At 35.8% G+C, this 72,089-nt stretch overlaps 1 protein-coding gene across 1 annotated transcript; it reads left to right on the forward strand.

Annotated features, from left to right (window-relative positions):
* Positions 1–27,389: 27,389 nt before the first annotated feature.
* On the forward strand, positions 27,390–60,524 carry LOC148951187 (epoxide hydrolase 4-like). Its single transcript, XM_089090705.1, has 6 exons — positions 27,390–27,572; positions 34,452–34,695; positions 37,664–37,832; positions 46,782–46,942; positions 52,074–52,337; positions 55,459–60,524. Exons 1-6 carry the CDS (start codon positions 27,414–27,416, stop codon positions 55,668–55,670), a joined length of 1,209 nt encoding a protein of 402 aa, XP_088946831.1. The 5' UTR covers positions 27,390–27,413; the 3' UTR covers positions 55,671–60,524.
* The last annotated feature ends 11,565 nt before the right edge of the window (positions 60,525–72,089 follow it).

The raw sequence follows: 72,089 nt of genomic DNA on the forward strand, positions 1-72,089 counted from the left end.
ATCAGTCAATCTTTGCCGGAAATAAGAGTAAGCGTCCTCGTTAGCTTTTGAGGGTGGCTAAACATGATTCATCCTTCACAGGAAAGAGCGAGGGAATGTAGGCTAAATGCATGTCTTCAGGACATCTGACAGAAAAAGATTTTTGCATCTCAGCCAAAGATTTCGGCTAGTTTCTTAGTTATGCCCTTTGGGCACCATATCAATGCAGCTATTATGGGCGTGGGAAAGGGAAGAGGTCACTGTATTCTTCAAGGCCGTATCCAGGGGAGGGGTTACCCGGTTTGACTCCCCCCCCCAAATTTTTACCAACTCGAAAACTAGTCTAAAAAATACCTGTAAAGACAGGAAAAAATCGGGTAACCCACCCCCGAACAAAAATCCTGGATCCGCTCTTGGTATTCTTGTCATTCGAATATCTACCAGAAAGGTTTATCTGGTCTGAACCAAACTTGATTAGAAATCACATTAAGGTTGTTTTGTGAACCATTAACAAGAACAAATAACCTGTGCCTTTTGAGAGACCTTTCTTGCCATCAGAAGGGGGTCTTTGATCTGAGGGATTCTTGTCATCATACCACCTAGTACAACAGATTGTCAGATATCACTTGGTAAGGTGGGAAGAGTAAGTATCCCAGTTACACAGCCGTTCCTAGGCAAAAGGGAGGCAGCCAGTTCAGCTGCCACAGCTTGTGGAGGGACACCGTGGCAGGGGGATTGGGGGCATGGGCGCCCATAAGCTGAAATCCAGGGGGGCAAACCTCGTCTAATTGGCACTTTTAGTGCTATATAAGTAGAAATGACTATAAAGGTCGTGACGGGCACCCCTGAAGCTACCTACAACTTTTTTTAACACCAAATTTGGGCATAGAGTCCCTAGGGAGAAAGATTGCGTAATCGGTCAATGACCTCTTTTTCCAAGGTCGATTTATTTGATGTTTCTATGTGTAATAACTCCGGGACGAAGGTTGCACATGCGCATTGAATTCTAACGGGAACAATGTTATTGATCTAGGACTCGAGGGGGAAGTGAATTTCCGAGAACTTGATTGCGTAATCGAAGAGGAAGTGGATTTCCGAGAACTTGATTGCGTAATCGAGGTGGAAGTGAATTTCCGAGAAATTGATTGTGTAATCGAGGAGGAAGTGAATTTCCGAGAAATTGATTGCGTAATCGAAGGGGAAGTGGATTTCCGAGAACTTGATTGCGTAATCGATTGGGAATTTTATTGATCCGATAACGGGAAACAGGATCACGTGTTTCCTTCTCAGCCAATCAGCGAGTCGGATACATCCTCCTTCTCAGCCAATCAGAGGGCTTGTTCCATATGATTTCCCCGTTACATAACAATTCGCCCTTGAGATTTCGTATATAACGGACATGCAATGTGATTAAATTATCAGAAAGTATTGTGACACAATTGAAACAACAATGGATAAATTTGATGAATTAGAAGCCATGTCAACTTCAATTTGCAATGTAAGTACATTTTTATTTTCAAATAAAATTGTTTTCCGTGGTTGCCCTCCGGTATATTCAGCTAAATCCCCCCCCCATACAATACAAACATCGCTCTACAATCTTTATACTCAATGGAAAACGTAAATATATTCTTTTTACTCTCAAAACCTAACCCCCCCCCCTCACTGTTTTACAACCCTAATTCTCGCAAATGGAAATAATTATATTTTCGTTAAATTCCTGTTTTTTATTTTCAAATAAAATTTTTTTCCTTGGTTACCCTCCAGTATATTCAGGTAAATCCCCCCCCCCCATACAATACAAACATCATTCTACAATCTTTATACTCGATGGAAAACGTAAATATATTCTTTTTACCCTCAAAACCTAACCCCCCCTCACTGTTTTACAACCAAATTCTCGCAAATGGAAATAATTATCTTTTCGTTAAATTCCTGTTTTTTATTTTCAAATAAAATTATTTTCCTTGCTCACCCTCTAGTATATTCAGGTAAATCCCCCCCCATACAATACAAACATCACTCTACCATCTTTATACTCGATGGAAAACGTAAATATATTCTTTTTACCCTCAAAACCTAACCCCCCCCTCACTGTTTTACAACCAAATTCTCGCAAATGGAAATAATTATCTTTTCGTTAAATTCCTGTTTTTTATTTTCAAATAAAATTATTTTCCTTGCTCACCCTCTAGTATATTCAGGTAAATCCCCCCCCAGACAATACAAACCTCACTCTACAATCTTTATACTCGATGGAAAACGTAAATATATTCTTTTTACCCTCAAAACCTAACCCCCCCCCCTCACTGTTTTACAACCAAATTCTCGAAAATGGAAATAATTATCTTTTCGTTAAATTCCTGTTTTTTATTTTCAAATAAAATTATTTTCCTTGCTCACCCTCTAGTATATTCAGGTAAATCCCCCCCCCATACAATACAAACATCACTCTACAATCTTTATACTCAATGGAAAACGTAAATATATTATTTTTTCCCTCGAAACCTAACCCCCCCCCCTCACTGTTTTACAACCAAATTCTCGCACATGGAAATAATTATCTTTTCGTTAAATTCCTGTTTTTTATTTTCAAATAAAATTATTTTCCTTGCTCACCCTCTAGTATCTTCAGGTCAATCCCCCCCCTACAATACAAACATCACTATCCAATCTTTATACTCGATGGACAACTGAAATATATTCTGTTTACCCTCGAAACCTAACCCCCCCCCTCACTGTTTTACAACCAAATTCTCGCAAATGGAAATAATAATCTTTTCGTTAAATTTTAGCCTTTCTCTATTGTGATTTAAAGTGTCTACTGACTTCTGTCAATTTTTAATGAAAATACCGCTCTGTTTTGACACAATCTCCAGTGCGAGGTTAAAATTAGCTATCGCCCCTTTTCCCTCTGTGTTTACGAACGCAGCGGCCAAAGTCATTGAAACTGTTCGTCCGTCAGAATCAAAAGACATTGATACAATAATTAGGCGCAGTAGTAATGCTCTATTTTGGAGAAGTGAAACAGGTTATTTTCAAATTAAGGTCTAACTATTTATTTAGGACAATGTTTAAATGTAGGGAGAGGGGGTAATGTCTCGCTTCTAACAGCTTCGTTGTAAGTAAATTATGTAAAAGGGGGAGGGAGGGGGCAATGTCTCAATTCTAACAGCTTCGTTGTAAGTAAATTATGTAAAAGGGAGGGCGCAATGTCTCAATTCTACCGCCATCATTATAAAATGAAAACAAACTGTGCAAGGCTAGAAAGAAAAGTCTTTGGGAGTTGTATGAAGCTTATATTATGTGTAAATTGAATAGCATTTTAACCTATGTTTGCAAAATTTAGGCCTATAGGCCGCTGGGTTAACGATCTAATTTAAAGCCTATAGACTGGAACATTTAATATTTTTCTAAATGGTAAAAATATAAACAGTGATTCCTATCCTATGGCTATAGACTACTGATTGTCTAATAAAAACGTTTGATTTCTAAGCCTAATATATTTCTCGCAAAATTTTTACTTTTTGCTTTACTGAAAAGAGATAAATGCTTTTCTAAACAAAATTATATGGATGATGATACTAACTTTCTTTCTGTAAAAAAAAAGGGCAAATTATTTTGAAACTAATTTTTTTCTCTTCTTTTTAAGGCAAATTATGAAGAATTTGATGCCCCTCCAGCTGTAAAGAGAGCTATGGGTACAGCAAATAGCGAAGAATGTACCCCACCTCCATCAAAGAAAGCGAGAGATGACGAGGCAGCCCCATCACTGCCAGCCCCAATGCAGTCCGGTCAAAAACCGAAAAGACAATGGGCCATAAGGACGGTGAACCCTGCTGGCTCATCTATGCAATCCCATAACATCGCAGTCCAATCTGCACAAGAACATAGCGACGCCACCCCGTCTGCCCTCCAACACACAGTACCTGAACCATCTGGCTCCCAAGTGCAGCCAGGATTTGCAAATGTGAGTATTTTTTCCTCAAACTATCTTATAGAAATACATATCTATTTCTTCCAATGTTTTTTCTTTTCACTATTTTTCAACACTGTGTAAAAGTGTATCTCAGTGAGATATTAACCCCTCACCCCCCAACCATTGTTTTATCTGCTCCCCCCCTCCCTCGGAGATATCTAAATATCATGTAATTTTTGAAAAGAAACCGCTCCTCTTTTAATCTTTACTATTTTCTCTGTTGCTATCTCTTCTCTATCACATATAGTTTTAGGTACCTTTGAAACTCTGTGAATGCTATTTTTCACATAGTTTTAAGAGAGAGATTATTCCATTTTATCCATATCAGCGTCCTAATTTACACTGAGCCTTACATCGTGCCAAAGATTTTAGTGAGGGGAAACCAGGCTAACGGTTCTCGGCATTTTGAAGTTCAATCTTGGAAATTGGAACACTTGCGTGCGATAGGTTACAATAATTAAACTCATGAGTTCACTGAATCTGTGTGGAATTAGAGAAAAAAATAGTGACTTTTGACGGGCATTATGTAAATGTGGGTCAGGAAGTGCTGTGGGAAGCACCGCGGGGCAGAGAAGCGCCACAGGATGCGCTGCGGGCCCGAGAAGCGCCGGGGGGATAAGCCGCGGGCCAGATAAGCGCCACAGGCCCGAAAAGCGCCGCAAAAAAAAAAAAAAAAAAAAAATAGCACTTAATTATTTTAGTTTTAGTAGTTTAAATATTTGACTATCTCTTTTTTTGAAAAAATTGCCGCCTTCTATGTAAAGCGTTGTTTTAGATTGTAAATATCTTAAGTTGGAACTTTCAGTTCAATTAACCAAATACTATTGCTCAATAATGTCATTGGATAATAACCCAAATTTCAAAAACAATATGTTGAATTTGAAAACTTTGAATAAAATCTATTTTTCTTTCTTAGGTGGGACGATATTTGATCCATTATTCATAATCGTCATCATCAGTTGGTGAAGGAGAGAGCGCCTCGTTGGATTGAAATACCATTTCACCATGGAGTAACTCTGTACTGGAAATACCGTTAACGATTGATGAGTTTATAAACGATTCTGTTTTTAATGTAGATAATAGCGCAGTTGGGCAGGGGGGGGACTTGAGCCCAAAGACCCTACAGCTAGGGGAAGATTTCACAAACGAATTAACTCGGAACCCTCCTCCTCCTCCAGCCTCCGATACCCTAACGAGTCCACTTCAAACAACTGAAGTGGAGCATACCCCAAATATTGTTGAACAACTTGGGGGAGGGGATAATATACAAGAGGGGGAGGAGGTTACAACTTTCCCCGATTTTCAATTGTCGAATACAATTTTACATAATATAGTTGTTTTCACTGCAACGTTTGGGGATTCTTTTAATTCACTAATGGGGGGAAAATTTGTGTTTGACCCCGTAGAAATTGTGCATGACTATGTAGATAAAATTCGTGCACTACTGGAGAATCAAATTCAATTGCGGGGGAGGGATTCAATTAAGGTTTCTATTGTTTTAAAGGTTTTTTATTTAAATGAGGGGGAAAACGAAGTTTATTATCATTATATACATTCCGAGATGCGCGTAATTTATCCAAATTTAGAAAATTTTGTGGGTGCTTTCATGGATTGGGTAGATCAAATTATTGCGCATCTTGAGAACTATAACAAAAATGGGAGCGGCTCAGTAGTTTTATTTATTGAAAATTTAAACGTAAATAAATGTAAATTTTAAGAAAGATTTTATTTTAAGAGGGGGTGGTGGTGAGAGGGATACCACTTTAAAATAAAATCCAGATCTAGTGGGTTGTAAAGGTGTCCAGCGGATTTGTTTTGAAACAGATCAAAAGTGTTTCAAGTATGCTTTCCTCATATCAGCATTCGAGCCTCTAGCACGTGACGCTACCAAGAAGAATTTAGATCACTGGGCTGTACATGGGAAGGACGGCTCCGATTTCCTCAGTTGTAGACTTCTCGTGCCTAGAGGAGAAATGTCCAGTGATACTTCAATCCATTGATATTTCTGCAATGGCTAATACTAACTTGATTATTGGCGTTACTTTGGTACAATACGAAACATAATTTGAAGATGTGGTTCGCTCTAAAAAGAAGGGGGTGGTCTCCCCCGTAAGGAGTCCCTCAGTTGATTTGGTCAGACACTGGTTTTGGTTGTTATACACACCCCCTAGTGACCCTGCCAATTCAATTGGCCATTTTAACCCTATCACAGACATCAGTAGAGTTCTGGGGGAGGGTAAGAATAGGGGGACACGTTTCTACTGTCCGAAATGCCTATCTAGATTTTAGAGTGAATTAAAGTTGCAAAATAATATGAGGCACTGTAGACGGCATGGTTATCAGGGAGTGGAAACGGTTTCTGGGGATAGGGCTATTTTACGCTTCAAAAATTTCCAAAACACTCTTCTCCAGTGCTACAAAATATCTGTATACTGTGAAGCTAAGCTGGTGGAGGTGAACGATCTACAATTTCCAAATCGAATCAAAGAACATCAGTCTATCGCAGTGTCCTATGCCCATACGCACAGAGATCGTTCTAACACCATGCAGTTGTTGGAAATAGTAGAAACATTGGATGAGGGGGAGTGCATGGTCAAGGCACTAACTAAACTAATTGGTCCTGCTAATGGCGCTATTTCTCGTTTGAGAAATACCCATTATCCAATGGTGTTGTCTGCAGAGTATCTACTCGCGAATACAAACCAACACCTCGTGGGGGTTGGGACGGGGGGGTTGGCAGCGGCGGAGGAGAAGGGGACTAACGGCAAACGAGGGGGGCGGGGTAAAGTCAGAGACCATAATCACTTGTGGCAGGAAATATACTCGGGGGGTAGTAAGTTTAGGGGGGTTGCGCATCAATCGTGTAATTTACATGTGAGCCACAAGTCTTTTATCCCTGTTTTCATCCACAACTCTAACTATGACTTAAAATTTATTTTACCAGCACGGGTACGGAGGCACAAGGAGGAAGGGGGAGTTGATATTTCATGGGCAAATAGTTCATTTACCTATAGTTTTTGTCCCAAACTGGCAGAAACGTTGGTATTTCTCAAACTGAACTGACAGGCAGTGGATAATGAGCATACGTGTTGGAATAAAATCAGTTGTCTGGATTCCTTTAGTTTTTTTCCCAAGGCATTGATTCAATTGATTCAAGTGCAGAAAAGCGACAATTTTGATAGCTTTTCCTTGCTTAAACAGCACTTTCCAGGCGGTGAAATGCATGATCTGTTGACCTGCAAAGGTATATACGCATACGATTATTACTGTTCTGGTGCTCGCTTAAGCGAAGTGAAACTACCTCCAATTGAAGCTTTTTACAATTCATTGACTAACAGTGAATGTACAACCGAGTAGTATGAATTTGCCAAGAAGGTGGGGTCTAAAGGGGATTGTTCAAATGAATGGGATTATTTTAGACTGTACTTGGCCAGTGAAGTTTTATCTCTATTGGATATAGTCAGTGAGAACACAGACCAAATCTATTCAGAGTTCGGGTTAGATATAGGCTATTATTTTTCCACACCCCATTTGGGGATGGATTTGATTTTAAAAATTAGCAGAGAGGAAATAGGCCTAATCACGGATGTAGACCAAAACCTTTTAGTAGAGTGTTCAATAAGGGGAGGGTATGTTGTTCATGGGGACCGCGTCTTGTCAATCGATCCGAGCGGACAAAGCGCCGGTGCAAAGTAAAATGCAGTGTTCTTTGACATGAAATCATTGTACCCCTCGGCAATATATCACTTCTCATGGCCGTGTGGGAACTATCAATGGCTTGTGAATCCTTGTGAGTTCCCCGACATTACCACCATCGAAGGCAACGGGCCACAAGGATGGTTTTTTGAAATTGACGGTCACAGTCCAATTGTGCTTCACGATTCCGTAAAAAATTTTGTTTTTCCTTGTATCAATCAGCCCGTTACCAGGAACTCGCTGAGACCCTAACATCATTCAGTAGCTGATGATATGGGGATGAATTTGACTCCCTCCAAGCAGAACCTGACTGCTGACTTGGACCCTCTAGCGAATATTGATGTTCATTACTTATTTTTGTGTTGGATGGGTAGATATGGTTTAAAGATAACAAACATGCACAAGATCGTGAAGTATAACTAGCAATCCTATATAAAAACATGTATTGACAACTGTTTTAATCGACATTAGAGGGAAAACTCCAAGGCAGAGACGGACTGGTATACACTGTTCTTAAATCAGCGTTCTGCATTTGGCAAAGTGCGTGAGTGCGATCGTAATAGATCTCGCTGCGATGTCGTGACTGACCCTCTAGAGTGTGCACCAATTATTGCCGACCCCAATTTTACATCATTCACGAGTATAGAGACTGGCATGGTTCTTCTACACAGGCGAAAGCGAAATGTGGTACTGAACAAGAATATTGCAGGCGGTAGTTCAGTACTAGAAATTTCCAAAAAGCTCATGTTGTCGTTCTTTTACAATGTGTGCAAGGTGCAATGGCCACGGGAGGGGGAGGTTCAAGTTTACTATGGGGATACAGATTCTCTGCTGTTAAAGGTAAATGGGACTGAACATTTATTGGGTGATTTAGAAAAGGGGGAACACATCAGCTCGCGGATGGATTTCACCAACTGGAATCCATCACTCTACCCCGAGTTGGTGAAACGTCAAGCCCCCAACCAACTATTAATGTTAAAATCAGAGACGGGGAGTGATTTGATATCCAGGGGGTGTTCCCGGGCCCCAAAGTTTATTCCGTTGAAACTCATAGTGGGGATGCAAAGAAGGCGTGTAAAGGGGTGCCTACACACTTTGTAAAGAGCAATTTCAACATGAGCGTGTACAGAGACTGTGTAGAAAGTAGCCTAGTTCCGAGAGCACAAGTGCTTGCAATTCGCTCTCTACAGTATAGAAATTATGCTATCAGAGTAGAAAAGAATGCAATGTCGTGTATATCCGACATAGTCTATGTGCTCGAGAATGGTGTGAGTGTCCTGCCCCATGGCCACTACCGTATTTCAGACCGAGTTGAATGCATAGACTATCGCAATCAACGTGGTCTGGATAAATTAACCTAACCTGACTAACCCAAGCACTCAACATCATCAACCCGTTCATAAATTAACTAATCTAACTAACCCAACCTAACCTATAGCAGTGACCGGACAACTATTGTACTGTTTTTTTTTCCACCGCGGCTCCCGAGGGGTGAGGGGGGGCCCTTCCCGCGGCCGCCCAGGGGGGGGGTCCCACCCACGGCCGGCCGGACTTCGGCACCGCGGCCCTGGGGGAGGGGGGGAACCCTATTTTTAAATTCACTATAATGTTCAACTGTGCTATCCCGTGATTTTCAAGTGTTTTCTGTTTTTTTTTGTTGTATAGAAAAGTGTTATTGTACAGAAAAGTGTTTAAAGACAATAAGTGCTGCGGATGTTTTTGTAGAGAAAAGTGTTTAAAGACAATAAGTGTTATTGATGGACAAAAGTGCTTTTTTATAGAGTGTTATCATTGTTCATGTTGAACAAATAGAGTTTTCATGTTGACCATGAAATTTTGTCAACTGTTCTTGTTGAACAAGTGTTATTTTTATCGTTGCAGTTCACGTTGAACAAATATTTGTTTTCATATTGTCTCAAATAAATGCTGCCATGAAATATTGTTTTTTGTTGTTCTGGAATAGATATATCAATGATAAAATTATTGCTACTTATTCATTGGACACGTATGATTTACAGTTAGCTGTAGTCCGACTGTTGTCAACAGCATGTATCAATTTAAAACACCATTCAGATCGTTTCTGTGTGGTCCCTCAATGTCAGGAAAAACAACACTTTTAGCTAAAATAATTCAAAATTGCGATAAAATAATTTTGGAAAAGCCGAAGAAAATTTACTATTGCTATAGTATTTGGCAGGTGTCCTATGATCAAATAAAATCTATTGCCAAAACCATGCCAATTCAATTCATACGGGGACTTGATGTTTTCAATAGCATTAAATCGGACTAGTGGTTGATCATTGATGATTTGGTTGAATCCATTGAACAGTTCTCACAGGAGATGTTACAACTGTTCACTGTCTGATCTCATCATGAACAGATTTCTGGTACTATGGTTCTAAACAATCTGTTTTATCAGAGCAAATGTATGTAAACCATTGCTTTGAATTGCACCGTTTATATTATCTATCGAGTCGTTCGTGATTATATCGAGCTCATAAAAATCAATAAACAGATATAACCCCGCGCCCCAAAAATTATGTTGTCAGCGTACACAAACGCGACAAGCAATCCCAACGGTTACAATTTTCTGGATATTAATAAGAGCACGCCCGAGGATCTACGTGTGGTCACCGACATTTTCAACAATGAAATTACAGTATATCTTCCGGTGAACAGTAGAAAAGGCTATTAGTTGCCATTATGACACTGAAGAAACTACACGAATAACGGCATTTATTTTCCATTTTAAGCAATTCAAAACCTCCGCATAGGAAAGCAATACTCAAACATGATGTTGACAATGATTTCATTAATCTAATATCTGAACTTTGTTTAAATTTAACTGAGGGCAATGTTCCACTGCCAGAAGGTGTTAGACAACAGACAAAGCAACATCGTTCCACTGTGCGTGCGTTGGATTTTAAAAACAAGGGGAAAAAAATTAAAACAACATGACTCCTTCAAGCGGGCGGTAGATTTTTCACACTTTTACTGCCATTAAGTGCAGGACTTGTAAACAGTTTTCTCTAGAGAATGGCAAAACCCTATAAATTGACACCATTTGAACTTGTCCTCTCGCCCGTCGAACATTTTGAAGACAATCTAAGCAAATTCATTAATGATGAGAATGGTGCCGATGACAAAAACTGATTTTACTTCAAGATGCATTGCGAAATGTTGAAAAGCATAAACGAGCTTGTTAGAGACCTGTCGCTGTCGCCAAAGATCCCTTTAACATTAGATTATCTCAAGATTCGTCAAAACCAAATAAGAAGGACTTGTATTCGAGAGCATCGAAAATCTAGAGCCTATTGCAGCTGCCATCTTGAGAAAACAGTAAAAGAGTATTATCTTATCTCATGTTGGAAACTGCTGATGATTATCAAGTTCAAGTCGATAGCACAGGGAAACGAATTATAATTCAAAGTTATAATCTAGTTGATTTAATTTGTGATATGGTGACGAATCGTAAAGGACTTTTATCCATTGACAATAATCTATACACCTTTCTAAGTGTATCAAACTTTCCCAAAAGTCTTATTGGCAATAAGCAAATTCTTAAGAAACTAAGAGAATATAGTCCTCCTCCAACGCCAACATCATTTAAAAAAAAAGAAGAATATTCAATATTTGAAAATATTATCAGCGCCACGGATTTTACAACACCTGTGGCTGCTAGTCAAAAGTGAAGACGAATTGATTCACCCTCCAGTGTGCAAAACGGGAGTGAAGATTACACTACGTGTTTAGGTTCAAAATGGATGAAGTTCTGAAAGGTGTCTATGAAAATATTGGTGAAGTAGGAAGTTTAAGTACTCCCAACGCTTTATAGAGTTGTCTCTGGCACCAGAACATTGAATAAATCAAAAGAGTATCTAGAGATTGATTCGAGTTACACACTGCATCGGAATCATAGGCTTCGCTACAAACAATATCGACAAACTAAAGCGTTTTTCCTTCTGCATATAATGCAAACAGGTCTTTTAACTTTAGACACACTTCAACAACGTCACAATGCACCCTACAAATATATTCTGGTGGCAATCAGTGTCTTTAGTCGCTATGCCTATGCCATTCCACTGCGATCAAAGAGAGGTGTTGAAGTTGCTCGAGCCATTGAAAGTATTTTTTGAACAGGATTCATATAGAAAAATTTAATCGGATCGTGGCAGTGAATTTTTTAATCCCCAGGTTCAAAGTATTCTATTGGACTGTAATACAATACTTTACCATAGTCACAGTCCGATTAAGAATAAAATGTGTTAACAGTTAATAATAACGAATTTACTACCGAGCTCAAAATACTGTACCCAGAAAAATAAGCTTGCATTGATTCCCGATCAAGATAAAATCGTTCGGATATACAACCAGGTACACCAGCGATCTCTTTCCAGCTCAAGCCCTCGGAATGTTCACGGCAACGACAATATATTTGATGCTTTTCTAAAGCAATACTCCAATGGTGAAAAAGAGAAAAAAAAGAAGAAATTCAATGTTGGTGATACTGTTCGAATTAATAGAACCACCAATATTTTTGAAAAGGGGAATTATTTATGGAGCACTGAACTTTTTAAAGTGTCCAAAATCCTAGACACCGTACCCATAACTTATCGACTGCGAGACACCAAAGATGATGAGATTCTCGGTGGTTCTTATGAATATGAACTGCAAAAAGTTAGAAACACTAGCGAAATTTATCAAATTGAAAAGATATTAAAGAGTCGTACCCATAGGGGCAAGAGACAGTTGCTTGTTCGCTGGCTAGGATACAACTCAGATTTTGATTCTTGGGTCGGTGCTGAAGATATTGACAATGCCCAATGATTTCTATGTGACTTTCATGTCTAATGTTTCCGATCCTCTCTCCAATGACTTGAATAGAACAAGTGATTTTTGGACGAAACTCTCCTCCACCAACAAATTCAACGACAATTGAAGGTAATAAGTGGCACTTGTGGACTGTATTCTCAAAAATAATTATGATATCCTGAAAAAAGATCGTAAATATGAAATAAAAATTAGACCCTATGATTGGCCATCACCACCATCCTCAAGTGATCAAGAACAAATTCAAAAAATCAATTGGATGGATTATCCATGCATTGAATTACCCTACGAGGAACTCACCTGTATGAACGATTTATGTCGTTCTATTAATAAAAGAATTTCCGCTCGTAAAAAAGGAGCTTTTCATTTCAACTATTCAAAGAAGGACGGCAGGATCTAAATTAGTTAACAGATTGCAAGTGAAAAGGTTATTCCCAATGATAACCTAAAGGATGTTCCTGACTTTAAGCTCAGTATAGTCAATGGTAAAAACGCGAGAAACACTTATTTCATTTTCGATAACTACCCGCCCGCCTTCTCCACAGACCCATGTATATTTCTCTGCGCTTGATTTGTGGAGACTTTGAGAGTTGGTAATTCAAATTTTCCCTCCTACGAGTTCTTGAACGAAAAACCAATCAAGAACATATTCACCACTACAATATAAAGCATCTTCAGTATATTCCCGTAAACGCTTCCTATTTGGAACTCTGTCAGTTAACACTAAGAACCGAATTGGGTGATCCCATAGCCATTTCAAAAGTTTTGGCTGTGATTAATTGCCATTTTCGTCCCATCGTTCAAAAGCAAGATGTCTAATAGAAAAGTGGTATTCAATTGTCCTGATATTGACTGCTATGTTAATACTGTTGGCCCAAGACAACAGGGCAACGGAATGGATTATTACAAAGGGCGTTCACTAGTGTCTGACTATGGCCTTGGCAGTTGGTTTGCTAAGCGGTTTCGCTCTTCACTACCATTGGCCAGAAAATATCTTGTACCGGCTGCGACATAATTTGCGTCCTCTAAACTATACGATTTGGGCTCTGGCAATGATTTTAAAAAAAGTTCTTAGGAAAATCTTAGGTACATTGCGCGAACCCTTGGCGAGAAATTAAAACAAAATGGTAAAGGCTTAAAAATGTCAAGAAACAATGCATCACTCATCAGTCTCCACTCAGGTCTGAAACGAAAGACATCATCCCTATTGTCAAAGAAAAGAAGAAAAAAGCCGACACGTGCTGTAAACAGAAGAAGAAGTCCCAGGAAGAAAATTGTTAGATCGAAACTAGATTTCTTCTCCTAAGATGTCCTACCTTTCAATCTAGTATTCCAAGTTCTAAGTCACCACCTCATCGAATCTTTTCAATCCTGAAAATATTATTGTGAGCGTTTTGCGCGTATACCCAGAGCACTTTTATCCACAACAACCCTTCTCTGACAATACTCCATTTAGTATTTTTTCTTATGACTACTGCTTTATGGACACGTCTTCAACATTTATAAATTTACAAATCAAAGTCCAGAAAATCGATAATACAATGGCAATTCGGGGCGATGGAATATGCAATGAAAATTGTATACTACATAATTTATTTCGTCAAATAAGTGTCTACATCAATGGCATGCTGGTGAGCACAAGCAACAATCTCTCAAATTATACAAGCTATATGCAATTCATGCTGATGACACCCATGTTATACAAGAAATTGAGAGGCGCCTCCAATGGATATGAATATATTACTAATATTGATAGTACAGATGCGCTTAAAAATGCTACAATTAGTGAATTACATCTAGTTGGAAAAATATATCATGAAATATTTAATATACCCCAATGGTTGCCGCCCAATGTTAAGGTAGATATAAAATTATCGCTAGCACCCTCCAAGTTCATATTGAGAAAGGAACTTGCTGTCAATTCAAATGTAAATCTCTCCCTCATCTTGGAAATACTTCTTGTACGCAAACAACAGATTATAAGTTCTGTTGCTTTGGCCATGGAAAAACTGAGAGCAACTGGCAACAATATTAAACTACTTGTACTTCATACAGTCACCAATCAACGTCATATTGCAATGGGCTCACACACCTTCACCGATTAATCACATATCAAGGATGAAATTCCGTAATAACTTGCCTTGCCATTTGTGAAAAGCGCAAGTGCAATAGGATCATGGACTGAATGCCCACATAAATTCGAGATGTTTGGACTTTCATCTCTTGTGTGCAAAGTAAACGGTATCCCACTCTACAATCTATCCTTTGATAGATCCTATAGAACATTGTACGAGTTGACCATGCAAACCCTAGATCATGATTCTCAACTATTTGAAAATGGTATAACCGAAGATATGTTTGCTAAAACACATGGTATCATTGTACTGGATTTGTCTGGCACGCAGGATATGAGTATAGTACGTACGGGGAGTGTGCGTTTAGAGTGTACATTTGCCGATCCATTGGCTCAGAGTATTGCACTAATCTCACTAAATCAATATGAAACCTATTGGGAAATCACTCCCGAAGGCAGTGTTCTACTAGACTTAGCGCCATGAACACCAGTCAAATAATCAATGTATTTAATATGGACCCCTACATGTCTCAGTACAAATCCTATTGTCTGCCCTCAGACTTTCTTGGAAAAATTCAATGTGTCAACAATACCTTGATTATTGTTAATAGCAGTCCGTCGACTGTGCTGACGGGTCATTGGCTGTGCATCTTTCAAACAATGAAGACGATTGAATTTTTTGACCCTGTTGGTCCACCCTATACATTCTACACACCTCACATAAGCAAATATATTGAGACCAGTGGTACAACTATTATTCAAAATCGGAAAAGGGTGCAGGATCTGAAAACTAAAATCTGTGGCTTTCATACACTACCCCATTTGTTGGTCCGAGGTTGTAGCTATACTTACGAGCAGTTTCTCCACATTTTTTGATGACAATCCCCGTCTGAATGAATTTCAAGTGGAAAATATCCTCTCAGAACTCTACACTATTGATTTCAGTGCCCTAAGAGTAAAGTATTTAAAAAATATTTGTGAATTTGTTTATTAATAAAATGCATATATATATAATAATGTATTTAAATCTTCACTTTAGATTTCTTCATCAATTGATAGGTAACTGTCATGAACCACTAATGTGGGTAAATCATTTGGATTCGCTGTATATTGAACTTGATTGGCTGCAAAGTAAGGTTCAAATTTTCTACAGTACAATATAACTTCACTCTTGTCATATCGCTTTGTACAGTCAATGATGCTATTTGCATTCATATTATGAAACTCACGAGTTTCAATCCGTCTATTTGAAGCAATAACACCTACAGTGTTTTCAAATGGTGAATCAAACTCGGTAACTGCTAAATAAAAACCACTTGGCTTATAGTCATAGTAGGCAGTGTCTTCACAACGATGACGTAGTAACCAAATTATTTTGTTAGCCTAACTGTTGAATCATAAACCAGATTCCTCTTCCCAGAAAAATTTAAATCTGTGACGATACCAATTTCGTAGAAATAAACTAAAATAACGTTTAGGATTCTTTCCAATCATAGCGGGGTAAGTATTCTCCCACTGATCACATTTATCATAGTTACAATTCGAGCACAGGTGCCCTCTAGGGCGAGAGTCACACACCTCCTCAAGACATGAATTACATCCTTTAATTTGTACTGCATAGCCTCTATGTAATTTACAGGGATTACATAATTTGCACTTTTCACTATAGTCATGTGTAATTGTTCAATTCTCACATTGATTCTAACTGCCAAGAATGTGCATGCACAATGGGTATATATAGAAAATCTTTCGGTTTCTCGTGTCAACTTTCTCACAGCCAACGCGAAACTGATCTTCTTCGTTTTATAAAGTCAGTGAGGGGAAATGGTGGAGACATGTAGCTCTTTGATTTTACCTCTTTTAAAGGAGAAACCATGTACATTGAATCCATTGGCAATGTTTTCAAAGATGTATTTACGATATGATTCTGCCTTGTTCCAATTAATATATCAATAAATTGGCTATAATTACTTGAGTCACCTTTTAAAAGTTTCTTACAATAGTCCAATGGCGGATAACCACTCCTCACTATATTGTCAAGGGTTTCCTGACAAAAGAATATCCTGCGTTTAAGAGATAACTCGAGAAAATCATCATCTAAAATCAAATGTTTTTCCATAAACACTAGATTTGATCTAATTCTCTCTTTCTCAAATTTATTCATTTTTCAATCCTTTCACTCCGACTGCTGACTCTAGACTGACCCTGATTCGCTAGCCTAACCAGAAAAGAAAGAAAACATTTTCGATTTCGAAACAATTTTATTGAATAATTACAACAATAATATTATGCATGTACAATTAGCGATACAGTTTATTGTCTTCGATATGATTCACCAATGCACTTAAAGCACATTGAAGTCTATTCACATGTGCTATATCAACTTTTGCGGCGAAACATAATTGATCTTCCATTTTAAATTTGCTCAAGGATATCACATATCTTGCATATACTGCATCCCATTCCAGACAAAGACGCGATCCTTTCGTGATTTTCACCGAAATGTTTGGCGCTCTTGTATTATTACCATCAACTCCACTATCAACTTCTAGGAGGGTAAACATTCCACTCGTCATCACAAATATATATCCAGATGAGTAAAGTCAAAACTGTTCTTCTTCTCACTCCTTTGAATTCTATTCACAGAATAATAAAACTACAGAAAAATCTCTTCCTCATATTCCAACCGTTTCTAATATGTAACCAGCCCTCTGATTGGCTGAGAAAGGATATGTATCCGACTCGCTGATTGGCAGAGAAGAAAGCACAGGATCTAACGATTTTCCGTTATCGGATCAATAAAATTCTCAATCGATTACGCAATAAATTTTTCGGAAATTCACTTCCCCCTCTATTACGCAATCAAGTTCTCGGAAATCCACTTCCCCTTCGATTACGCAATCAAGTTCTCGGAACTTCACTTCCCCCTCGAGTCCTAGATCAATAACATTGTTCCCGTTAGAATTCAATGCGCATGTGCAACCTTCGTCCCGGAGTTATTACACATAGAAACATCAAATAAATCGACCTTGGAAAAAGAGGTCATTGACCGATTACGCAATCTTTCTCCCTAGGGACTCTATGCCCAAATTTGGTGTTAAAAAAAGTTGTAGGTGGCAGCAGGGGTGCCCGTCACGACCTTTATAGTCATTTCTACTTATATAATAGAAATCTCAGACCAAAAATATAAAAATAAGGCAGCATCATTCAGCCTTGGGGGGGGACCCCCCCCCCCTTATAGGTGCCCATGATTAGGGGATATTTGGAGGGAGGTAAGTTATGAAAAAAAAACTTAAATGCATCAAAATTTGTTTATATGCATTTTTGTTATAATTGGAGTCCCAATGTTCTTGCTATCAGTTTCCTAAAAGAATTTGTTGGATTAAAAAAAATTGATAGGAAGTAAGATCTAATGTCCTATTTGTGCATTTGAATTATCAGAACCCGATCAGACCCTGTAGGGGAGGCAATGGGAAGGGTCCTCTAAATTCTTATCATGGGAAGGGTTATCTTGGGCATCGATCAGAAGAGATTGTCGAATAATACAAATAAAATAATATTTAGATCAGGGACCGATTCAATCTCTATAGGGGGAGTGGAAGGGCAATCCTAAACTTTTGTAGTCACAGCATCTTTCAGACATGGATGCTGGGTTTCAGCCAAGAGAGTAAGGGTCTCCCTTTTGGGATTCTGGACCCGTTCTAACCAGTGGGGTGCAGGGAAAGGGATTCTTGCCACCAGCACTTCTTCTAGCAAGAGGCGGTTGATATCCACCGAACATGGAGGGAAGAAAAAGTTTGTGTTCTAGTTTTACTTTTGGTGGTGTGGAAGAGCTTCGAGCCATGTGGAGAAAAGTAGCTTCTAATTTCTATCCATCGAGCCATATACCAATATGTGTTGTCCGATCTCATCTAAAGTTGGTGAGCGGGGAGGGGGGAGAGTATCAAAATCAAAGTCGTCAGGGCATCCACAAAAGTTGTGAAGGGGTCTAAATTTTGTCATAAAAAACATCTACTCGAATGAAGCGTTAGATTCCAAACAAATTTGCAGGACGGGGGAGGGAGATCAGAATTACTTTTTATCAGCCTATATGGAATTAACCTTGATATAGTTGCTTTGCCTACTGATTAAAAGGAATAGTAACACCAGCAAATAGCTTTTTTGCTTCAAGAGAACTTAAAAAATAGACTAGCAATAATAAAAATCACAGTGTCAAATTGGTCGGAGTAATTGCTATTTAGGGCCCTAACCAGAGTTGTTAAACGTTAGTCATAAACCAGATTTGAGCTCGGGCTCAAATTTTGGAGGAATTGGACTATTTTAACAGGGTCAAATATTTGCTCCAGGCATAGACCTTCTTAGAGAGTGAAAAATAAAATATATAGAATGCTAGTAAAACTGTTCAAATGTGATCTGAAAGAGAAACACTAACTCTAGAACTAGAACATCACTTGGATGGCTAAATCTTTTATCTTTGACCAAAAGCTTTTCTTAAGTTTCTACAAATATGACATGTACGCAGGGAGGCCGAGGTGGTTAGCCTGTGCCCCCCTCTCTTGTCCCGAAAGTTTTGGACCTTTGAGAATCTCCCATAGATTCAAATATCTTTTTGCCTTTTTAAATGTTCTTTTCGTATGTGTATGTTTAATTAGTTCGATTTTTGATTCTGTTCTTCGGGGGACATCGATTGACGTTGACACTACAAATATGTAGCCAGTTGACAAAATGTCAAGCTCCTTACCAGGGATTAATTTCAAATGTTGAGAAATAGCACAAGGAATTTCAAATGAAAAGTAGGGTATTTCACTAAAGGTGAACGATACTAGCGAATAGTTCTTATCAATACAGGATTACACCCTGTTTAAAGATTTGTACCAAATGTTAATTGGATTTCAAATAATCAAAGTCATAGACAAGGCTGGGTTTCGAGATTAATATCAAAGTAAATCCATACTGCTAACTGTGATATCTCAAAGTTTTACCAATTAATTCTACTTTTGAAGATGGCCGAGATAACTACTGTTTGGATTCACCCATCCAATTATTCCTTAACGGACCAGATAGCATCTAATTAGTATCCACTAATTAGACAGCAAAACTTTCAGCTTCTGTCTGGGCAAAATAGACCTGATTTGATAACCATGTTTTACGCACTTGATCTATATATCTTTTTGGGGCATTTTCGCCTTATATGGTGCATAAACCCATTTTTCTGAAGTTTTTAAAATTCTAACGGTAAAACATTTTCTCTTTATGATGTAAATGGAGCTATGGTTTGCGCGCTATAAAATAATTGTGACATCTCAGATTGTCAATTATTATTTAAGTTAAAGTATGCAAGTAATTTATTATACTTTTTTTTGCTGTATTTTTTCAATGTAATTGCTGGATATTGTTGTAGCTAAGACTAGGGGTTCCTGGGGACACTCGGAATACAGAATATCAAAAGTGAAAAGTCTTTTCTCTTAGCCTAGGGAGTACCAGGTCGACAACAAGACAGAACTTAACGTGCCAGAAACTATTTAGCAATAATGGAGATAGTTTCATAATAATTTTTATTTTCATTTCTTAAGTAGCGGTGATATGGATTCAATCTTAAATAAGCTCTATTATTAGACTGGAAGTCAAAGGCTGAAATTTTTTTTTTGCGTTTACACACCTTTGTTGATGTGACATAATTGGTCCAATGTTAGAAAGCCTGAAAGGTCAAAACGTTAATGATGAGCATCAAACCTTCATTTAGCTAGCAGATTTTCAATCTACCACGAAGAAACCTTAACACAGATTGGTACCTCGCAAAAATGTTTTGTATGCCCAGTAGGGTCAATTCACATAAATAAGGGGGAGAGGATAAAAATGTATTCTTTAAAATCTAGAGGGGTAATTTTTTTGTTTTTTCGAAGAAAGTACCAAAAACGCTTTTCAATAAAAAATATTTTCGAAATCTAGGGGAGAGGGGCAAAGATTCTTGGGGGCCAATGCCCCTAGTTACGTGTATTAACTGAAAATTAAGAGGGGTATATTTGTTTTTTTTCCTTTTTTTTAAACTAAAACACCAAAAAACGCATTTTCTAATGAAGATACTCCAAAAAAGGTATACCCTGGAGGTACACTAAATACTCCAAAGGTGAAAGGCCATATCCAGGAGTAAGGTACCGAATTTGAGCCCCCCTCCCGAAAAAAATAGTCTGATTCGCAAAAAGTGATAAAAATACATATAACAAATTTTTTATGCGTTTTGTAAAGTTTTTTTGTGCAAGTCTCCCCCTGTAAAAAAATACTCCGCCTTCCCGCCGAACAAAGATCCTGGATACGTAGATAGCCCAGCTCCCTGAAAATACATCTGTTGCATGGATCTCACCAATGAGTCAATTTTTGCAAATATGTACTTGGTTTATTGCAAGAGCGGATCCAGGATTTTTGTTCGGGAGGGTGGGGGGTTACTAATTTTCGACTCGGTTTTCGACTTATTTTACTAATTTTTACTAAGGTTTTACTAATTTTCGACTCGGTCAAAAATTTCGGGGAGGGGGGTTCAAACCGGGTAAACCCCCCCCCCCTGGATACGGCCTTGGTTTATTGTCAAACGATCTGTATTGAAACAACAAATAATATGTTTCAAACAACAAATGATGTAAATTGGGGGGGGGGGGGGCTATCTACATACACACCCTAATTTTTATTAAAAACTAAGTTCATTAACATACACATGGGAGGGAGTTTAGGATGTAAAACTTTCCTGAGGCCAGTCGAAAGCCATCCTCCTATCTTGATATAAAATTTTAAGGCAAAGTAAAAACTTTGTGTTTTTCACCTCTATGTATTTTTCTTGAAAATTCCTCTATTCCATGGGTCAATTTTTGCAAATATCTGCTTGGTTTATTGGCAAAAAATCTGTATTGAAACAACAAATAATGGTTTTTCTCAACTGTGTAAATTGGGGGGGGGGAAGGGCTATTTACACACACACCCTAATGTTTCCCAACTAGATTATTTTTACCCTCCTAGATTTTCAAAAATAAATTTTTGTGAGCATTATTGAAAATGTTTTTTTTTGTTTTTGTTGAAAAAATTGAAAGAAAAAAAAATGCCCCATTTACGTTTTAAATTCAGTATTTTGCTCCTGATTGGATAATCATTTGACTGTCGACTTTTCATTTTGGTCTGGCCCATGGATCCCTTTTTATGGAAGCAATTTTCTTCGAAAGATGAAGTTCAATATCTCGGGTTGGAAATAATATTATAAAGAAAACCCTATTTAAAACTATTCTAACCTTCCCGTTGTTCCCTATAGCTTTTGTTGTGGTCCTTAGGACAAAGTCTATCGAAATAATCCATATAAACAGGGTAGGACAGAGCGCTGCTTAACTTTTGATTCTGCACCGAATCAACTATTAACATCGCTTCCCACATAAACCACAGCTATAATATTCTATATCAGTATACAGCACTAATCACTTTCATGGGCTTATCCGGTATACCAAGCAAGAATAGCCTTCAACCGTCGGCTGAATCAAATGTCTGTTTGCATTCTATGAGGCTTAACTTACACAAAGCTAAGAACTAAAACGGTCGATTAATTGAGACATTTCTCAACTATTGATTTAAGAGCCAAAAATTTGGTAGACTGCTTTCTCTTCCTATTCTAAAAACAAAATGCCTTTTCTTAAAAATTAACCTACATCATCTTTTAGTACAATAACCCATCATGATGCTAAATAAGCTTCCTGCAGACACCCAGCTAATGTCTTAGTAGCTGTCATATTCATTCTTATCACTTTTCTTATAAAATATTTTAGTTAGATTTTCTTCTAAAATCCTCAACTATTTCCCCTCATCCCAAAACCACAAATTCACAGCCACCATATTTCAAAACTCATTCACCACGCTATCAGCACCTTGATTGATTGGCACTGTCCCTAATCCCTCCTCGCAAAATGAATCTTCCTTAACTCTCAAATTGTTGTTTTTTTGTTTTTTTTTTTCTACGTCAGTTTTTACAACTTCATCAAGGTTTAACACATTGTCAAGATTTTCTGTACATCTCTTTTTGCCGCTTTCCTTATAGTTAGTTGAGGACCCGTTTCTATCTTTAAATGGGAAAAGTACAAATTGACTTCTTCTACATGCCCTCCATTTTATATATCCTTAATTCAAACTTTAGTGTCTTCTCTACATCGCTTACATGGGCGTAGGCAGCATCTTGTGTAGGGGGGGGGGCAGCCGCTTCTGTGATGGAGGGGGAGGGATCTTACTAATACTTCCCGAGGTCCTTTGAATATGGGTCTTTAGAAACTAGTCATTCTATATTTCCTTAAAACTCGGCATTTAACAGTTTCCATGTTCTACTTTTCCTGCAACAGTATAACATAAGAGACCCACTATCCTACTTCCGATTTCCAGAAAACATAAAAACCACAAAAACGATTTGACACAAATCAAATTATGGTTAGATAATAGCTTCTTCTAAGAATTCAACTCAAAAGTTTACAGTTGGGCAAAATTAAATATTAAAATTGGTATAGGGGAGACCGACCCACGTCTAGCCAAAGCAAACAGTTTCAATACAAAAACCTATAGGGCTTCTGGTGGATTATATACGCTCTGACAGATTGCAGTGTATTTTTTTTTTAAAGTCTGACCTTAATTAATACTTTTACCAAAAATTTCAGACTGGATCAGGTGTTATGGTGATTAACTCTGGAATTTTGGTTCAATTTTGTCTGAAAGCCTACGCCTAATTAAGAATACTAGAAAACTCGCGTTGTAAACTCACATTGTATTCTCCTATTAATTGCCTGTTTTTGGCAGCTTCCGAGGCGTGCCATCTTCACCAGTTTGCTGTTAGTATTTTTTCATCCTGTGGGATAGTGAACTCCCATGTTCGGCCACAATACCCAGGGTAAATTCGGCATGCCGTACCAAGGTGTCCAAAAGTGGGCTATGCTTGTAAGAGCTGTGTAAACAGCATATTTAAATGTTGAAGGTAAGCTTAATACCCAAAACTGTGTTATTTCTGGCATTGTTTAATACTGTCAGAACAGTAGATGAACTGAAGTTCTTTTTTTTCTGTTAAATTTCATTCAAGATAAAATGATTAAAAGTAAAACAGAAGAGAAAAGAAAGAAAGGTGGCTGTGATCCAGAAGAAAATAAAATAGCATTTTTTTCTGTCTTATTTTACAAGAAGTCAGTTGGATTCTCTGGAAGTACCATGGATGTCCCTAGAGAAACGCTGCAAGACTACATAAAAAAAAGCTGAGAAGCTGAATATCCCTCTAAAAAGTCTGGACCTGAATTTCCTTACACCCTGTTACAACCCATGATCAATATTTACAGAGGAACAAGCAAAAAGACTAAAAACTTACTTGAAAACGATAGCTTATATGCTTTCGACTGTATTCCCCTAGAAGCGTGTAAATTTGCATACACTTATGCCATTATTAAGAGCATAAAAGTACCGGATATAGGAACTGCAAAGGTAGTGGAAACAGTGAAGGAATTACAGGTAAAGATTGGTACCGTGGTTTTATGGATTGACTTAAAACTCTATCAGTAAGAACGCCAATAAGTACAAGCCTATGATGGACAACTGCTTTCAACTGTCACAGTGTAGGAGATTTCTTTAACAACCATGATTGAGGCCTATATAAACACATGTTCAGACCACAAGACATTGGAAGTTTTGACGATTCAGGTCTGAAAAAATCCACAAGCCTGGTAAAATCATTGCACAGCAAGGCCAGAAGTAAGTAGGGAAGGTCACGTCAGCAGAAAGAGGTCAGTTGACCACGATCTGTGCTGGTGTTAATGTGTTGGGAACACAGTCCCTCCTCTACTTATGTCCCCACAGACACAGTGTCTGAAAATTTTACTCAGGGGAGCTTTACCAGGAACCATCATGATCAGCTCAGAAAATACTTCTGGCTGGATGACTGCCTCTCATTCTTTGCTTTACTTGCAGCATTTTATCAATCAACTCAAACCCAAAAAATCAACAGGAAAAAAATACGAAAAACTCAGAAGTGCTGACTGACATCCTTATGAAAGAATGCATTACTGCTAGGATAGAAGCTGTATCTGCCAAAAAGCCCTAGTTCTGGAACGGAAGAAAGTCAGACTAGTGAAAAGACTAAAAAGCAAAAGGCGTGTCTCTGGCAACAAGAGTTACAGTTGGAGTGACGATTCTGACGTAGATGATCCTGTATACAACAACTCTTCAGACCCATGCATGGACATTGAAGACAAGCCCCCTACCAGCAACTTCTAATTTTACACTGAGAAAGTCAAGGTTGGTGATTACATTCTGAATGAGCTGAAGAGCAAGACAGGGAATTCTGTTCACAATGTTATCATTATCAAAAGTAGCAACTGAAGAACTTAAGGTCCTCTTTTGGAAAAAGACTGGAGCATGAGACTTTGCGCTAACTGACGAGATGAATAGTGTCTTAAAGACAGAAGTTGAAATAAAACTGCCACCACTGAAAGGTAGAACACCAAGATTAGCGGAGCGGCTTACTTTTGGTGTTGATCAGTCAATATATAATTTGAAATTAATACTCTTTATTTTTTTTTTAAACCTTAATGAAATTCATTTTGTAGTTTTCTATCCTGACCATATTGTTTCTTAATTTTATATAAAAAAAACAAGCTTTAATGTTCCCCTGGTCACTCTTCTTTTTCTTTTGTCCGGTGGCCAAACGTAAGGCAGAGACGACTGAACCAGTGCCGGGATGGCCCAGGTTTGGCATTCTTGACCACTTGGATAGAGAGGCATCCAGGTGGAAAAATGGCAGAGTATTTCTAATTGTCTTTTCCAAGGATGGTATTGAATGAGTTACTTTTGATTTGACATGATCAGCAACTTCTTATCGCTTGAATCAATTCATGGAGAATTAAACAAGTCAAAATCAGCCGATCATGGGCCAGTCTCCTATCTATATAGCGGACCGAAAATCAATATTGAAGATCGAAACGTAAATGTTGATATCGCAAATGATATTTGGAAATTTCTGTTTATTTCGAGCTTTTTTAACCATCTACCAGGTAACATTCAACAAAAAATTCCAACATATGAAAAGTTATCGCTAATATCTATCATAAATTTGAAGTTCTAGGGGGGGGGCAGCTGCCCCTCCACCCCTCTGCCCCCCTTCCCTACGCCCATGATCCCTTACTTTCCTTTTATTCTCGTAAACTATATAATACAGAAACTTCTTGTGCAGACTCCTCCTCTTTTTTTTACCAGGCTTGAAGCGTTTCCGCTAATATTACTAGGTACCTCTCTAAGTTTCCACCCTGAGACGTAACTTACCAAACCATTGTCCTTAAATAAATCCATCCATCTTTTACATTGTCAACTTCAAAACTCTCTAATTTCATATTCAACTGCTCATGGAATGATAAAAGTTTGCCAAAGTAAGAAGTTCTTACCCTTTTTTAACTTTTTTAGACAACGAACAGTGGCGGATCCAGAGGGAAGGGGGCAAGAGGGGCGTGCGCCCCCTAACCTTGTCTAAAGTAGTATAATTTACTTAATTAACGAGTTTTCGTTAATTAAACTTGTTCCTAACGCAAGTTTATCGGATCAACCTACTTTGCCCCCTCCCCCTATAAAGTCCGGGATCCGCCCTTAACAAGGAAGGATTCATTCCTAAATAAAACATGAAAAGCTTTCCAACTCCATTTTAGTGAACTAAAGTTAACACAACAAATCGCAGAAAATGAGGAATGAAATGTAATTAGACTTTTTCAATAAAACAGACCATTAGAAAAACTCAGACTTCACAAATATCAAGCAACACAAAATTTGATGGCATATAATTTGTCATATGTGGCTCGTAATAAAAAATTCATGGAGGAAATTGTAGAAGGAGAAAAAAGTGTTTGATGAGAAACACTTCGAAAGGGGCATTTTTAAGGTCTTAGCTGATGCTGACAATAATATTGGTACCGAAAACAACTTAGGAACGTTTAAAATGACAATGACAGTGTAAAAGACAATGACAACGTTGTTAAAAAAATACAAGAACTTTTAATTTTAAGGTCATCGTCATTATAAATTTGTTATGGACATTGTTTTTATTATATCGTATCAACTTTTATTTTGCTCCAACAAAGCCTTGTTATACTCATATTTCCTTTTAACCATATGAGTGTTTCATGACTCCATTTGATGTTGGTTGCAGTTGAGTTTTCTTGAATTGAATTTTAATTCATGATGATTTTGCTTTGGCTGAGTTCCATTGGATTGAGTTTGAGGGAATAAGTTTTTTCAGGATACTTTAGCGTGGGCTTTGCTAGATTGCATTTTTTGCCTGCTGAATTTTGCGTCGGTTGAGGTTTGCTGAGTTGGGTTGAACCGATTGAATTTTGCATGTCATGGACTTCGTGTTCATTTATGTGGATGAGTATTTTCTCACTTTTGAATTAAATTAGAATCCAAATTCATCTCAAAATTGAATTCCCTTATATAATATATTCATACATAGATAATATCAACTAAAAAATAAAAAACAGGCATCGTCAAAAATAAAATAGCTATCAGGCTTGACAGGCTATTGATCATGCATCACTCGACGGCAAGCCTCGTAACTGAAATATGTTGAATTTCAACAGACCTGGGGCTCCATTGAAAAGTTTTAGCCCAGGTCTATAATTAAGTAAATCTTGGCCTAGTTTTTTCGTTTTCCTCCAGTTACGGCTTTGAGCGAGTTGTACCACTCTGCTTGTATAGATGACACTACGAGATTTTCTGATTTTATTGTAGAGACTGCATTTGAAGCAACTATTTCAATTTTATTTTACAGTTTCAGCATCAAGCATCATAAATTCATAATTGTTTCCTCAAAATTTTATGATGAACAAGTTTGTGAAGTACATTGAAACAATATGTATTTTTTTTATCTCATTTTTTTTAGAAACCTCTTCAATAATATTTCATTGTTTTTGGAAGCAATATGTTGGTAGAGATGCAAGGAGCAAAGAAGTGCAAAATGAGACTTCTAATTACCAGGTTTAAATTTTGTTTGGGTAAGCTTATTATGGTTTATCACTTCTAAAGGAAACATGTTAAATAAATAAAAGTAGTAGCCTATCATTGGATTCCTTATTTTATGTTCTTTCCAAATACTGTAGTCAATTTTTAGCATTGCATCCCCCCTGCTTTGATGATCCCAAAATCAGCCTTAGGATATGTAAAAACTGAAAGAAAACCAATGTGATTATCATGTTTCTTTGAAGTGTTGTTCAATATTTTGATCCAATTTTTAATAATATTTTGATTTAACAATCCTATTGCAATCACTCAGGCAAAAGGATTTTGCTTTGGCCAATAGGCTAATTCCCAAAATATGTTTACAAAAATGGCATAATGCATCATGAAATCAAAACAATGAATAAGTTAATTATTTACAGCTATAGCCTATCTAGAACAATTGGTAAATTCCAGTGGGCCACATAATTTAGCTGAGATGAAAGTGAAAATGTCATTTGATGCCTTTTTTGGTAAATTTCTACCAAATCATATTATTGAGTTATGCATAAAGTGAATATACCACTTGATGCCTTTTATGCTGATTACAAATATAGTAATCATTTCTATCAGAAATGAATTTCAGCCCCCCCTATATATGCCAATTCAGGGTATATATTTCTATAATGTAACCTAACCCTGAATTGGCATATATAGGGGGGGGGGGCTGAAATTTATTTCTGATAGAAATGATTATTATATTTGTAATCAGCATAAAAAAGGCATTGAATGGTGTATTCACTTTATTCCTAACTCAATAATATGATTTGGTAGAAATTTACCTTTTTTTATATTTCATAAAAAAATATATACTCTTTTATAATTCAAGAATTGCTTCTGGGGCTAGATGCATCTAGAGCCCTTAAAGGGGCTCCAAAGGTATTTTATATGAATAATGAAAGGGCATAAAAAAGCATCAAATGATGTTTTCACTTTCATCCTAGCTAAATTATATGAATAACCACAAATTTACCCACCCCACCCCCCTAATGTGCAAATATATACTCTGAATTCAAATATACCATGACTTGTTGGTAAATATATACCAAATCATATTATTGAGTTAGGAATAAAGTGAATACACCATTCAATGCCTTTTTTTATGCAAATTACAAATATAATAATCATTTCTATTGGAAATGAATTTTAGGTCCCCCTATATATGCCAATTCAGGGTATATATTTCTACATTAGGAGGGAAGGGGGTAAAGTTTAAACTTACCTTCCATTTACATTAGAAACAAAACTTGCCCCCAAACCCCTAATGTAGAAATATATACCCTGAATTGGCATGAATTGCATGAATTGGCATGAAATTCATTTCCAATAGAAATGATTATTATATTCATAATCAGCATAAAAAAAGGCATCAAATGGTGTATTCACTTTATTCCTAACCCAATAATATGATTTGGTATATATTTACCAAATTGTCAACAGCAAAGTTTTGAATTGCAAAATTCATTGCTATTTCTGTTGACAAAATTTGAAAAACTTGAAACAGTAGGAAAACATTTTATATTTGAGTTGTCTAATAAATGAGGTTTGAATTGTTATAAATAAGTGTTTTTGGAATATGTTACTCTTGAATAGCTTATGTATAAACTAGTAATATTTTTTAACCAATTTCCAATTAACTTCTTTGTGTGGTTACAAAAATAAAATACCTTTGGGGCCCCTTTAAGGGTTCAAGATGCAACTAGCCCCAGAAGTGATTCTTGAATTATCAAAGAGCATAAAGAAATACATCAAATGATGTTTTCACTTTCATCTTAGCTAAATTATGTTGGCCACTGCAAATTTACCAAACAATCAGAGATGTGGAGTTGGGTGCATGTCTGGAAAGAGTATAAAATAAGGAATGTAATTGTACTACTTTTATTTTATTTTTCAATGTAATTTCTTTAAAAGTAGTCAGCCACAAAAGGTTCACCTTTGTTTTTAATTTAGGGCTATTACTGTATTTTGGTATTGTTTTAACCTAGGTAGATCCTTTTTTTTTGCAGAGAAGAGAGAGTATCATAGATGGTTGTATATTTTCTGAATAGCTACTACCATTTTCTTTTCAATCCAAGCCATAAAATAGTAATTCTAATTCAGTCATATTGAATCCTTTAACTCCTTTAACTGTCTATATAAGAAGGAAAATGCAGGGGATTAACCCTTACAAGCCATTTCAAAGCCTTACAATCAGAGCCATTTTTCTGTAAACTAGTCAATTATCCTAAATAGCTTGTGCCCTGCAGTATTCAGAAAGGCCTAAAGTGGCAGACCTAGCCAAACAGGGAAGGGTATCTAATCAGGATATGGAAGGGTATCCGTAAATGACATGGTTTTTAAATTTAGAGCTAATAAGACCTTTTAGAGATCTGTTAAACTCCAGAGACAGGCAGTGGTCATTCCATTTCTTTTAATTGATTTGATAGCTTGAAAGCAAATATATGTCTTGATGTGCCTCTGAACACTTTCCAAATATACTAATTGCTTCCACTGTAAATTCTACATTGAGCTCATAAAGTCATGCTTAAATTGGCAACTTGTTCAATATTTTTTGTTTAATGGATCAAAGATGAAAACACGCCATTCAACTCAAAATCCAATCCTAAGTTGATAGTTCATATTCATCTATTCTACATGCACTGATTTATTACAACCAAATTTTATGAAATTGATTAGTTCACAAGGGGAGGGTACATAAAATTTATCAAATTGCACAATCTGCTCTTTCCAAGTAAAATTATCAATGCTGTTTCAAGTAAGCACCAGTACTTTTTCTGTTTTATTTTTGAAATACCTGTTTCTGTTCTGTTTTTGTAAAAAGAACAGGACAGAAACAGATAACCTGTTCTTGATTTATGTGTTCTGTTTTGGTTTTTTATGTAAGCTATTTTGTCCTGTTTCTATTTTTTTCTACCTGTTTTTCCTCTGTTCTTGATTTTTTTAGTGATAAAAGATATTTAGGTATTTCAAAAAATTTTAGACTAGTCACTCATTAGTAATAGCAATCTATGTTTCCCCATTAAAAATTACTATTTTTTTTTATTTTTTTTTTACATTCATTTACACAGCAACATGTAATATTCTTATACATTCATAGTATATTTAGTTATGAGAAGTCATATTTTGCATCATTTTCTTCAGATAAGGGTAACATACTGCATAAACCTGGTGTAGACATAAGAATGCATTTTTGAAAAAATGGATGGGAAATGGTGCTAAGCTTTTTCAAAAGTGCTACTCCCTGGTGAGAAGTTAATTGGAGACTGAAAGTTAATGTTTTCAGATTGGAGACCATTCATGTTTGAGACTCAAGACAAAAAAAAAATGTTTCTGGAGGTGGCAGATATCAGATTACAGTATCTTAGTATACTTGCTACTAGTGTGCCAAGAAAATATGCATTTTTGATTGTCAGTTATTTCTTGCAAAAAAAATGTGCCCAGGCAATTTCCAAAATGCTGGAAAAGTGCATGTTATTAAGTGACAAATTTTAAGGCTCAAACAAATGATGCTATTATTAACTTTATAATGATAGAATTAAACTTATCACCTACTATTTTTTTCTTTAAGCTTTAAGCATTGAAAAAAAAAACAGCTGTTTTTTGAACAAAACATCCATTTTTTTATTCTTACAAAAAACAGAACAGCAACAGGAATGGTTTCCTGTTCTGTTGACCTATCCTGTTTCATTTTAAGCCCTTTTTATATTTTTTCTGTTTCTAAAAGAAAAAAAACAGAACAGTGCTAATGCTTAGTCTTAATTGCTCCCCTCCTTGTAGGGCCAGATATAGGCATATCTGTAAACTATATACACAAGTTTGCAAATTTTTTTCCAAATTGGCTTTCATTGACCTTATAAAACAACTGTTGATGAGGAATGAGTGCAAATTCACAAAATCAGAAAATTTTATTTATAGTCTGGGGGTATATCTAGCCCTAATAAGGGGTGGGAAACCTGAAACAGAATTGCAACACCAATGATAATTCTATTTGGAAAGAGCCTTGAATGTTCAATCAATTTCACTCATTTTCTGTCAACTTTGTCAAATGAAAGCAATTTGTAATTTATGTCAATTTTCTTCAGGCCTACCCATAAACTGCTGACAAGGTTGAAAATTGGGAAAAGTTAAACATTCATGAATTTCTAAGTCTATCAGGTTTGATTGTAATAAATTCATTCTTCTAGAATAGATGACTTCACAATATTAACTTAGCTTTAGATTTTGAATTGAGTGGCTATGTTTTTCATCATAGTTGTATTAGCAAAAAAAGGAACAAGTGTTACTTTAAGGGTTGCTTTTAGGGCTTAAAATGGAACTTGCAAGGATAGAAATTAGTACATTCTGAGAGAGTGTTAAAATGTATGCCATGCAATATGTTCACCTTTTTGAGAAAAAAAAAGATTTATCTAGTAGACTATTATTTGATAACCTGTTCCAACTGCAGAAAAAGGTGGCCCATGCATAGATGGTATGATACATATGCATATATAGCCTCCATCAGAATCACACAGGGATATTAAAGCTATGAGGCTAGGCAGTTAGCCTCTGTACTAATTTTGCCCCCTTGGGCAGTTTCAAGAACAAACAGTTTTTATGGCTATCTTTGTGATTATCTTTATGTCATTTTTTTATGTTGTATAACTTTTTCTTCAATCAAAATAAATTCACCCAACCACTCAATTTTACACTGCCTTCTATTGAATTTTTACTAGTCCACCCAACTTTAGGCTGTTTATTGGATAATTTGCTTGCTCTCTCCAGGAATTTTTGAACTGTCTAGAAGATGGGCTTTTTGCTATGTTAGAAAGTAGTCAATTTATGTAAATGAAGCTTTCAGGGGTAGATCCAGATCCTAAGTTACAGTGTGGGATGGTCTTCTGAAGCTTTTACCTAAACCTCTTCCAAAGGGCATTGACCTTTGAAGGCCTTGGACAAGCTGCCTCTCCCTAAAAATTTAGCCTCCGGATACTGTCATGAAAGTGTTGTCAACCTAACTGAAGTATTTTTCAAGTCAGCAAAAGCATGTCATCTAGAATTGTACTAAATCACCAAGCTGACGTGGCTCTTCAATCCTACATTTCCCTAAGCCATTAACTATCTTTTTTTCCAAGTTTCTGTGCATTGGGGATCAAAGTTGGAAGAATGCTAGGAAAAGGTTAGCCTATAAGTTATTTTTTCAAATTCTTCTGATATTATTTTTCTATTTTGAGCCTGTCAGAATCCATTCTTTTCTTATCTAAAAGGTCTGCAAAAATGATGGATTTCTGTTTTGAAAAATTCAGCTTATCATATTCCCATGCCAGTACCTATAGAGCAGGAGCTACTGTAGACTCTAGTTCTAAGGAAGGGATAACGCCTACTAGGATTTCTGGTGATCATTAATTAAATATTGACACAAGCTATATTAACAGTCAGGGCTGTTACCAAAGCTAACAATGACCTGATTTCCAATCTTAAACTAAATAAGAATTGCTTCTTTTTGTGTTTTGATTCAAATGAAAATGTTCAAATGGATACTACAATATTCATTTGTTTAATTCACCATGAATATAAACTGTTTTGTATCTTATGCAGAGAATGTGTAAAGCCAATGTAAAAGCTGGGCCAATTCAACAACCACAAATTCACCCTGCTCCTGCATGCATTACTGTTGTTGGAAACTGCCCAATTAGGGCCAGTTCTGATTCACAAGCTTGCCTATACAGAAAACATTGATCAGCTGACCACATCTGCTGAAAAACTAGAAATACTGGTGGATTACACTTTCTGAGTAACAAAACCTTTTGGTATCCAAATTGACACCAGCAGCATCAAAATGGTCGTGATATTTATTCAAGAGTATGCAACTCCTCCTTTTGTTACCATTAGTGGTAAATTAGTCAATCAACTAATTTTTCCTTCAAACATTAACCAATTTCTAAGAACCGAAATGTAACAAAGCTTTGGAATGTCAAAAGAATGAGCCCAAATAGTGTCTGAACTTCTCACTTGAAGGAATCATTAGTTAACTCCGAGTAGAAGAAAGACTAGACAAGAGATGGATGGAAAAACATTGTAAATAGTCAACACAAGAGTTATAACAATGCTTAATACTCAACCACTTCAGATAATGATTAACAGATTGTCATAATTGACTTCCCTTCATGCACTATCAAAAATAGTGATTCAAGAACTCCTAGGAGGATAGATAGCATTAAAGCAATGTGAGCTTGTTACAACACTAGCTAGCAAATAATTAAAAAATGAAGAAAACATGAGTCTTTTTCTTTATTTAACAAAAGCATTTCTAGGGCCTTTTTTGTTTTGCGAGATCTTAATGATAAAGATTAATACAGGAACAAAGATACAAATAAACAAAAATAAAATTAATGTGTATGGCTTGAATATTATTAAATATAATTTAACTAATGAAGAGGAAGAAAAAAAGGCAACAATTAATAAAGTGAATAAGGGAATGAAAATTAGGATTTATAGTCTAGAGCCTAGACTAAACTTCAAATTTCTTGCCAACAATATGTCACTATTTTCCTTTATAAAGGTGGGGTCCTTGAACCAATTTAAGAAGGAAGGGGGGCTGTAAATTAAGAGATTTTTCTTTATTTGTATTTGTGAACACAAAATAAGAAAAAAAATGCTTGAAAGCTCTTATTTCAAAGCTTTAGATTCTTCAAGAATAATTCAGAACATGAAAGCCAAAATTCTTCTTATACCCTCCCCTCTAAAAAAAAACACTATTATCTGTCTTTAATTTGGATCCTGTTTAGATTATACCAATTGCATAAGGATTCACTACTTTTTGAAGAATCTACTTGTTCTAACAATTAATGTAAGTCATGAAATAACTATACAGTCTTTTTCCAGGACAGTGGTGTGACAGACTCTTACGAGTATGATCTTCACTGGACTGACTCAAAGCCTTTGCTCCTATGTATATCTATTGGCCCTGATGCTCCTTTACTCTGGTCAAGATTAGACCAGTCAATGTCACATAGCTTTAATATAGTTCCTGTGACTTTCGAAAAACAATGGCACCGGAGTAGCAGTAGGAGGAATTTTCAACTGAAGACTCTAGCCAACTATTGTGTTGATGTTGCAGCTTCTCTGGGTAAAATCTCTTGTTAGTTTGGTTTTGTATTTTGTGTTCGTTTAGTCGATGATTTGATCACGTTAAAGGTTTTCAAAAATAATTTTAAGAGTACTTCAGTAGATACAATGAATTGAATTTCTAATGGTGCAGCCCCAATGCATATGAAAGTTGGTGACAATTAGTCCAGAATCCTCAAAGTTAAGTTTCTAAACAGTGGACCTTCTCATTGTTACTCTGTTCTCTTTTGGACTGTTGTCTATTGATATCAATTTTTCAAATTAATATTAATTTTTCAAATTGATATAAATTTTTGATATCATTGATATCTCTGTGCTACTCTTTCATCTAAGCTCAAATCGCATCAACACTTTTGTACCATTACTAAGTAAACCAACTATTTCTTTCAGCTAAATTCAAGTTTATTTCAAGTTTAATTGCCCCAAATATGGTATCCTGGATGCTAATGCATCAATTTTACACCTCTGTTTAGATTATTCTTACCACCCTGGTACTAAGGCCTCACCCCTGAGGAACTTAGTGATCGAATTGAGTTGATTGAGAATAGAGCCTTGGGAATTATTTTTAAGAAGGGTCATCTGCTCCACTTGTATTTGCTGAAAACGGCTTACATTGCTACTCTCAGAGAGAGGTTGTTTATCTTTTGTTTACACTTTGATCTTATAGTAAAGATCGTCCCAAGTACAGAGATGCTTATCCTTAACCCGAAAAGATTGGGGTTTTCAAGAGTTAAAGCATAATCAATGCTAAAGCTTATTTTGTCTAATATTGGACGTCCAGCAATGTTGCCTAGTGACCACACCCCATTCGTCAATTTGTTATCTTTTGGTCCTGTGTTTGTGTTTCTTTTTTTAGTGTTGAACTCTATCCCGTGTATATGTGTTTTATTTTTTTATTTTATTTAAAAAAAAACGCGTTTACTAGATCTGAAAAGCTAGTTTTTTGAACATATTAGCGGTTTTTCCTCAGTAGGTGGGTCTTCAGACAGGTCTTATGGGAGAATTATGCCACTCGTGAATATTTGCACAGAAACATAGTTGCAAATTCTTTCAATTCTCAAGGGCTTATTACAACATATCTCTAAGAGAAGGGGAATTTGGAACCAAATATTAAGCTGATTGAGATAAGTTTCCATTTCCCAACATTTAGCGTAATAAAAGAATGAGCGGTTTTATGGCTTTTGGGTCAATCTTTCAAATTCAGAACTTTTTCTTACTCTGCGTGAATTGTTCTGATAAAAGTAGGGATTTAATATAGGATTAATATAGGTAATATGAATAAATTAATTTAGATAACGAACTTTTCCAGCTCAGAAAAGTAATTGCAATACACGGAGCTCAGAAAGATATAAAACTTTTTAATTCAGTTAGTTTTTTTTTTCAAAAGAATTGTCAAATACTTATTGATTTTCACAGTTGCATCCATCAATTCATTTTCGTATTTTATTCTGTTTAGTGCCAGTCCTTTGAACTGTATTTTGTTTAAGGTGTAGCAGGCAGCTGAACCCTCGCAATTAGTTTTCTTCGAATGTTTTGCAGAAAAAATATACTAAAAGAGCTTGACTGGTTTACTTTTGTTGTTGTGCACAGCATAAAGATACCAGGCTTCTACAATTGGATCAAACGTTTCAGGATATTTTCTGTTTTGGAGATATATTGCTTAAAAAACGTGTTTTTTAAGGCTGAAATCAACATTCATATGTATTTTAATATTTGTGCCAATTGCCCTTGATGCTTCCTTGCCGACACATTGAAATTTTTTAACACAAATCAGCAACATACACAGGATGTTTTTTTTTTTGGGGGGGGGGGCAACTCTGGAAAGCATAAAAATAGTTGAATTATAAGAAAAATGGTTTAGCTTAGGTCTTCCCACGCTGACTGTTGGATAAGGCGACAACGGTGCCTCTCTAAAATGACCTCTCGAGTGCTGCAGACCAAAGATCTTCAACTGACGTTCTGAACAGTGCAGCATCCTTCTCCAGCCATCATCCTACTGTAGCTTTTTGACACCCACACCTTCTGATACCAGTATGAACCCAGTACCACGCATCTTGAGGGAGGCAACCTTTGGCCATGCGCACCATGTGACCCCAGTATTGCCATAGACTACTCGCGATTTTATCGGTCACGAGTGACTGTTTGGTTTTTTCCTTGGCTAAAAGCGTTTGTAATTTTTTCAGTCCAATTAATTCCAAGGATGTGTCTGAGACAATTGTTCTCAAAGCCATTGGATTCGGTTTTCGAACTGCTTAGTTAACGCCTAAGATTAATATCCGTATATCAGTACGAAGAGAACGTTACAGTGCAAAAACAATATTGGAAGAATAGTGAAAATACCGAGATATTGGAGTGGAACGGGAGTATATCGTGGGCCGGAGGTTTCTTTTTATGGAGATGCTTGTCCAAAATGTTTCCTTGTTTTGGATTCGCTCTATTTAAATTTGAATTTGAATAGGTATTTTAATTTTACTTTAAACAGGGGCGAAAGGCTGGCTCTTTCAGTGGGCAAAATTTTGTACCAAAACGGACCTTTGAGCTGTAATTTCATTGTGTCCCTATTTCAAATATAAATAGCAACATATTAAACGTATTTAGAACATATATTAAATCTAGAATCAATTAATTTCCAGCGGAAGATTCGAATTTATGTCGAAGATATGGTGTACATAGGTTCGACCCTGAACAACTGTATACAAATCAATCTAGGCAAACAGGATGATTGATAGGGCAATGAGACCTCAAATTGGAGTCAAAATCCGAAGAAATGTATTCTTAGACCCCTTTTATTCAGTTTTTAGGGAGGTACTTATAACCAATTTCGGAGGGATTGCTATAATCTCCCTCCACCTATGTTGGGATTTATTGTAATATAAATTAAATGTAGTGTGAAATCATAGCTGTTACGTTCAGTTATAATCTTATTGAATCAAAGTATTGCAAGTGCCTGACATATGAAAAATCCACAGGTTTTAAAGACTTCAGCATCGTCGCACACGGCATGGGGATACATATGGCATGGACAGTTCAACAGTTATATCCAAAAAGAGTGCAGAAGCTAATTATTATATCTGCTTCGCATCCCTCATTATCTGAAGAAGTTCAAGATTTAACTTGGAAAGGAATTATGTGTTCTAGGTTAGTTTGATAGTTGTGTTTTGGTTCTCCTTAGTTTTTTTCTCTTTAAAAAGGTACATCAATATTTTATTTCTTACAAGGTTAAAGCTGTTTATGAGATAATCGCATGAAATTAACTAATAAGCACTAGCTTTGAATTTTGAGTCAAGACGAATGAAAAAAGAAACCTTTAAAAAACAGTCTATGAACATAAATAAGACAATGTCAAGAATTAAAACGAAAAATCAATCAATGTAACGATAGAAAAATCTTAAAAAACTAGTTTACAAAATGGATATTCATATTAGAAAAAGGATGAAAATAATCTAAATTAGGGATAAGAGATGGAAACAAAGTAATAATGGTGATAAAATGATGAGTGTTAATTTTTTATGTTAATACCCTTAGGAAAGGAAATTAATTTGCCTTATAGAGTATTTGGATGATTTCATCCTCATCTCTAAGGCTGTGGCATCACTTTCAGTGTCACTGAGGATGCCCATAGGGCTGCTCATTGCGATTTTTATTGCAAGCTTTTTGGACTATTAAGTCTTCAAAAAATTTTAAACTATTGGGAAAATCCCCCAAGAGGCTGTTGATCAAAATTTTCAAGAAAAGGGACCTAGGAGGTTCCTCGGGGTACACCAACTGGCGGATCCAGGGGGGATAATGTTTTTTCTGGCGCCCTCTTTCCCTTTTTTCCATTTGTTTTAGAATAAATATGTCAATGTGGTCAATTATTGGCACCTTTATCACATTGCCCCCCCCCCCCCCAAAGATTTTGCTCATTGGTGCCCTTGTCACAGTGCCCCCCCCCCAAACAAAAAAAAATGCTCTAGATCTGCCCCTGCGTACACCATTGTGGAGAGAGAGGAGACTGGAGTAATAATTCAAATATTTAGCCGCTCGCGATCTATTTGGTAGGAACGAGGCAACCCGCCTTACAAGTAACAAGTCAATGCTGAATTTGCTGACCTGTTTTTGTCGTAATACATTGCTACAAAATAATAACAAAATCGAAGTCTTTTTGGAGATTATTCGAAATGATACAAGTCAACTATTGGGTTTCTCTAATATTTGTCTGGTGGAGTCAAGAAGATGGACAAGGTAATGGGAAGTAGAAGTTGATCAGAGATTCCTGCCTTGTCTCAGGTCAATAGGAGATATGATTTTTCCCTTAATCCACTCAACAAGGAAGGCTTCCTGCAGTCTTTGATAGCATCTTAACTCGGAGAATTCGGACGAACTCCTCAAAACCATTTGTTTTCACCTTTCTTTTTGATAGGGGTTATGAAACCCTGTTTCTCAATTTTTGGAAATTGACTGGACTCAAAAGAGCAAGAACAGGACTTTTCCCCCCTCGGGCATCCCTGTAATTCCTATGGGATTGTATAAAAATTTCCCGACTGCCATTTTGCTCAGAATAGGTGATAATCCTAATAAATGTGCCTTCAAGGTTGAGGTGACTCACGCAGCCTAAAAAGAGGAGCAATAGATTATGTAAATTGCCTGTTGTTCACAGATAGGCTTTATAGCAGAAAAAAGCTGGTATGTTTAAAATCGGCCATCTGATCTGTAGCAAAGTTCCTGGGCGTCCTCTTGACCAGACTTCGGACCTCAATATTTTGTTTGGGAGGGGAGGAGGGATTTAGGAGCCTGAAAAGGAGCCAGCAGACCTTTTTTTTTCAAACCACTTGACAATTTGTTCTAGTTCTTTCAATCGTCTTGAAGCTTATATCTTTCAGTCCCTGGGCCAAGGAGACCACAGTACGCAATACAAACAAAAAAAGAAAAGAAGAAGATATTTTTTCTGCTTTTTTTTCGAACGCCTTGTAGATTACATTCGCAAGTCTCTGGGATCTAAAAATTGTTTTTTTTCCTGTCGGCTTGAAACTCGTGTGTATAACTCCTTGGGCGAAAGGGAGCATAAAACACAAAACTGAAAAAGATATTTTTTCGTCCTGTGAAAGGTCCGAAAAATCCTTTTCCCTAACAGTTTTAAGAGTACATCTGGAGGCCTTGGGCCCAAGCAGACTCTAATATACAAACTGAGTTTTAGGTTGAGGACAAAGGCGCCCCAAAAATGTGGCCCGGAGTTGACCAAAGGCTTAATTTTCTGATCAATTTTAAGCTTCCAGGAATTGTTTCCTGGACCGGGGGGACCTTAAATTTTAACTGGAATGGGAAAAGAAAAATAGACCAAACACCTTTTCGTGTGTGATTGGTTTGTATGGGATCCCCCCCCCCCCCCCCGCCCCCAAAAAAGAAATGGGACTGATAAAAGGCGATGGAACGATTTTCCTGATTAGCCTGAAACTTATATTCCTACGTCCTCCGGCTAAGAGGACTCTAATATATGAAAAGAGTATAGGCCCTGAAACGGGACAAAAAACTTTTATTTCCAATAAGCTTGAAACTTACATTTATAAGTCTTAGAACCAAAAGAATTTCATTGTACAAAAGAACCTTTTGGCTTTGGGGTCACAAGCTCCCTTACTGAAAATGGGATCCAAAGATAGGTTACAAGGTTATTTTCTGGTCAGTTTGAAGCTTATATCTGCAAGGCCTTGAGTCATGAAGATCCAGTGCATAAAAAAGAAATAAGAAACCAGTTTTCCGGAAAACTTCTGGATTATTCAAAGTTTCTCTTTGCACTCCTCAGTAAGGGGGAGCAGTGCTTCTCCGAAGCCAGTCAATTTTCGTCTAAGGGCCAAAGATGGCTAGAAAATCAGTTTTGGGTCACGAGCTCGCTTACTGAAAATGAGACCCAAAAATGGGTTACAAGGTTATTTTCTTGTCAGTTTGAAACTTATATCTGCAAAGCCTTGGGTCATGAAGACCTCAGTGCACAAAAAAGAAATAGAAAAATAGTTTTCCCGAAAACTCCTTGGATAAGTTGATGTCTTGGGGTCTCTTGCACGTGCTGCTTCGTCCAGTTTTCTCAGGATTCAATGCACGAGGTCCTCTCGTAGCAATCCAAGAATTGGGCCCAACTGAGGACTCACGTTTGACCAAGCCACTCCCTTCGCCTTGCACTGCTTGGGTCCTCAGTAAGGGGAAGCAGTGCTTCTCCGAAGCCATTAAATTGTCGTCTAAGGCCCAAAAAAGAACTAGAAAATTAGTTTTGGGTTCACGAGCTCCCTTACTGAAAAAGGGACCCAAAGATGGGTTACAAGGCTATTTTCTTGTCAGTTTGAAACTTATATCTGCAAGACCTTGGGTCATGAAGGCCTCAGTGCACAAAACGAAATAAAAATAGTTTTCCCGAAAACTCCTTCGATAAGTCTATGTCTTGGGGTCCCTTGCAGGTGCTGCTTCCTCCAGTTTTCTCAGGATTCAATGCACGATGTCCTCTCGTAGCAATCCAAGAATTGGGCCCAGCTGAGGACTCACGTGTGGCCAAGCCACTTCATTCGTCTTGCACCACTTGGGTCCTCAGGAAGGGGAAACGGTGCTTCTTTGACGCCATTAAATTGTCGCCTAAGGGCCGAAAAAAAGGCCTGAAAATCATTTTGTCAGGACACCTTGAAATCTATAGTTGTGAGTCCCTGGTCCAAGGTGACCTCAAAGTGTCGAAAAAACTGAAAAACAAATTTCTTAACGCGTGAAAAACGGGCCCATAAATTTTGCTTCTTTAATTGGCTTGAAAATACATCGGTAAGTCTTCAGATCAAGTGAACCTCAATGCAGAAAAGAAGAATTTGAGAATGGTTTGGTGTATTGATTCGTGATACCAAACAATAATCCTAAAACGTTTTTCATCCGTGATCCTCTTACAGGGCCTGTAGACAAGGCCGTCCTATTACTCTTACTCCTATTTTCTCGAAACTTTATGAAGGATTACTTGCAGATTGGCTAAAGGAATAAATCCTACCTATTACTGACTTGAAGCAATTCGGGAACCTAAAATCAACCTCTACTTCCCTTTATCTCGTTTCTCTTATTGATCACATCGGAAAATCCTTGAAAAGCCTAATTCCTGGCTAAATTTAATTTCCATCGACCTTCAGAAAGCATTCGACCTTGTTAACCACAATATTTTAATTGAGAAACTTGTCAACGAGTTCAATATTAATTCCTTACTGGTGAAATTAGTTGCCTCCTTCTTAACAAATAGATTGCAAATTGTCAAATACCAAAATCATTATTCAAATCCTCTCCCAGTTCACAATGGCCTACCCCAAGGTACTTTCCTGGGTCCCCTCCTTTTTTCAGTAATGATCAACAGCCTTGCAAAGGAATTTTCTGACCGATGGAAATTTGTTGATGACTTAACGGTTGTTTAAACTTGCTTCATAAATTTAATAAGCGACCCTATGAGTACCCTCAATGAAATTGGAGATGAGGCCTTAGACTTAGACATGACAGTAAACCCCTCTTATTCCAAGATAATGCCTATTTGTTTCCTCAAATCCTCGCCCTATTTTCTTAATCCTATCCCTCCTGAAATTTCTGTGTCCTCATTTAAACTACTTGGCGTCACAATTTCTTCAAATTTAAAGTGGGATATTCACGTTAAAGACATCATCCATAGAGCTAATGTGTCTATCGCCCTCCTTAAGCTCTTAAATAAATTCAGCGTCCCCCCTTCCCACTCCTTAAGAATTTACACGTCTTTTGTCCGCCTGCATCTAGAATATGCTTGTCCAGTTTGGCACCCTGGTATCTCTCGCAAAGAATCGGAAAAAATCGTATCAATTCAAAAAAGGGCCTTGCAAATAATTTTCAAAGAAGGCGAGGTGCCATATTCTCTGCTCCTAAAAAAAGCTAGTCTGAAAACCCTGGAGCAAAGGAGTATTTCGTTGTGCCTCCGTTTTGCAAAAAATGCCATAACAAACCCTCGGACGGCAGGTATTTTCCCCAAACGTCACTCCCCATCCAGATTACGGCCGCCTCGAGCTGTTTCTGAGCCCATCCCTGCTTTTCGCTGCTTTTTGCCTGCTTTTTGCCCCCATTCGCTGCGTTACTTACAGATACGAAAGAACTTTTGTCCCCTTCATTACAGAAAAAATGAATAAAATGTCTCAATAGTTTCTTTTTTTTTCCCCTCTTTTTTGTTTATTAGCTGATGGTACTGCCCAGGTTCTTGCACTCATTTGCTTGCCCCCCCCCCCTCTTTTTTTAGTTCTCCCTGTAATTTTTTATATTTTATTTTTGTTCTTTTTACGGGGGCTTATTTTTATTTTATTTTTTTTATTTTTTGTCCCCCCCCCCCCGCTTTCTTGACCAGTTTTTATTGTTTTTAAGTCTTTTATTGATTTACTGTAGTTGAATTATTGACACTTTCTTAGTACCCCTTTAATTTAAATGTATTTATGTCTCGCTCTTTTTTTTGTGTATTTTTGTTTATCCCCCCCCCCCCCTTTTTTATGCCCGTTCTGTGGCGATTTCTTTTTCTGATTTGTATTTGTTTAAGTTTAGTTTGACCAGTTTTAATCTTTTTAATTTTTTTAATTGACTTTTTACAGTTTTAAATATTGACTTTTAAATGATTGTTCATTATAATTTTTCTATTTCGTTGTTCTTTGCATTTTGGACAGTTTTAGAGCAACTATTTATATTGTTAACTCAAAGGTCAAAATTTGGCCCTTTGTGGGCTTGTGATAGTGATCTTTTTGAAATAAATATCTTATCTTATCTCCTTAACGTAGGATTTAACAAGAAATCGGGTGTATTGAACGCCCGAACCTGGGCAATGAGTTTGTTTTTCCTGCTTAGCTCAAGCTTGCCAGATATGTAGACCTGAGCAATGTAGGTCTTGTTTGTCCCATTAGTGAGTAAAAAAAAAAATTTGAGAAAAAAAAATACGCAAAAAAAAAACCGGTTCGATCAGTCCCTGACAAGGATATGCGAAAAGAAAAATAAAATATGATTGTCTTGACCGCTACTGGGCATGTAACGTCTATTTTTGGCTTTATTGATTCGTGATGTTTAAAATAGATCCATTTTCTTGTCTCCAATCAGCTTGCAGCTTATTTGATAAAACACAATTAAGAGGAAAAACATTTAAAAAGAAGTAATGGGCTGTATTGTTTCTAGACAGCACGTAAATGGGCTAACAATTGCTTTTCTCGATCCGCTTGGAGCTTTTGGGGTACCGTATGTAGACTATACCGAAAGAACTCCGTTGAAGACAAACAAGTTTCCAAAGAAAGAATTTATTACATCGATCCCTGACACAATAATTTTGATTCCTTTTTTTCTTTTTTTCCTTATAAATGATCGGGTTGAAACAAAGTATAAACACATACTAACAAGTACTGACAAAACTCTCCAAAAGTGACCCCGCGTACCTCAGCGCCTCTAGAGGGGAAATGTTGTACTACTTAATCGCTCCGAGCCAATAAATTAAATTTAATACAGCTTTTACGGAACAAGTATAATCACCTACGAAACTTGAAAAATTTAGGCACCAGGTTCGCATAGGTATGGAATCGTCTCCGGAGACGCGGACAAAGGGTCACTTTTTTTGTTTGGAGAGGATAGGTTTTGTCAGTACTTGTTGTATGTGTTTATACTTTGGGTTGAAACTTACAAGCTATATAGGAAATGCGAGGGGAATCTTAATAAAAACAAACAGAAGGTTGCAAAAAAAATTGGTTGTATTGATTCGCTATGTCGGAATTTTTTTTCAAGACATCAATAAATAGCTTTTTTTTATAAATGCTCTAGATATGCATTTATTTTAAGACACTTGCAGTTACGACAAACCGAACAAAGATTCTTTTAATAAACGATAGATTAAGATACATTTATTTTCAAGGAATTGCTTTAGCCCCATAGATAACCCGAAATTGGAGACGTTTTTGATGTCTATGGGTGAATGTTCCCCGTCCGATGTACCCCGAATTTCAGATTACAAGAATTATTGCACAGAACGAATATAAGATCGACAATTTTGACTGAATGTTCAAATTTTACCTAGAATTTAAATTATAATCTACTATATTAGTGTTTCAGCAGAAAATCTAAAAAACGAATTGTCCCCTAATGAAACTGCCAATTTAAGAACAAGGAGAATTAATTTATAAAAATGTTTTTGCAAAAAAAGCTTTTCAAAGAAAAGTGAGGGGTGATGTTGCATCCTAAAATGATGACCTAGAAATAAAGTAATACAATAAGCCAAAGTTAAAACGAACTAAGTGATTACGTCTTTCCTTAGTATTCTCAAACAAAACAAAGGTAGCCAAGAAGAACAATGAGTCTAATTTCCTATTAATTTTTGTTTTATTTATATCAAGCTTTTCTCTTTCACTAACACTTACAATTGTTTAAGCTAGTGATTGGAAACTTAAATTAGTCTCGGACAAAACCCACCAGCACTATCGAGTATCACCAGTTAAAGCTTCAGGATAATTTTAAAGACATTCATAGAAATGTCTTTAAACTTTTAAATTAAAACTTTTAAATTAAATAATTTCTGTTTTAAATTAAGACATTTCTGCATTTATTAAATTAATTTTAATAAATGCAAATCTGGGCCTTTTTTGACACTTTCCTAATGCAGCTTGGTAATACCATACTCAAGGCCTTACCCAGAGGAGGGGGGGGGGTTGATTTACCCCCGCAATGTTTGTCGGGCTCGTAAAAACGTAACAAAAATGGATACAAACAAATTTTGTATGGATTTTTTGAGTTTTTTTTTGTGTAACCCCTCCCCCCCCCCCCCGAATTTTTGTTTTTAGTAAAACTCCCTCCGAAAAAGAAGTCTATTTTATACGATCTATTTTATTCATGCTCTTTAAGAAAGGAGTTTCCATCATAAAAATGAGTGAAGTTGAGGACAGTTAACTTTTAATTCAGGCTCCTTAAGTCGTCTGACTAAAGACGAATCCCTTACTTTAGCTGTAGTTTTGTAGTGCCAGTGATTGAATATAAGACCAAATTGCAGGAAAAGGTTTGACGAAACTCTGGTTAAAGCTGAGAACAATACACCAAAAGAAAGTCAAATGGCTTGGTTCTCTTTTGCTATAAAATTAGATATTTTTTTAACATTTCAGCAGCAGCTAAAATATTTCGGGCAGTTCTTCAGTTATAATTTAATTTATCATTGCAAGACCACCAGAAAAGTGGCATGTTTTCTGTTTAAATACTGTTTGAATAGTTTTGGTCTCCTATGTGGGGGGAGAGGGAGTGGCCAAAGATATCTGCATTCTTATATGTATGGTATGCACATCCGAGTGGAGATATTAAGCAAATTGGTATAACCGCAGATACATATTTTTCTGTGTATTTGAAAAGTGATATGTATTCGTTTTTCCTCTTGTCTTCTCGTGACAGCAAAAAAAAAACTATTTCACAATAGTCACATTTCTTGATACTATAATTAAGTTAAGTAAAGCGTCTGAATAGCCTTTTTTTATGCTGTTTTGAGTAATGATGGTCATTTATTTTTTTGCAATTGCCTTTAGTATTAAACTTATGGAATAGAAACATAATTATTATCACTGGACAATTATCATTATCTTGGGTCAGTAGTGCTTTGCTAGTCTCGACTATAAAGCAGATAAAACTGCATCATTAAGTTATGACTCGAAACTGATAAATTTAGAAGACATTAAGAAACACACAAAAATCGAACTTGTGACAGATAGATCTATAATCTTCCTGTTATGAATAGTCTTGGCTAAATAAAAATAGGTTATATCCCTGAAAAGAGAATCCATACAGAAAGGCAAGATTGCTCGTCTAGATCGGTTAGAACCTTTGTTTTTTAAATGATTTTAACACAGCTCCAACCAATCGTTATTCTGAAGCCTTAGCTCAAGGAAAAGAAAGTTGGATTTGTCGCATATAACATTTGGCGATAAAGAAGCTTGTTGCGAATAGTATTTTTCTGTCGGTATTTTGATTTTGTTTCAGCATTAAGAGCTTCAATAAAATTTTCTCTTTGAGTGCTAAGATTAGTGTTTTAGAGATAGGGATTATCTTATTGATTTTGATGCAACCTATTTTCTCTTTTCATTTAAGTCAACGTTATCGATGTTTGAATTATCTGCCTTATTTGTCAGAGTTCATTTTCCCTTTTTTATCGGCTGAGGACCTGAAATATTTTCGTGATCTCACTATTTCCAATTATTCTCTGGACGAAGAACAACTAGTCGAAGTGAAAAATCAACTAGGCTCTAAAGGTACTGTTCGCTGTTTCAGCATTATTTTTATAATTAATCTTTAATTTGTTGAACTGCACTCCTTAGAATTGTTGAATTGGACCAGCCTATATTACTATCTAGCGACTTTATATGTTCAGATAACTGTTTGATGTAGCATTGTGTATAATTACCATTAATGCCCCTAAATTGTCGCGTCGAAAATATTTTAGCAAATAAGTTGTCCAACTGTGTTTGTGGAATTCTTTAAGGATTTTAGCGGAACCCAGGTTGTTGAAGGCCTGTACAATATCCATATTGTTCGTAATTTACCAATTCGTGTGTACTATTCTTGGATATCATTTTGTTGTGGACTAAATGAGTGACCCATGTATGTATTTTTCATTTTACAATTAACCACAAAGTTTTGACTGTAATCAATGAAATTTGAGACGGAGCTAAAATAATGGGACTCAATATTAGTATATAAAAACTAAAATAAATTTTTAGGTAGATTCGTGACATTTATAAATGTTCTTTTTTTTATAAAAACCTCTTTTATCATAAAGATTCTGTTTTAAAAAGCATCCCTGCTTTCAAACGAATTGGACTTGCAAGCAAAAAACCGTCACGTTAGAGCTGTATTCAATCATATTGAATTTACTTCATAGCAAAAATTTACTAAAATAGAATTCGCCTGAATAATATAAATCAAGTGGCACGAGAATAGTAACATGCTTGGAAGTCGATAAAGTGTAGACCTACCCGGTTTGAAGAATTTACAAAATTTTAAGGAGCAGCTGAGTTGAACTGAAACTTCTGTTAACAGTTTCAGTTAACAGAAGTTACCTGAAACAGTTAACAGAAGTTCATCTTTCAGAAGATGAACTGAAAACATATGAAATATTTTCCTCGTGTTAAAACTGCGATCGGTAAAATTAAAAGAAAATACTAGACGCTTGATGTTTAACATTGTTTTTAACGTTAGGACATATCTCCTTTAAATATGTCTTTATTTGACGTCAAAGAAAGTAAAACTGATAATTTTTAGAAGTTAATCCTTCGAAAATTAAAGATAACAGAAATCAGAAATAATTTATTTAACGACAGCTTTTAGAGTCATAGATAAAAATCACAAACTAAATATGGCTGTCATTTACAAAACTAGTCCTAAGGCATTTTGTTATAAGCACTGGTAAGCAATGGCACGAATGAATTTTTAAATCGAATGGTTCTGCAAGGCACTGAAAAAGTGATCCCTATTTGCCCCATATATGTCATACCGTGTATCTTCTGCGCCACTTTAAATGACTCAGTCGGCCAGAGGCTTTCTGAATGAATATAGACAGTAAGTGATAAGGATAGAAAACTGAATTCTTGGAAATTCATGTATTCGAGGTAGATAATAGGAAAAAAAAAAGATTTCCTGAAAGTGACTAAAAACAAACAAGCAAAAAATTACAGGGACGAATTTGTCTTTGAAAATTAAGGTACTAGAAGCACAGATTAAAAATATAATAATGATTTTCTTTAATTTTTCTTGGGACAAACTTGTGAAGAATTTGCTACCCTAAAATTTGTTTGATTATTAAGACGTATATTAAAAAAAATGAGGTGTGATGAGGAGCAAAATAGTGTATGGTATCTCGGATCTGTGTATCATAAATCCAAAACTTTTTTCTTCATGTGTATATTTTATGAGGCTCATGGTACGGCACAGGATTTATCAGGGAATGACAGAGACATGAAGGCCCTGGCCGTTTTAAATGTATAAAACTCTTGGAGTGTACAACATTAAGGCCTTTTTCCTGGCTTAGCCTTTTCGCAAGTAGACAAATATGCAAAAGAAGAAAGCATGTTTGTCTGATCTATCACATAAATACAGAATTACTTCAATGTCTGTCAGGATAACCTGAAAAATGTTTATGCTTGATTCTTTTATATCCTATCCTATTCGTAAAGCGTTATCTCTAAAAAGAAAAGAATTTATTTTTAGATTTATTCCTGTATTTGCCTCTTGAAAAAGGTTTTGTGAGCCGTGGTTTTGCTCAGGGTCTGTATATTCTACAGGCCTGACTCATCTGATGTATTGAAATATAAAGTACGTTGTCCAGGCCGGACTTATTCTGATGCATTGGCATCTAGAGTGCCCAATATCTTCCAAACTCGTATACATGGGACTGAAATGTTTTGCCAAAATATGTGGAAATTTGTCAATCTTCTCCTGAAAAAGGCTTGACTGTGGAGGACATACTATGTAAGCAGCAAACATACAAATTCGATGTTACTTAAAATTATATTATTTCCACCCAAACAAAACTGCTATTGAGTTTTATTGTCCACAAACGTTGAGCCATTTAAAATTCTCCGGCTTAGAAACCGGAAGTTTTCAAGGCTAAAATTCGACTTCCGAAAATTTGCTTTTGTTACTCCAAAAAAACACAATAATAAATACGCCGCTGTAGTGAAATCATGTGGCGATTTCTTGTGTCCTCCATACTAGTCAATTTTTATGTTTGTTTCTCCTTCCTCTTCCGAGTTGTAACTATTTTGGGTGGTTTCTAAATTTGTGTTATTTATCAAAATGCAGCCTGGTTATGTTATACACTTAATAATTTCTAAATTCGTTATTGGGAGAGCAAGAGAACTTCACAAATTTGTCAAACTTACAAAAATGTAAGATGATAAGCCTGAAAAGCATTCTTTCGCAGACTAATAACAATACACAGAACTTGAGTGAATTCCTTTTCAAGAAACTCCACTGTCATCTAGTATATCGCGAGAAAGCAAGGTGGTATTTTTTTGCAATGGCATTATTCTGGCCGCAGTAGAGTTTAAAATCATAAGTCGATGCACAACAGTAAATATCTTCAACACATACTGATTTCCAGAACACGACTGACAGCTTTTGTTTTCCTATATTTATTAATTTCATTAGCTACAAGAAGTGTTCGAGTCGGTTGGTGCTCACAGAAGGCATCTCTCAAACCAGTTTCGGATAAACGAATTAGTATGGGATAATTTACGGAATACAATTTTCGTGCAAGCTCGATGTCGTGGAAATTTTACAGCATCCTCCAGGAAAGTTTGCGTCCTAGCCGAGTGGTTAGTGCTCTGGACTCGAAATTCTAAGGTCAGGGGTTCGAGTCCTTGTGTCGCTGGTTATTTGGATTGGAACCAGGGTCAATGGTGTGGCCCTAAGCTCAGCCAGAGTCGACCCAGCTCTAAATGGGTACCTGGAGAAATCTGGGGGGAAACACGGAAAGTGTCGAATGATTTGCCTCCAACCACGCTTTGCACTCCCGGCCGAAGGCATTGAATCAGGAGATCGGTACCTGCGCAACGCAGACCTTTGGTCAGCATACGGAAAAGTTTTTTTAAGTGTAAGTTTCAGGAAAGTTGACCTGCAGTCATGAAATTTGCATCTTTCAGTGAGTTTCCAGCCCGGTCGAGGAACTGATTCAGACTGTTAACCAGACGAAACTTTTGTCACTTCTACCAGTTGGACAAAAGATCAAAATCGTAAAGAATTGTTGGAGGAGTAATCGGCAGCAAATATAAGAGGTCACCAATCCATCGGAGAGTACGCTGAACAGTTGGACATGCAAATGAGAATGGAGAGCTACCAATCGGTCATCGCTGATGCAATGAAACCACTGAATCCCTCAAACTGAATCTCTCAAACGTAATCTGGAGCGTTTCTCGGCAATAGTGGAATGCCGAACTAAAAGGTCAACCCCTTTAAAATGGAACTGGGCAAACAGAAGTTAAAGTTTTTAAAGTTAAAGACTTTATTCATATATGGTTAAATATCTTAAAACGAGTTTGAACTCTTGCATTCAACAACAAAATAAATAATTCATACGAGTTTGAGTGAAAATTTCAGTCAACGAAATGACATGATGAAAGAAAAGTGGATATTTTGGCAAGGGGTCCACCAAGTACTAAATATATACTACTAAATGTTCTTCATTGATAAATAATGATAAGCGACTAACATTCCAAAAGAAGTAAATAAATAAAGAATTCAATCAAAAACAGAGGGGGGGGGGGGGATAAATTTTTTTTTGCGTTCTTTTTAAAGCTCAACTTTTAAATATACATTTTTGTTTAACCTCATAATCTTTCCCAAAAGATTGTGGTGAGCTATTTCCTATGTAGGAAAAATTTGCATCACAAAGGAAAAACTGACTTGGGTTATTAAAAGCACAGAGGACCATTGTAGAATCAAAACTAATTTTCACTGTGTAATTTAAGAGATTTATCTGTTGATACGTTGTGTTCGTGTAGCCTTTCACCTAAAAGTAGATGGCTCTTCCTTGCATTATGTACCACATGAACTCGTGATCCGATATACACCACTACCAAGAATAGAAAATATTCTGTTCTTACCTGAATTAGAAAACAAAATTGAACTTTATTCTCGTTTCTGAGAGACACGGGAAAATTGTGGTTCCAGAAATATTTGAAGTTTATAACCAAGCGTCAGAATATACGAAATAGATTTAAATTCTCTTTCCTCCAAGTGCAGCTGTGATGACCTAGGTTGGTGTGTTGTTATGGTTAGATATGAGTACTAGTAATAGTATTAATCGGAAAAGGGAGATGAGTTCATTTTCCTCTCTTTTTTTTGCTGTTTGGATATTTTTTTTATTATCCCTTTCATGTCATTACCGATTGGGATAGCCCTTACCAAATGAGATATTTTTATGAAATTCAGTTCAGTGACTTGATGATTTTCTTACCACATTCTTAAAACTCAGTCAACTAAAATAACAGCTCTTCTTATTACAGTAGGAGTGCTGTTTTAAGAAAAGTATAGATAGCGCTGATTGTATGTTGGTTTTCTGTAGGTTTTAAGTTCAAGCCTGGAACACTTTTTAAAATGGGGACATTCAGGAGAGAAAGAAGATTCTTCCATCTCCAAAGTAAATTTTAAATGTTTATCGAAGCATTCAAATGCGCCCAAAATTCATTCAAAGAAGTGCTCATGGTTCCAAACGGATAAAACAGTTATATTTGAGAAAAATCTTTAGCGAGAAATCTTGTCTACTGCGATTTTGCAAATATGAAACACAGTTAATATTTCGACAAGATCTTTGTAATTTTTTTGTATAAGTTAGTGCTTAGTTGTATTTTCTTATACTATTATCTACGGTAATTAATTTTCTAGCCTATTATCATTCAACTATAAATTACCTCCGAAACATATCTAATCCGCTGAGGCAGCTACAGAGCAGATTGGATTTTGGAAGAATATCATGCCCAGTACTATTCATAATTGGGGACAGTGAAGGTACCGTTAGTTTCGAAGACGTCTGCTACTCTGGACAGTTCGTTAAAAAGTTCCACTGTAACATCATAGAAAATTGTAAAGGGTTTCCTCATTGGCAGTACGCCGAGCAGGTTGGCTTAGCGATTTCAAGTTTTTTGTCTGGTAAGGTCTTATACAGATTTTATGCTTGTTTTTTTTTTTTTTTTTTAATAATGCGTTCTCCGTTTTATATTTCTGTTTTTAGTTTTTCTTTCATGATATAAATTTTGTATCGCTGTAATGGCTGATAATAATAATTATTATTGTTCCAATTTATTAATAACAAGATTTATAATTACTATAATAAATAGATGCTTACGTCATATTAGCAAAACAGTAGTACTTTTTAATCTTTATTATTTTTTTTATCCAGCAGAAATTTTTTATGTCCCTTTTTTTTATTTTAGAGTACAGCAATTTTTTAATCTTATTTATTGCCTAAACAAAGGGTGTAGAACTTAACTTTTCCTAATGCCAGTTTTTTGTTAGAAAAAAAAACTTCCAACTGGCCAGAATTTGAACTGAAGCTAATTTTACACGCACAATTTGTAATTCAACGTCAGTGTTGAGTTGTAATTTTACCCCTTAGACATATATTAGCAGGTCAATGTGACTAAAGGCTGGTTTTATGCGTACAATTTGTAATTAAGTTGAAAATTCTGAGTTTAAAGGATAAAAAGTATATAATTTTCAAGATGGAGATGCTTAGAATGTTTTAGAACCTCAAATAAGTCCTGTGTCTTCGGCTTTAAATGGTTTGTGCTAATTTTGAAAATCGGCTGAAGGTCACCTGCAAGTTTATAATTTTATTTTGCCGTGCTTCGTGTAAAAGATGTATGTGTATCTCTGGTGTTCCAACTCCATTCTCGCTATCCACTATCTTGATTCAGTGTGACTCATATAAAGAGTAACAAGTCAATCGTCAGAAACCATGTATTGGATAAAAAAAAGTCCTCCCATAACTGATTAGTCTGAGGAGGAAGGGTAATAATACGATTTGTTAAAAGTGCCCCCTTAAAAGTGCTCCCTTAAAGACTGCTGGGGGTAGCTTCAAATTTCAAATGAGAATCGCGATAAAAGGTTATTCATTCGGAATATACAGGGAAATAAGAGTAGATTTTGTGTGAAAAGGAATTGCTGAATAACGGAATAAACTATATTGGAAGGTAGAATAATTCGAATTTACGAGTAAATTATCATGTCAATTCAATGAGCAGGGCAAGAAATTGGCTAAGTACTTATTAAATTAAAAAATTTGCTCACCATAGAATATGGACACTTTAAAAAACTCTTCAATGAACAGGAGGTGAATACTCCCTTGCACTGCAACATAGACGGGAATAGCTTCTTGCTAGCCCTTGTGATGCTATTGCATTGCCTCACATGCCACTCCCTTTGGAATTGGTTAAAAAACGAACAAATCAGCTCAAAATAAAATAATTGTTTTCCGATTTGCTAAGTATCTGCTTTGCCTGCCCCCGTGATATAAGAAATCAAAAATTGTTAGTAAATTCAAAATAGTGGCCTCCGGAGTCTCAGTCCCTAGACAAATTGCAATAAACATAATCGCAAAATTGGGTTTGGCCAAATTGAATCAATGCGAGTATTAAAGCAGTAATTTTGTCCCATTCATCTCCTTGATTTTTGTTTCTTTGTTGTTTGTCGTTTATGTTGTTTTGTTTTGCTTTTCTTTTGTCTCTTCCTAATTTTATTATCCTTTGTATTATTGTGTCATATCTGTTGTTCCAATATTTGGCTATAGACCTAATTCGGTATTCAATGACCTAGATTTATTTTCCCACGTTGATTGACTACTCATGGACATCGGTTTATGGGTAAAAAGTTACATTTTGACTGCTTGAACAAAAGGTACGGCTGAAAAATTTAATAATTTGCCAAGTTTTGTACTTTTTCAGTTCAAAAGTGTTGATAAATGGGATTCCACCCAGTCATGGAAACTTTTGTGTTCTATTTCCATCTCGATACAGTTTTACAAGCTAAAAAGACACTCCATAATGAGCTTAACATCTTTTTTGTCTATTTTGCTTTCATTATACTCTTGTCTTGTTGTGTCGTGTCTGTTGTTGTTTCGTGTTAAGGTTTTTTTTTTGCGGGTGTATTTTTTTCCTTTAACGCTTCACCCTTCAAAGGTGGATCTAGAACAGAATATTGGGGGAGGGGGGGGGCATTTTGACAAGGGCACCAATAATTGATAAAATTGACAAATTTATTTTAAAAAGACCGAAAAATAGAAAAAAACACGGAATGAGGGCTCCAGAAAAATCTTGGGGGAGGGGGGGGGGGCTCCCCCAGGTGCCCCTGGATCCGCCAGTTGCTGTAGACGGGTTTTATAATAAATAAATAGTAAATAGGTTCTGGTTGAAAAATTCATCGGAAGCTACTCGAGCTATCTCCCAATTGTAAAATTGCTTCATTCTGGAATACTTATAAAATTCATTCGGAGTTTTTTTTTCCAAAAGAGTTTCAGAAAAGAACCTAATATTCTACGTAGATTCTAAATGATATTGCATTTTGTTGGTGGTATTATTTTAAATTTCGAAGTTGCCTCTCAGTGATCTTAAGGAGGGGGTTACCTTGTAAAGCTTTTTGACTATCTTCCCCAAGACTGTATGAAACTAAAATACTTTTTATTTCTTATGTTCCTATGTATAATGTTGTAGATACTGACTTATCACAGCTTATATCAGATATCCTTTACGTTACTAACCAGTAATAATAATACGAAAAGTGTTATCTATGATTTTCCACATGAGGCCTATCCCTTGTCATTCACGTGTATACCCATCCCTTGTATTACAAGATTGTGGTTTTCTAGCAAGACAATTTAGTGTGTAGCTAATTTTGCAAGAATTTATTCAACTCTTATTGATTTTACATATTAAGTTTCCTTGATGGTGCTTTAATTCCAAGCATTTTGATATTTATTATTTTCTTTTTTGGGGAAACTAATATTTTTCATATCCCACACTTTATGCTGGTATTGGTTAGTTTTTGAAATAGAGTAAGAATCTTTTCTATTATTGAATGCACGATATTTTCTGAAATTCCATAATTTTGTTTTGACTTTAGCTTGCCATACTAATGGCAAGCTAATTCATTCATTTTCAAATTCGACTAAAGATGTAAGTTTCAATCATGAAAAAGATACCGTTGTATTATTTGCAATAATAATTGTTCGAGTTTCCCTTCTTCAATAATTGGTCTATGGTGCAATCTTTTTCAGGTACTCCCACACTTCCAGCACCTAGAAAGCGAGCTTCTACCACTACTCCCGTCAAAGACCTAGTTTCAAGAGCATTAAAAGGCGGCGCCTCGGCTGTCTCGTCTACCATGTATAGCTGTGCAAAAAATATTGCTAATGGTACAATATCCACTGTGCTGTCAAAAGTGCCTGTCGAGTCACCGTCTAATCTTGTTAAGAGAGGTCTGTTTTGAAATGGAATAGGAATTCTGGATTTGGGTTTCATTTTTTGCAGAAAATCAAAAATTGTTTAGGGTTCTTCGTAATCAAGGCCGTACCCAGGATTTTTTTTTGGAGGGGGTTTTACTAAAAAAAAAAATTTTTTGGGGGGAGGGGTCACAAAAAAACCCTCAAAAACGCATACAAAAATTGTTTATGTCCATTTTTGTTACATTTTTACGAGTCAGACAAATATTTTGGGGGGGGTCAACCCCCCCTGGATACGGCCTTGTTGGTAGTTGATATAATTGTGGAAAAAGGATCTTAGACTGTTATTATGTGTTGTTCGAAAAAACACAAACGAAATTTTACCGATGCATCTTTTTATTGAATATTTTAGACTGTCTTTTTTTTACCAGGTAAAGACTGACTATTTTGATTCATTAGAAGTACTGATAATAAAATAAGGAAATCATAAATCAAATGAGGATATGCAGATAATTGACCAATGAGCTGGGAATGGGAATTAATTTAAAATTATATTACTAAAATAGGAATAAAAATTAAATGGGAATTGGACAATTAAATTACTAAAACATGGAATTACTGAAATTGTTTTTTTTTATTCAAATAGGTTTACATCATCTGGTGTGCGTTCCATGTCAAGATGATGGCTAATTTTAATGGTATTTAGAATTAAAATATGTATGTTTCCACTAATAAGAAAAATAAGTCCCATTTATTTTTTGCCGGCTTTTCAAAAAGTCAAATTGATTAAATATTCCTAATTGAAGTCCAAACAAGTGATTAAAACTGCAAGGCCACCTGACGCCAAAGGCGGCTCTTAGCATTAAGTTGTGTCATTGATTCACTCCAAGAGTCACCCCTTTAAAACATAATTGTTCGGATTTATGTATACATAAAGAAGTATATGTAGAACAATCAATACTTCTTAATATAGAATTTTACTGTTGTAAAAAAATAACAATCAAATTCTCAAAGTTAAAATTTTTACTCTTTTGCTAACATTTTTTTTATCTTATCTGTGAAGAATCTACTTAACATGTTTAGTTATTGTGTGGTCGACTTAAGCATTGGTGGATTCATTTATTTGTCACCCTCCACAAGCTGTTTTAGTCTCAAGCGGGAAACAACTGGTGCTGTGTTATGTTGCTACGAGCCAAAAAGGGCCTTGTTTATTATAAAAGCCAACTATTTTGCCATTATGATAATAGCCAGTTATTATGCAGGAGGAAGGAATATCCTTTTAGTCTGTAGACTACTTTTTTTTTTTTTTTGTAAGTTTTTTTATGCGTTGTTTGGTGTTTATAATTTATCCACGGAAAATGAGTTCACAGTGAAAATGGAAGAAGTAGTGTTGTCTCTTAGCGATGTTACATCATAGATGGCCAGAAAGTAGCCAATGTAAAAAAAAGTGGTAGAGTGGTGTATTTAAGCGCTTATCTACAGAAAATGATTTCAAACGAAAACAAGTATTTTTGTTTCTAAGCGCTGTTATGTCGTAGAAGGTAACAAAGTAGCGAGTTTTAAAAACAAACTGATGGATGTAAGTACCGCAATGTCAGGTCGCCTTCTGTGCAATGTTATCACTCGATGCATAATTTTTATTTTTTTGTGTCAAATGAAGAAAGGAAGATTTTGGAATGGAAACAAGATGGTAGCAACCGGCTATATTATTGGCAAGACCATCGGTAGTTCATTATCGACATTAATATTGATAGTTTAGGGATCGGTTAAGAAATCCAGTAAAGGCAGCCGAGCTAGAAAGCTATCATGTTGAATAAGAAGGAATACAAAAATTACTAAAAATTGTATTAGAATCTGTTAAATATTATGGAAGCTATAGCTGTGCAGTTGGGCCTCCATAACACACATTGAACACGTAAATGTCTGACAGACACGCAAAGAGGGTGGGGTTTTTGGGCATGTATTTCCCTTTTATGTGAAGTTTCCTATAACTATAGAAAGTATACAAATAGTCCTTATTATTTTAATGTTTTTCTATAACTTTCTATAGCCTATTTTTTATATAAAGCTCATCTTAAGCGGCCTTTCGAGTCTGTACCCCCATCGCATTATCTTGCATACACAGCTCACGTACTTATTCTGGATTTATTGTTCGATTAATGTTCTTTTAGTCGTAAAATGCGTATCTTTTATCTTAGTTCGGGTTGCCAACCAGAGCTTAAACATTAGTTTAATGTATTAGTGAAAGCATCTTTAAAAAAGCACCTTAGGCTGTGTTGACGTGCATGTTTAGCTAGATTTCTATGCCTAAACACGGATGACTGACCAAGGACGTTGCTAGACGTGTAGATCTATCTAAACATGCATGTGAACGTCCCTTTTTTATGTCATACAAATGATAAAATTGGTGACGAGCAAGGATTTTCTGATTGGCCAGAAATTGATTCCTAGGCAGAGAGTTTCAGGCTATGCTACAAAATGAAACGGCTTCTCAGTTTCAGCCAAACATCTGCTTCTACGTATAGATGGGAGATTTCTAGATATAGATCTCTGGCTAGACATTACAGACTAGGCATAAAAGTGACAGGAAGGAAGATTGTGGTAGGCTGTTCGAAGAACTAGTTGTATAGTTTACTACTTATAAAAATTTATTTTTCGTATTCTTTGGCAATCTGCTTTCTAAAATTGTATTTATTTTACTAGCATGTTTAAGCCTTTTATTTTATTTGTATCTTCCTTTTGAAGAAAAGGGGAACCTTGAACGCCTTTGAAAGCCATTCAAAATTTTAGTTAATAACCCTTGTCTTTATTTCTTATACCAATGTTAAGGGTTTCTGAAAAAAATTCTCAATAGTTTTAGTCATAAGCGTGAACTTTGGGATTGGGAGGATATGAGAAGCCAAAGCCACCAACTTAATGCTGCTTGTAGGGGTCCGACCCACCAAAAAGCAACGATTAAAAGGATACTGCAAGGCCTAATAATGTTCTACTTTAGCACACTGAGACCTAACTAAATTCAAATGTCGGGTTTCAACCCTCTCGAAATATGAAAACTTTGGGATCCATATTCTTGGTAATTATCTCTTTTTTAATTTTTTTTTTTAACTCTCATCGTTTCTCTGCTTTTAGAGGTTATACGATGACCTTCTGGAGATTGCTTTGGCTTTGATGTCGGGTTTTCAGATGGCAATTTCATTTCAGGCTCCCTTTGAATAGGCTTAACCTTCTTGCTGTATTTTGATTTAAGTAGCACCTGGACTCTTAAAATAATTCAGATTTGAGTATGTGTTAGTTTTGGGCTTTTTTTCTTCGATCAAGACAATGCTTTGAAAAAATTGGTTTAATGTAGAAGAAATTCTTTCCAAAACGACTATTTCATGATTCTTTCTTGTTTATTCAAATGGATTGACAGCAGTATGCCATAGTTTCATCTAAAGGAGCCTAACAAGAAAAAGAAGGTTCTTTAGAAAAGTTAGGCTAGTGTCCTTTTCTTTTTAGTCTGAGAAAAAAGAAGTTTGAATGATCTAGGTTTAAAGGAGTTTGCTTGTTGAAGCTTAAAGTTTTACGTGATAATTGCAGTTTAGACCCCCCCCCCATGCGGAAGATTCCTCTCAGTAAATTCTAATTTGTCTGACAACAGAAAAAAAAAAAAAAACAAGTGACACTGTTAGTGATGAACGAATGTCGATGAAACAAAAACATTGATAAAGTGTTATTGTGCGAAAATCAAACTAATTAGTTTAAGATTCATTTTGTTGCTGTTTCCGTATATAGTTTGAAAAAGTCTGTTTTAAGAAATTTTTTATTTGAACCCCGTGTCCCGCCCGTATTCTTGGTGTCACCGCTCCGTATTTCCGTTGCTGATTCATTTCGCCTAATATTGACATAATTTTTGTTCGAATGACTTTGTTTTGGCATAATGCCAATTTTTTGAGCAAGAATCAAACCCCAGACAAACGACCCCAAATACCTCAGCTGCTTGTCAACCTTGCTACTTCAAAACTTGCACCACTTTTTCTTAAGAATAAGTTATTTTAGACATTTAGAATTGTCTTTGCATCACACACCTCTTCCCGTATTCGCAGTGATATTGGGTTGTATCTCTGTTTCTAATTCATGTTTCGTATCTTAGAGTATGCATCAAACTCCTGAAAAACAACTTCAGACAATGGAATAATGATAATTAAACTCGATATATAAAATAGGGTCTAAGTTCTTTTTTGTATGACCTAGGGACCGTTTTTGTTTGCCAGAGAACGCCTTGGCGTATCTGAAATCGTATTCTCGGGGGAAACTGGAAGCTCTCCGTCCAACCCCACGTCCTTGCCTCTGCGTTTGCTGTAAACAATATTACACAGTTAATTTGTGTTACTCAAATATCCTCGGTCCGAAAGGAACAGACATATCTCAAATTCCAATATTTTGTTCTGGAGAGCGAAAATAAGATTTTTAACCTTTTTGCAATACGTGCTTTTTCTCTGAGTATTTGAATAATAAAAATATGTAAGAATACAATGTGTGGCTGAATATTGTTAGGTTAAGTTGTGTTTCAGTAAGAGGAATCGAAACATTTTGTTTTAATCATTGTGATCTCCCCTGCTTCAGTGAGGCACATACAAATCTGCAAATTTTTCTGGTGGATAAAAATTTACTATATTATTTTTTATCCTTCTCTAAATATTTTCAAAAAATTGTGGGATTCACCTTTTATATTTAGGCTTAAATACTGTCCCTTGCTAAAAAATTGTTTTAGTAAATTTCTTTCGCCAATCGATTTATATTAATTTTGGTACTGTTCTATTAACCGGACTCTTTTGAATACGGCAATGCATACCAGTCACGAAATAGATCTAGACGCGTGAAAAAAAAAAAAGAACAGGTTTACAATACCTTCTAGGATATAAACAAAGGCAAGAACTGTATTTAAATTGTTGTTTTTGGGGGTTTGGGTGGGGGGGGGGGGAAGAGGTACCTAGGTTAGGTTAAGTATTTAATATATGCTATGCTTTGCCCCCCCCCCATCCCCCCCAATGTGCAAATATATAACCCAAATTTGTTTCTAAACTATTATATAGTCATCCTTTTTTTATTTCATTAGCATTAACCAAACTAGCACTATATAAAAGAGTCCGGTTAATAGAACAGTACCTTAATTCCTCCCACTTTCAATACTGTTTACTCATGTAACAAAGACCTCATTACCTATTAGCGAATGGGAGGGTGTGTATATTTTATTTGATGCTTTTGTAAAAGTTTAGCCGACCGACGACCGCTAAACAACAGTTATCAAGTGACCGGTGTTTAGCGCACTGAGTTGTAACTAATAGTCTGTATACGAGACAGTTTAAACACAGTCAATGAAATATACTGCTTGTAAAGGCGCCCACGAGATACGATTTTGACGCGGCTAAGCGATGTAATAATATAATTTGTACCAGAACTTTGCTATGAAAATAATGTGTTGAAAAACCGCAAAGAAAGAGTTTTTACATCAATTGTTCGACAAAATATTCTACCTTATTGTTAAACTATAATTTTTGCAGAGTAAAAAAAAATAATGGGTATGCATTTTCGAGCGTCTACAGTCAGCTAGATATGCCCGCTGATGTAGAGCGATGGGGGATTTACCCGTTATTAGGCCTTCAGGATTTCGTGACAAATGGCAATCTTATGTTTTCGTTAAGGTCTACATTGTCCTAGGCTAGTTAAAATTGTTGTTGTGCGGAAAAACAGCAATTGCTTACTTTACTAGTAACCAACATTTGTCTTCCCCTATCATGCCTTTTCTTTAAAAGTACCGAAAAATCGGTACTTTTGTATTATATGGTACACACTCGAGAATTTGGACCTACAGATCAAACAATAACCGGTTTATGCCTGTCAGTATTTGAAGAAAATTAGATTAGACTCAGTTGAAATCTACGCTCTAGGCATATTTTTTATCAAATATTTAATATATTTAGATGGTATTTTGTTTGGGTTAGGTATTTAATATTATGCGTTCTGTGTGCCTCTCCCCCCCACCACAATTCTTTGTTGTAGTTTTCATAGTTTTGTTGCTAAGGTATTGTATTTCCATCATATTTTTGTAATTTCATTAAGATTAACCTAACTTCACTTCTCGAGTGTGTACCATATAATACACAAGTACCGAAAAATCAAATAAGACCTAATTTTGTCGGATTACTATGTTGAGTTTTCATAATTATAGAGTAAACTTAGGATTGGTGAACCTGCGCATACTCTATTCAGGCACGCGCACAACAGAGAGAGGTGGGATTTTGAGCACGTTAAACCCGTGCAAGGTTTGTTTTTAATTTCCCAGTCAATACAATTAAGAAACACGGTCGTAGAGTAATTGGGCAGGGCCTTTGTAGGACTGGATTCGGCCCTGCCTGACATAAGGATTTTGGCGATCGATGCAAATGAAAATATAAATTTTTTTTTAAGACGAAACAGCAGAAGCGTTCGCAAGGTGGTGGCTTTGAGTTACGAATCCCCCTGCCCCTACATCTTGAGAATGTTAAGTTTACTGTATTTTCTTATATTTTTTTGCACAGCTTCTTTATAAATAAAGATGAGTTTAAAAAAAGACGGAGACATATATTGGCGACAGTGGAAAAATACAAAGTAAATCAACCTGTCCATTCATTAACTATTGTTATGGTATATAGTGACATAAGTCAGTCTAGTTCTGGATACACATAGGCTCTACTTGCTAGTTTAGGATTGTAAACCCATAGTTCTTCTTCTTTTATTTTATTTTTCTATTGAATTTTTTGGTACTTGTCAATTATATCGACCACACTTAAGAAGTGAAGTTAGGTTAATCATATTGAAATATGCCAAAATGGCATGAAAATGAAGTACTTTAGTAACGAGATTATGGAAACTATAACAGAGAATTATGGAAAGCAGGCCACCCAGAACGCATTATATTAAATACCTTACCAACTCTATATATTAAATATTTAGTTAAAGTATAGGCCTACCTATATAATAGTTTATCTCACTGAGACTAAGCTAATTATCTCCGACTGCAGACAGAGAAACCGTTTTTAAACAGATCAAACTTCTTGAGAGTAGTCGATATAATTGATAAGTACCTTTTTTTTTTTTTTTTTTTTTTTTTTTTTTTTTTTTTTTTTTATACTGATTCTCTTATCAAGGAGCAACATCCAGGCTAGTGAGAACTATTTATGGAAGATCGGGAAACGTGATTCTCCCCAACTATTTAAAAAGCGCCAAGAATGCTTTTGAAAACTGTCATTTTTAAAGAGGGAAGTGATTTACGTCCAGCCAGTTCAGCGGCGGATCCAGCATTTTTTAAGGGGGGGGGGGGCGCAAAATAGGTTGATCTGATAAACTTGCTTTAGGACAAATTTTAATTAATGCAAAATTGCGTTATTTAAGTAAACTAAACTACTTTAGACTCCGTTAGGGGGGGGGGGGCCCTCGCCCCCCTCTGGATCCGCCACTGAGCCAGTTCGCCTCGTCTTTCCCCTTTCAACCCTATATATAAATGGCTGTACTGGTGCATTATATACGCCTTTCTAAAAAGTCAAGTTTGGTTAATGCTAATGAAATAAAATAGGATGAATGTATAATAGTTTATAAACAAATTTGGGTTATATATTTTCACATTAGGGGTGGGGGGGGGGGGTAAAGCAAAGCATATATTAAGTACGTAAACTAACCAAGGTACCTTACCCCTCCCTAAACCCCAAAAAACAACTTTTTAAATATCGTAAACGCAGTGAAAATCCCGCTTTGCATTGCATTACTCTATGCGGTTTCTTGTATTAACCCGTCTGGCGGGTTTTCCTGACTGGTTTCCTTGTAAAGGCCCATATAACGCACCAGTACCTAAATGGTGAAATCCCACCTTACGCTTCAGTGCAGAGCTAAGCCAAGTAAGCTCAAACATGCTCAAGGAATTATAGATCTCCCTCATTGGGCTTAATATTTTTGCAAAACTCGGCAAGCTTCCACAGAAAAGAAACCGACCAAAAAGAGAAGATTAATAACATTGTAGTCAATTATTTTATCTATTGCGATCACGAATCTTAGAAGTCCTTATTATTCATTTGTCTTTGCGTGACTAGTCTGGTGGCGGTTCTACATATAGATACTAATTGAGATACATTTCAAAATTATGGGGTTTTATCACCTTCTTTTTGTAGCGGCAGTCAGATTACATGACGACGGATAATGTTAAACGTCGTCTAATCACTGTCGTCGAATATAGACTACGCTAGTCATTTTTAAGTTGAAACTGTTTCTGAATAATTATATAGGTGTAATGTTACATCTATGGAGGTTATTAAAGGCACCGGAGGGTAATTGTATTTTGTCGGAATAGGATTTATGCAGCGTTTTTCGCAGGCTTGAGTGTGTGTTTACCAGGCGTGAATGAAGCCAAGACTCTTAAATTTGCCACTGGACTCAATGATAGTGTTGGTTGACTCTGTAGCTTTCGGTTGTGATGAAATTAGTATTATCAGCAGTTTTCTTTTCGGTAGCAACTGCGTGGTCGGAAATTCCTTATTTTAAACTTTGGCGCCTGCCAATTACCGGACTTTTTTAAAGCTGGATTAGATCATGCTCCTGCGTGCTATTTTCGTGATTTGAAATTTTAATTTGTACATGCAAATTGTTTATATTTGTTACAATTTTTTAAATAACAAGAATGATAATTTAATACTTACAGTATAGAACCCTGATATTTTAATGATAACCTACTTTTTTTTTAGAAAGGATGTCTCTATGACTATATAATGTACGACTAAGAATAAACTAGTGTTTTAGTTAAAATCTTATGCTCAATAAGTATCAAAAGCTTGAAACCGAATCGTCTTTTTTCAATAATTGTTTCATTGGTTTTATTTTCTTCTTTTTAGTAAACGAAATCATGGTATGGAATCCTTTCTATTTTTAAAAATAAAATCTAATTTTGATAGAAAATTGGTCCTTTAAAAACATTATCCTTGTTCTGTTTTTTTTTACAGGTGCAATATATATATATATATATATATATATATATATATATATATATATATATATATATATATATATATATATATATATATATATATATATATATATATATATATATATATATATATATATATATATATATATATATATGGTACTGTTGCACTTAATGGTACACACGAAAGAAGTCAAGTTTCATTAATGCTAATAAAAAAAAAATATAATAGGATGAATATATAATAGTTTAGAAACAAAATTTGGGCTATACATTTGCTCATTAGGGGGTGGGGTGGGGGTAAAGCATAGCATATGTTAAATACATAACCTAACCTAGGTACCTCTCCCCCCCCCCTAAACCCCTGTGTGTGTATAAGCTAGAATGGGTTGACTGACTCTAGGCTAGGTACACAAATATTTGAACCATCTGCCACATTATGAAAATAGTGGGAAGACCAAAGAAAGAAGCATTTTAGTATCCTCAAAAGTCCTAAGCTTGTAGACAATTTTGTACTAACCTAAGAGAGGTGATCCTTGAAAGAGGTTCTCTCGGCGACTCCACCACTTGAATAGATAACGCACGTGAGCGATTTTTTTTTGTGGGAACTATGAAAATAAACAGTTTACTTGGGGTTTCAAAATACAGATTTTGTGAAAATCCTTTAATATGTTTCTATTTTCTGATCTGAACGCCATTTCTAGTTCTGAGGCACGTTAGGTTTGGTGTTTGAATGAATTAGACCATGATATTCGATCAGTGATATTTGTTTTCATTATTTCCAACAATAACTTTTCTGTTACTTCTTTTTTTACTCAGCGTATCGTATGGCGTGTACACTAAAAGAAAAACTGCCTTTAGAACCGAAAACTTTTTGAGAATAAAGACACATACGTGTGCTTGAAAATAAAGAAACCGAGTTACTTATAATGTCCTGACAGACAAAAGTCACATCCACGCGTGTTAGCCAATTCTCTTTAGTTCAAAACAGTAAAATATGAAGCTAGAGCGCTGTAATTTTAGGGGAGGATCTCCTATAGGGGCTTATATAAATCCCTATAAAAATAATGTCTTTTTTGGCTTTCCAATTTGTCGCTCCATTTCTGCTTCTTGGGCGCGTTGAATATAGGTGTTTGAATAAATAGAACATTTTGATCAGTCACGAATATTTATTTTTATTGTTTTCAATAATAGTTCTTCTATTGCTTTATTTGTTTTAACTTGATATTTCCTATAGTAGCCTATTCATAAAAAGGTTGCAATGAATGAAAATTTCACAAGGACAAGGACAAATATTTCTACTTGAAAATAAGAATGAATAAATTGAATTAATAATAAATATTATTCACCTTGTCTCCTTCCTTGTATCATTCATTCGCTGTAGCATGACTCTCACGATTTATTTTAAAACGCAGATGAAAAAGGACCTAAATGTATTTCAAACTGAACTACCCGGAAAGACCCAAAATAATGCACTATGGGGTGCTACGGCAAACCATCATTGTTTTAAACGAGCATTTTGGTAGGTCTAAAAAAGTAGCACTTTTTTCTAAAATAAATACTTCTCCCTTGATGTTTTTCTATTCCTTTGGATAAAAATTGTAAAATTTTAAGTTCCATAACTATAAGTTTAGGGGAAGGACCAGTTGTTATTTATCAATACAATGTATATTTTTTTTATTTAGTGGGACAAGTTTTAATCAGCAACTTCATGCTAATTCAAAATATAAAGCTTTTATTAAACTGTGAATTACCAGGAAGCTACCATTTGCGATAGACAATGTCTTTAAACAGGGGATTTCCCGACAACTTTGTCTTTTTTTGTGTATTTTGCGTGTTAAAGCCCATGATGACAAAGCATAGATATTCGAAACGGAGTAAATATAAATTTTCTTTTTATTATGTAAAAAGAAAGGATCAAAACGAAAAGTCTATTTTTTATGTAAGTTTAAGACTAGCCCAATCGCTTAAAATCCACAGGATATGCTGGATCCGTTTTACATAAGAGGGTTGAATGTTTAAAACATCGGGTAAAATGTATCTCGTATTTTCGCTTCCAGAAAAAGTTGAAAGGCAGAGCTTTTGATATACATTTTTGCGGATTCTTGGAAGCTTGAAAGACCTTCCCTATATACACAACTCGTTGCTGGTATTAATAGTCTAGGAAAAGCATGAAACTTATTTTTCCAATATAAAATCTCCTGTAAAATTTTTTGCAACCCTACATATCCCCTTTTTAATTTCCAAAGGAGTATTCTGTTAGTTTAGTTTATTAGAGAGTTTTCTGACATCAAAATAGTGTACCGTAACCTTTGTAGCTCACGCTACTTCGATGATGCTCATGAAGAATAGCATGGAATTCTTAAATTACAAAAATCGGACTTTTACAAGATACGTTATTTCAATGTTACATATTATTTTATTAATATTTTTTTTTAACATTTAGCGTTATTGTTGTGTTACTCTTATTTTAAATAATATTGCTATTGCGCTTATATCACAGTGTAAAATATTTAGAAATTAAATCTTTGTGAGTTCTGCACGAACTTTGATTAATTTAGGTTTTTGAATAAACTATTCTTTACTGAACTATTTAGAAATAAACTTTCCATCATTCAAACCACTCATAGTTAGATTTAAAAAAATCATTTTGGAAATGGAATAAGCTGAAATCAGCTTAGAGGCTGTGCATTTTTCATTCTGACGTACTTCATAGTTGACTTTTCTCCTAAGTTTAAGGGGAGGATCTCAAGATACTTTTCAACATTTGGTGCCACTTGTTTTACTCAAGTCAGGTTCTCTAGGCTTACTCACTTTTTTTCTTTATTTTTAATGTCTTATTAGTAATGTTACGTTATTTCTACATTGTAGTTAAAGCTTGTTGGCAATGGTTGGTCAATTAAGATGAAATATCAACCTACATAAAAAAAAAGATTCATTTCGCTTTTTCTGCTTACCAACCTGTCAGGGGTCTTTTCCAGCCATTCTGTTAAACTATTTGAATTAATCGTCTTTTTGAACCCACTAATCACCTTTGTAACTATCATCCCAAAAATTTCGGCTAACATAAAAATCGATTCTTTCGTAACTCGATTACGTGACTACGGAATCCAATCCGTTGCGTAAAAATCAGGAAATGCCGTAAAAAAAAAAAAAAAAAAAAAATAAAAGCTGTTTTTACAATTTAAGTGATGTATAATGTTCTGCTTAGTAAAAATTTCAATTGGCTTTTATTTCTTAAGCTGTGTTTTTAAGGAGCGTTTTTTTTAAATGATTCGTTTTTAAGGAGCTTTCACGTTAGGCCTACATACGTAATTTTCTATGCTTAGGTCGTTAAGTTACGTTGCGTTAAGTATAACCTTTCACACTAGGTTAGCGTGAAATTATATAAAACCATCACGATCATCGTCCAAAACCATCGCAATCGTAATAAACGAAATGCTCAAAAATTAAAAATGTGCAACGGAAATGGAAATTCAAGCTCTGATCCAGTGTGTACGACTTTCTAGGAATGTTTCAATAATTTATTTTTAAAATTTACTAATTTATTGTCCAGAAATTTGATTTCGTTGCGTCTATGTTGACTTTTTTCCATAACGTCACATAGGTTTGCATACCGTAAAATTGGGAGTAGTACTCACACGTTAGACGTGTGAGTAGTACCGACACTATATACGTTACAGACAAAATTTGCTCCGTATAATTATGTGTCGTAACGTAGTTTTAACTTATTCTAGTGCGAAAGGATCTACGGCGTAGTGCGGAGCACTACGCCGTAGATCCTTTCGCGAAATTACCATTAGGCTTAGAGGGGTGTTGTATTTGCTTAAGTGTTTTTGTCCGAGATTTTGTTGTTAATTTTTCAGTGTACGAGAATGCGGTTTTTTCTCTAGATAACGCATACGCCATGTTTTACGTTTAGGTCACGATCGTTATGACATTATGTGATGAAACCAGGAAAATGTTTATATTTCTTTTAGCTCTAATAAGCGTAGGCCTACTTATGTTATTTATGTTTCTTCATAGATTTATTTTCAAAACAACTTTCCCAGCTGGATATATAATCATGCATCATAGCTAATGTTGAAAGCTAATCAAATATTATAATGTTCAAAAATAATCGTTTATCACATATTGTCCTCCAAAGTAAAAAAGTAGGAAACACAGCTTAGGCAGGTACACACGCAGATAGGCTTTTCCAGGGGGGGGGGGGTTGGGGGGCTAAATTAAGAATACGGTAAAACGTGAAATTATTTGAAGTAATGCTAATGTCAAAACAGATCATGAGATTTGGGAGGGGGCTCTCAAGTGTCGGTGTTTGAATGGCTGCCAGAAAGAAGATTTCAAGTCGAAACTAAATCTATCTAACCGTGGTTTTATGAATAAAGTGACAGCCACACTTCAGTAATTGCTTCTAAGTGAGTCGCCCCTTTGAGCTAATTTTCACCTAATGTATTGCAAAAATTGTCAGATTAAGAATGTGTTTTCTATATATATATTAAAAGACCCTTCTGCATTTTCCTTTTTCTAAGGAAAACTAAATAGCGTTACGCCCAAAGCCAAAGTATGTACCGCACACCTCTTTTGCAAGCAAATTAAAAAGTGAAAAAGTGCATCTTTGTCAACTGGTCAAATTTACGAGGATACCTTTCTTTTTTGGGAAGTAGGGAGATAAATATTTGTGTGCGTCTAGCTGGAGATGCCTCTAGCAGTTCGACATAATGTTTTGTACTATATCAAATGAAAGCTATTTTTAAAATTTCATAGTTTCAGTATTCAGAATAAAACTGCTCCCCCCAAAGCTTAAAAGCCAAATGTTTGCACACCTTTTATATTATAGATATGTGGTAGGCCTATTATGGATATGTGGTATTCAGGTGTTATTTGCTGCTTGTTTTCGCAACTCAGTAGAAAGTTTTTGTGATGTGTTTATATTTCATGAAACACAGATTTTTGCTGAACTATCAGCAATTGTCGAACAAGGCAAATTAAGGAATCAACTAGCGGTTGGGAAGCTTTAGAGACTCGTGTTTTCTTTTTATTTTGGATACTGGCTTAGCTGGTAGTAATTACGGGTATTGCTTCTTTTTTTTTTGCTTACCCCCATTTTTTTATGTGCGTGTGCCATTGTATTTGGAGGTTTTGTTTCATTTTATCGTATATTGGTTGCTTTATCAATAATAAAAACGTTAGTGTCAATTAAAAGCAGTTATGACCTAATTTAACCAACTGAGTTTAGGTTTTCAATCCCCTTTTTTGTTGTGAAATTTTGCAATGCGATAGGCATCGTCAAGGCCATAGCATTTCAAAGAAATTCGTTGAAATTTAAAAAGATACAGTGGGGAGCAGAGTTTGGAAAAAAACCCTGGTTTATATGATTTAGACATACTTATATCAATGCTGGATGATGTTAAGCCATCCCATTTTTAAAATTTTTAGCTCCACGGAGATTATTAATATATGCTCCTTTATATTTAAGGAAAAATTAAACAAAAAAGTAAAAAAAAAAGTTTTTCTAATAGTGACAAATTATTAAAAGCACTATTTGAAGGGATCTCGGATACAAATCAATGGCAAAAAAAGCTTGTTTCCCTAGTGGAAATAAAGAAGAGTGAATTATCCGTTTTGTGAAGATGAACACTTCCCAAAACAGATGAACCTGCACAAAACCAGCCCGAGACTCTAGGCAGGCTAGTGTGCCTTTCCAAAAACTAACAAACAAGTATTTGTCCAATAAGAGTCATACTTACTCCCGCCATTTACCCGTGCAGCCATTTAAACATTTGCCTCTCAATTACTTGGACTATCTGTCTTGGCTTTTCCTTTCTACAACTAGCCATGTCTTGATGCCTACTGCAAAATACTTGATTTTCAATTCAAGTCAATTCGTCACTGTACAGTAAAACTAAACAACGGGACCAGGCTTTTATTTCCCAGATGCTTTACTTATTTGTCCTAGAGATTTTTCTTTCTTCTTTTCCGTTTTGACTTTTCATGAGTTTCGACGGAACGCCAATTTTAGTGCTAAACGAGCACCAGTGGCAGCGGCACTTCATTATTATTGGAACAATATTTTCCCATTCTTTCTTTTATGAAGAATCAGCTCCGCTAAAAAGGAAAGTCGATGGTATTGCTGTCGTTGCAGGAGGAATAATCATTCTGTTTAGGAATAAACTGTAATTAAAGGAAACAAAAAACGAATGACTTATTCGATCTGATGTAAATATGAATACATTTTGTAACAGAAAGTGGTTCAAACTTCGTGTGCCCCCAATGAGAGGGAATAAACTAGGACCTCCTCTTCTCCCCCCGTCGAAAGATTAGAAATATGCGAAAAGTGTTAATTTTTATTATGTCCACTAAAGGTACTCTTCTACCTCAATATTGTTAAAGCTTTTGCTCCTCTAGCAAAAAAAAAAAAAAAAAAAAAAAACCTGGCTTGTCGACATTCCCCACTATTTATTATTTAAGTGAAAAAAAATCTCTTTAGTGTTCAGACATTGCTTTCGGACATTGTGGTGGGTTAGAGTGGCTGAAGAAAGAAGACTTTTTCGAAATATTATGTTGCCATTCCTTTTGTTCAAAGATGAAAAAAAGTACGAAGTCAGAACGCTCTATGTACGGGGGTGGCGGAGATTTTCAGCGACCTAAAATTTCGACATTTCACCCTTTTCCACTAAAATCTACAATTTCTAAGTCAGTCCAAGAAGAATCTTTCTACTATACTTACGTAATTCATAGCTTATTTATTTTTCTTTATTTGGGACCTAAAGAAATAAAAAAGGAGAATTCAACTTTTTTTCTTATAGTAAACAGGCTTTTTGTAAAATCCTAGCTTGATGCATCGTTTTTGTTTCTTAAAAAAAAAAATGTAAAAAAAACAGCTTGTACAAAGCTTGTACATCCGTGCGATCTCGGATGTCTAAAAACAAGTTCAAAACAAATGAAAAAAAATAATAACAGCAAAAATACTGTTCTGGCCTGCTATGCATGGAGCTGTGATGTCTCAGAATCTTTTTCTTAAAAGAATTATTTTTTATCTCTTTGACGTCTTTGTTTGTTTAGGTACCAAATAAAAGGTAAATAAACTAAATCTTGATTTCACTGGTTTATTAAATATGATTCCGTGGACTGACTTGGAAAATGTGAAAAAAACAACTTTTCCTTAAAAAAGAAAAAAACTGGGGCCCGGTTGTTGGTTCTTTACTTTCAAGCTAAAGAAAAACAAGCGGGGACTGACTTTGAAATCGTAAGTTTTAGTAATACTATTTTTTATTTATTTTTTAGTTTTTATTACCGAGAAGAATTATATCTTCCTGCTGATTCTGCGAACATAACTTCAATCAGATTCTCGGCCATGGTTTCAGAACAATCCACAATTCAAAGAATTCTCTGAAATATCTTTATTTAAGTTTGAGTGGTATTTTTGGTTTTTGGTTTTTCGGTGGGATTTTGAAACTTGAATTACAAACAAACC

This window comes from Artemia sp. Qi Xiang Cuo, chromosome 6 (assembly GCF_049724085.1).
Source record: "Artemia sp. Qi Xiang Cuo chromosome 6, ASM4972408v1, whole genome shotgun sequence".
NCBI lineage: Eukaryota > Metazoa > Arthropoda > Branchiopoda > Anostraca > Artemiidae > Artemia > Artemia sp. Qi Xiang Cuo.

Excerpts from the sequence above, each read along its gene's own strand:
- LOC148951187 (XM_089090705.1), top strand. The coding sequence starts at position 27,414 with ATGATGAACAAGTTTGTGAAGTACATTGAAACAATATGTATTTTTTTT. Across the intron at positions 37,833-46,781 it reads AAAGGAATTATGTGTTCTAG|TCAACGTTATCGATGTTTGA; the intron begins GTTAGTTTGATA and ends TTTTCATTTAAG. Across the intron at positions 46,943-52,073 it reads AAATCAACTAGGCTCTAAAG|CCTATTATCATTCAACTATA; the intron begins GTACTGTTCGCT and ends TTAATTTTCTAG.